This window comes from Oxyura jamaicensis, chromosome 1 (assembly GCF_011077185.1).
Source record: "Oxyura jamaicensis isolate SHBP4307 breed ruddy duck chromosome 1, BPBGC_Ojam_1.0, whole genome shotgun sequence".
Taxonomy (NCBI): domain Eukaryota; kingdom Metazoa; phylum Chordata; class Aves; order Anseriformes; family Anatidae; genus Oxyura; species Oxyura jamaicensis.
In genome coordinates, this window is record NC_048893.1 from 160607584 (window position 1) to 160678569 (window position 70986).

The following is a 70986-nucleotide window of genomic DNA, read 5'->3' on the forward strand; positions in this document are numbered from 1 at the left end:
TCCTGAGGTGATAAATGTGGGTTCATCAACAGTGAGGGGCTCAGTCACAAAAACATGCACCAACAAGAATGTGCCTTCTGTAGGCAGGTTTGCTACTCCCCTTCATCTTCCCTACTGCCTTCTGGATCACTTTCTTGGTGTGTATTGTGCAAAGAACCTGAAGCCCGGCTGCCTAAAGCAAGGGCTCATGGCTTTGGCTGCAAAAAGTAGGTTCTTTACAGCTGGGGGTAGATTGAGTTTTGCCTAGCAGTGGAATTAGATTTCCCCTGTGAAATTTCATGACCTCATTCATCTCGTGCCAGCTCTGACGCTTATGACTTTACATGATAGATTAGATAATTACAACTAATTAATTTTAGTTCCTTCTAACACAAGGTCAAGGTTCTTTTATTCTTCTGATTTGAATCAAATCACCGTGTACTCACTGGGCACTCCCCTCTTTGGCTGCAGCAGGCCATTAATTTAACGTAAGGCCAATGAAAGTGCAGTTTGCTTCTGCTCTAAAGTCGTAACTTCTGCAGCAGTGCTGCTCATTCGGCAAGCGGTATATAAAAAGTGACTTGTTCACTTGCAGATGATGATGCTGCTGCAGGTGTGTGTTTGTGTGTAAGCATCCCAGTGAGCACAGGAAAGGGAACACTGGTGTTCTGGAAAGGGGGAACGAGTTGCTGGGCTCCTCTAGGTGCAGCCAGGAAAACAACTTCAAGGGCACTGCAGCTGGCACAGCACTGCTTACAAGCAGTATTTCAGTTACGCATCAAAACGGACACTTTAATAGACCCATGTTAGAAAACTACCACACAAATCCAAGGGAGAGGTGTCTGTATTGTGTTGACAATGCAGCTGAGGGAAGCAAAGTGGTGACAAGATACCACCCAGGCCCTCTTCTCATAAATTCACTGCCCCTTCCTGCCCCACTTCACGAACCCGCCAACAGTTCTTTGGTCGCAGTTGCACAGAGCCAAGAAACACAGACATAGTGATCTAAGGCACAGCTGAGGGAATGAGGCACTCGTGTTTCTGAGCCCCAGCACACAGACAGCTGGATTGGTCAGACCAGGAGCTCCTCGCACTGCTTGTGTCTCGCATCCACCGGTGGCCAGGTGCTTTCTACGTAATGTGGCAACAGCCTGAGAGCAGGGCAGGCAGGCTGGCTCCACTTCAACCTCCGGTGCTGCGGCTTAACCACGAGCTGGAGCTGCATCAGCTCACCCTTGGCCAGCTGCTGTCCACGGCTGCAAAGAAGCCGGCTGAGTCAGGGATGCTGAAGCATTCGTGGACTTAGGCAGCTCGTATGATAAAAAGGCATATTCTTCATGTGGCTGTAAACCAGCTTTTACAGTTAGTGTTGAGACATACAGCACTTTAACGCCCTTGCGGGAGCACTCCAAAATCCTTTAGCATCTTCTGGCAAGAGGACAAATCAGGTTCTTCCGGAAGCAATTACACACCAACAGAAGTTTTGCTGCCAACAGGTAAAGGAACCTCTTCGTAGATTATTTTGAGATAAGGGAACTTCATAGGTAAAAACCAGTACTCCAAGTTGTAAAAGAGGTAAAACTCATGATTCAAGATGACACAATCGATTATTTTTAACAGATCCACAAAAAACTCTCTGACTGTCTTATGAGGTTTGAAGGGATAGTAGAAGTCTCTTATAGCTGCTGCCAGTGTCTTGTTTCCTCGAGGGCCAAAAATAGATGTTTCATTTCCCAAATAGATAGGTTCTCCACTGAACAGAATTATGCTGGTATAGTTTGTTTGTATCTTATTAAACACAGCTCCCAGGTCAGCCAGCTTCTGGTACGTTCTCAGTATAAATTTAGAGCATTCGTAAGAGTCAAACCAGACTATGGATTTTTTGTCAGGGCTTGCTTGAACTGTCCAGGTCTCGTAGTAAATGCCAGTCTCATTGTCGTACTTCACCCATTTTGCCATTTCATTAAACATGGCTCCTGTAAGAGATGAAAGCAAGCATTACGGCGATGAGGTAACAAACACAAAGATGTAACTAATATTTACATATAACAACTTACATTTAAGTTATTCAAACTTTACTTCCTTTTTATGCCCCCATTTCCTGCTACTGTGCCAGAACATTCAAAGTTCAGATGATCGTGGCACTCCTCATTTTGTTTTATCCTATTACTACCTACAGAAGATATTGTCAGTATTCACCGGTGCAACAGGTGTTTTAACCAAATTCTGCAGCTCAGAGCAGGATTTTTCATGCCTCTCCACAGAAGCCTAAGCAACCTCTGACTGAGACACTCTTCTGTTTCAGCAGCTCCTCAGCCATCAACGTCAAACTAAGCCAAAAGACATCAGTGGAATTTGAAGACCAGGAAAATTAAATACCTGGAGGATTTTTTTTTTTTTAATACAAGTTTGGAGTGTTCTGGTGATGGGCAATTTCACAGCTGAAATGAGGAAGACATCTCTAACCCAGTTTATCTCTCTGATAGATTCCTACGGGTGGATGCATCTGTCAGAACAGACCTGGAGCATGGGGCTAAATCTGCCTTTTTCCCCCATACTCCTAGCGATCCATTTCAGCCTAGCCCTTATCCCTCTCTTTCCTCACTCACTGCGCTGGGTACACCTGTACACGGGTGCTGCGCGCCACACGTAATCCCCCTGAACAGGCTGCGAAGGTCAGATTTCTGGGTCTGGTCGTCATTAGAGAGCGAACACATCTCACGCTTATCCCATGGTAAGGCACGCATGCCAGTGAGTACCACAGAGCAACAAAAGCTCTGCACTCTGTCCTCCTAGGCTGCCCCCATTGCAACTTGCTCTTCACTGCACACTTAAAGAGCTTTGGGGCTTCACAGAGAGCATGACAATCATTCTGTTTAATGAAAAGTGTTGGTTAATTTCTTTTTTAATTGCCCACTACTCGCTTTAATAGAGCAGCAAGTCATTAAAATCTGTGTCAAGAACTGTAGTTACTGTACACTGTAGATGGGCTTGCGGCTCCCTTTATCTTCTCTAATTCCTACCAGATTAGCTCCCCAGTGGGTATTCTGCAACGTACGTCACTGAACAGGATTTGTCTCTCCTAACAAGACCAAGACGGACTTAACATCGTTAACCAAACAAAAATATTACAGGTTCATGCATGGCTCCACAACAACCTGTTGGATGATGCCTAGACAGTCAAAACCTCAGACTCTGGGTATCCCTGCCCTAACTTCACAAAAGAAACGCACCCCTAAGTAACATTAACCTGGCCTATGCTGCTTAAAAGGAAATGAAAATGATTCCTTGTGTTCTCTGACACTGCTGACAAAGAGTTCAATAGGATCTTGCAAGGGCAAAAAAGGTCCAGGTGTTTCACGTGTTAGAGTGCTCTCCCACAAGATGGGATGATTTTTGCCTGCTTCCTGAAGGAAGAGTTTAGCTCATAATGCTATCCATCTGTGCTTGCATCCATTCACTCTCTTCCATGGAAACTTTCAGATTTCACAGTCAAATTCAGACAATTCAAAACTCAGAACTGCCACATTCCTAAAAGTTTTGTGGAAACGGGAAGCAAGAGAGCCTTGAAGGACAGTAACAACACCTCTACAAGGCACTGGCGTGGTCTCACCTTTCTCAGGCATTGAATAACCCATACAGATAGAGAGCATTACGAATTCCAGAACTGTTTGAAATATTTCACTTGGTATTCGTACAAAAGAATCCAACCATATCTTCAGTCATGAGATACAAACTCAGAGGAAAGCAGCTTGCTTAAAGAACCACCAAGAATTTATCTGCACCAGCGACAGAACCTAGGGACCGAGTCCAGCAAGTGGCTGAAGGTAGAAGTGGGAAAAGAAAAAGTACCATGCTGTGTTACCTGTAGCAATTCCACACTCTGGTGTCCCCTCTACCACTTATTGCACTCATTTGAGAGAGTAAGCTGTTCTGTTTGCGCAAAGCTACAGCTCTCGAGTCCTCAGGGAGCTTTGTTCACAAGTCACTGCATTACTACAGTAATCAACCAGATTTATTCCAATGACCTTTTTATTTTAGGATTTCATTTTTCAGTATGTATCAGGAAGTTATTGTGGTGATCATCCGCAAATTTAGAGGTGTATATATCTGGTTTTGTTTTATGACATACGACAGAGAGACCTATTACTAGGGACATTTGTACAGTTTTTATGCCACAAAATGTGGGGGATGGAAATTGAGATGAATATTTTTGATAGTTACGAGTATTTCTAAATATGCCTTCCTTAACTGTTTGCTCGGTAATGCACACATTTTCACCGCTTCTTCCTGTCTCAGAAGTCATCTGCCACTTCACAAATAACAGGCCTTTGTTTTGAGGACAGCATGTGAAGAGAGTCCATAATTGTTCTCTACAAGCTGTTTTGCTATTTTTATCATCAAGGGACTCAAGTGTTTTTACACAGCTACACCAAATGGCACCCATTAAACAGCTCTTCAGCGTGCATTGTTCAAAAGGCGGCAGCCTTTGAATATCACGATTGATATTAAGAAGAAGGGCAGAGATAATGCTTCAGTTTGAAATTAGTAGCATCAGCCACTAACATTGCAAATAACCTACAAAACATACAAAAAGATACTGCTTTGGGTAGAAATGAGGAGACATTTCTTCTCAGAAAGAGCAGTCAGGCATTGGGACGAGTTGCCCAGGGAGGTGGTGGCGTCACCGTCCCTTGGGGTGTTGAAGGAAAAGTTGGATGTGGTGCGTAGGGACATGATCTAGTGGGTGACATTGGTGGTAGGGGGATGGTTGGACCAGATGATCTTGGAGGTCTTTTCCAACCTTAATGATTGTACGCTTTACATGAAGACAAGGTTGACTATATTTTATATTAGCACCATCCAAAGCATCTGGAACATACCTGATATTGTGGTCACAAGAACCAAAGTTCCATTTTCCTTCCAGTGTGCATCATCTATTCCTTCATAAAAGCAAGCAGCTCCCTGGTTACACCAGAACGGTGCATCCATTCCAGGCCGGAGATGCGGAAATGTGCAGTTCCCAAGCTGAAAGAGCTCATACCACTCCATCGTGTAGTTTTTGCCAGTTGAAGCACTCTTGAAGCCCACAGCATCATGCATAATTTTCTGGAAAATAAAAAAAAATAAAAAGATGGGGAGAACACAGGGAAAAAAAATAAACACAAACTTTAACATAAAGAAAAATGATCCTATAAAACTGACATCAGCTTGACCTTCACGGAAGATCAGACACCTGGGAGCTGTTGAGTAGCAGGGTGAGAAAAGGGAAAGTAGTTCCTGCATCATCTTAGTTTTCAGTAGTGTTGTTGCACAACACACTAGATTGTATCATGCACAAACTGCTAACTTGGAGTCACGCTGTCTCGGTGCTTTTTTATCTACCCACCATATATTCAGTTATCTGGAGGCACATACTCAGCGGGAGCTCATCATCAAAGCTCACATTTACTTCTGAATGCTTGACTCACAAGGGTATCAAAGAAACGCAGAGCAGAACTAAGTTACCAAAAAGCGCTGAAAGCCACAAAAGGAATGTGGTAAATATTTATTTTAAAAGCTGGACAGTAAATATATAAATTCAGTCTTAGTTTAACAACTAAGATGACGATATTTGAAGCTATTTCCATTTTTGACTCTGTGCTTGGCTTTGATGTTGCTATTTCATGTTCATTAGCATTACTTTAGTCATTAGGAATAGTGCTCTGAAGCTTATTTATACTACTGTCACAGCTACAAATATTGTTCAAGTTGAGATCCTTTCATATTTGCATGACTCCACAAATAGACTTTAGTTCAATACTAATCATAATACCCACAAAAGAACCATAAAAGCAACCAACTCCCTATGATCTGCCATTCTGACCGGCTAGTTTTCCACCCCGAAAGATATCCATGTTCATGCAAACTTAACCCAAGTTTTTTGCAACAGAAGTTAGCACACCAAGCAGACATTTCATCTGACAGAAGGGGCCAAATGAGTGTGATTTCTAGAAGCAGAGCTAGTGAGAAAAAAAAAAAAAAAAAAAAAAAAAAAAAGAAAGAAACCCAAAATGTAATGATGTGTTTATATGAAATATTTCCAACATACAGGTCTGTCGTGGAACACATTCAAACCCATCAAGAGTGCTGGTCGTATTTCTTAAGCCAAGATAAATTCTGCAACTTTTGTTTGGAACTCGCTGCTCTTCAGGTATGTTTCCTATAGACAGCCTAGCTCGTGTGCTCCAGTGATCTTCCATACAAGATTATCCTGATTTTACAGCTCTCACTCTTGACACCTGCTGTTCAATGCAAGTGAATTTGTTGCTATAGCTTTGCTAAACAGAATCAAAACCTTACCAAATGTCCAAGTAGATCCCCATATTTGAATTCCCATACTGGAGCCTGCAATCGATACACCTCAATGACGTCTTCTTCTTTCATAACCGGAACAGCAGAGCCAGTGGGACAGAAAGTGTAACGAGCCTGGCAGTAAGGATCGGTTTTTGGACGGTAATCAAAGCGCCTGCGTTGAGAAAGAGAAGCACACGGGATGATCAGCACAGCTTCACGGCTGGAGTAACTGCTTTTCCAATTCCTGAGAGCCTGAGTTGGAGAGGTCAGGTGTGCAGCACCTGCCAAAGGCAGACTCTGTGATCTGGATGCTGCAACACTTGGAGTGCACCAGTTCACGGGACTGCTGAGGCGTGTGTCTGCAGAAACAGGACGTCAGGCCACAGAGAGTGCAAACACAAGTCATGTTGTACATAGTGCTGATGGCTAAGAAGTGGAAATCATGTGAATTACAAAGGATGACTAATACTCGCAGAATCAAAGAGATATAAATGCTGATTACAGGATGGCTTGAGACCCATCTGTCTCAAAAACGCTCTCCTAAGGGACTGACCAGTTTGCTCTGGGAATCTATTTTATAGGAATAGCTTCCCAGATGGAGCCATTCTTACTCTAGAATATTGACAATATAAGAAAGAAATGTCATTACTCTTTGCTAATTTAGACAGAAGTCTAAGAACTGTGGTCCACTTTTTCCAGTCATTGTTCCCATTAAACATAAAAAACCCAAGACTGAATCCACTTATACAAATCCACCATATACAAAGAGGGAAACAAAACAACAACAAAAAAGACAACAAAACCTCCACAGCCCTCTGGCAAGTCTTCCTTTCCCAATCTCCTTCCAACTCATTCACTTTATTTCATTTAAAGTAAGGCTCCTAGATCCCTGTTAACAAGGTAGATTGGCACACACAGCCCATCCGGAGCACAGCCTGTGATTTCAGCACATCCTGGCACTTGTTGTCCGGTGCTACTGAATGAGCCAGATCCCCCAGTTAAGCAATGATTCAATGACACCGGACTTTCTGAGCCAACTAAGGTCACTTGTTCTGTCTAGACACTGGATTTTCCCTGTGGACTTTTCCATGCTTGCTGCTGCATTTTGACATTTCTAATTTTATTTTGTCTGTGCTGAATAGAAAAAAAAAAAAAAAAAAAAAAGAGAGTATGGCTGGAGCAAGAGCACACAACCAGAAAACAAAGACTTATGCCATCCATACATTTAAGCCCTATTTCTAAATTACAATATTTTCATTTTCCCCTCCCGGTGCACACTGCATGTGACAAGAGAACGAGGAAGTTCAAAAGCATTAAAATACCGCATGTCTGAATGCCGGTCTCGGACTGACCAACAGGTTTGTATTCTGATTTTGATCACCCTGAGACTAGGTTCTGCAACTACTGAACTTGCTGGAAAATCTGAAAGATTCATGACTACAAGATCGATTCCTGAGACATCACTTGATAAAAACGTAACTGCTAGGAATTAAACAATGAGCTTTCAAAACTTCAGGTATTCATTAGGTAGCAGTTAAACTAGGTTATACGTCTCTGCAAACAGCAAACCTCCACAAAATACACATGGAAGTGCAGCCTTTCTCCCGCAGAGGGTCTTTCCCTTAGCATACCCAAAGTCCTGTCTCTTCAGTTCAGTAAAACGCAGGCGCACACTACATGGTCCTCCACCTTCCCCACAGTACCACGCCTCCTTCTGAAGCTAAAATAGCTATGGAGCAGCAAGCGGGGTTTTATTCCATTTCATTTCTCATCAACAGGCACAGGAAGTGAATTTTGATTGACAAAAAAAAAGAAAAAAAAAAAAAAGCCTGATTTCCACACCACAACTTTTTACAAAAAATGAATTAAATGAGTATTTTTAAAGCATTTCTGGGAGGAAAAGCTCAGCTAACAGGTCAAATATGTGATACCTGTTCCCTTACTTGCGAGTGGGCTATACCAAACGCAGTACTAAGGACAAGCCAGATACCAGTATTATTAGAAGGGTGAAGCTGTGTGTAACCTCCCTAAACTAAACGAAAACAAAACCACACAACCCGGGAGGCCTGGTGGGGTTTCCAGCTCTAGCCAGGTCCTAATTCTGAGAACGGGACCTACCAGATGAAAGTGGGATCGAACAGAAACGGACATATTTGCAGGATTTCCCTAACTGGGCTTGATCAGCACACAGATGACCAAGTCCCGTGAGAGCACCGGGGCGGCAGCACGAGCGGCACGCACCTCAGGGCACCCCGGCACCACTACGGACCGGGAAAAAAACGAAAGCAACTGCCGAGCCAGCGCAATCAGCTGATACCGACTGCAACGAGGCCTTACAGGACCAAACCTGAGCACCTAGCCAGCTTTTTTACACCCGCGGGGCGCTCCCTGTCACGGCAGCGACAGGGTGAGGGGCACGGACCCGCTCAGCCGCCTGCCCCTCAGCGGGGGCTCCCCCATTTTGCGGCGTGCTCCCCCCGGTACCGTCACCTCCCCGCGGGGCTTTGCAAGGGGTCTGCGGCGCCCCCAGCCCCCTCGGGGGCTCCCCTCGGGCCGTCCCTCACCTGTAAGGCACCGGCCAGTGCCGCTGCGGGAAGCGCAGTCCCCCGGCGGCCATCACCAGCAGCAGCAGCAGCCCGGGGCAGCGGCCGGCCGCGCTCATGGCGGTGCGGCCTGGCCGTGGGCTCCGCGCCGGGCACGGCAGCGCCCGAGCACCGGCAGGGGGCCAGGCCGAGAGGGAGGGACCAAAAGAAATGCCGAAAGTTGCAGTGTTTTTTTTTTTTTTGTTTGTTTGTTTGTTTTTTCTCTCTTTTTCCCCCTTGTGCTTGGGAAAAGCGCAAGTTGAGTCGGTCCTCGCGCGTGACAGGGTGCTGACAGGCAGTGTTAACTCTACCCTGCTCGCGTGGTTTCTCTGAACTCAAGGATCGTACAGAGCTGCTAAATTTTCTCAAATGTCCTTTCTAGGAACTAGGCCTGCATGCACCTGTGAAGGAAGCTAAGCTGTATCGGGAAAGAGACAAAGCACAATAGTGTATTTTAATGGAAAACTTTAATGTCTAGTGGTATGTGACACTAAATAGTTGACTTGACTGCATGTGGATGTATTGGGGGAAAAAATAGTTGTGAGGTTATTTTCCCCATTACCAAAGAGATATCCCCATTGCCAAAGGGATCTATTTCCCCATTACTTAGGGCTATCTTAGTCGTATCTCTATGACTGACTAAAGGAAATGTCACTTGACTGAAGGAGGATTTCTCTGGCTAAGAAATAAGGTCAAGACAGGTTTGCGAGCAGCATCTGTGTGGGAAACATAGCTTTTTTCCCCCCACATCTGTAGAGTTTAAAACAGGGTATGCCAGTATCAGAGTCCAGGAGGCTGTCTGGTTGTTGGCATCTGCAGTTAAAGCGCTGGTTAGTGCTGTGCTGTTCACCGGGTAAATAACTTTGATGTGGACTTTGACTGTGAGGTGCTGGGAGAGATATTACTGCTCATTTCATGAAAGCTCCTGAAGAGCTACCAGTTCTCAGCACTAAGCTACACTATACTCAACCCAGCACATCCGAGGGAAAATAAAACGCATCCTACATAAAAATGCAGAATAGGCTGCTGGATATCTGTTTGGATAATGCTGAAATTACTTAACCTGTTTATAAACTTTTAAGATAACAGAGCTATTAAAATATTTAATTTCATCAACATTTCAGTATCTTGCTTCATTGTTACCTGATTTTTTTACTGCTTATCTTTAAAATTTATGTAGCTCATTGCATACATATACTTCCATATTTAATTTTTATCTCATGTATTCTGTATGTCTGCTTTACAGTGAATCTCTCTCTTTTATGTTTATAAAATAAAATGTGCAATTATTCATTTTTGCTTCCTAGCTTGAATGTTTTACAAGATGCCATCCCTTCCATCTGTTCAAAACAGTATGCATTTGTGTTGAATACAGTAGTGTTTCTGACTTTTAGAGATTCTGACGTGCAACTCTGGGAGTGGTTTCTGAAATAAAAGAAGTACAGTTTGTCCCTTCTATGAAACCAGGCTGGAGGGAAACAAAGTGAAATAATGAAGGTGCCATAGCTGCTCATTAGCCAAACTAGAAATACGGTACGAACCTGTTCTTAGTCATCTGCTCAGCATCTTCGCAGACTAGTAAGTATTCACTGCTGTGGTTGTTCGGCCAGACGGTGTTTGGCCAAATGACTAAGATGGCGAATCTGTTTGATATATATATATTCATTTTAATAGCCTTCTTGTATCTCACTTCATTGCATTCCGTAGGAAACTTTTGCAGCACAGTACTGTTTTTTTCATGCAAGCTGTTATAATGTGAACCACATTTTAAAATAGAAAGTAAATGATTAATGAATTTCTGAATAAATATACTTGAACTAAAAAGCTCACATGCCAGCAGTACGAGTCAGCAGCTGTCTAGTTAATTACCCAAAAACATGTCAAAGTGCCTTTTGTCAACTCACTGAGCTGATCTCCACCTTTGTCCACTAGTAGGCTTTGAGGAAAAAACAAACAAACAAAAAACAATGAGATTAGCTACAAAGCTGAACTTTTGGAGTTGACTGCATTCTTTTTTTTTCTTTCTTTTTTTTTTTTTTTTCAAATTTCCTGTACTAATACATTTTTTGGAGCATTGAAAGACAAACATTTTCCTGAAACAAGAAGATTTTTTGTGTTTTCCCATTATAAAACAGCATCTTCTCACCTCTGCCTGTGAGAGACACAAGATGGAATGAACTGAGAAAAAAGGGGAAAAAAAAAAAGCCTGCTGCTGCAGCCAAAAGTTGTCGTTTGGAACAGCTAATTTAGTTTTCAGTGTCATCAGCTGTTGACCTGCCCTAGCACCCTAGTGATGCCACGTAGCAGAGCAGTGACTTCTCTTTGCCACTCCAAATACATGACTATTTGAAGTCAGATGCCAACTTTACTTGCTTATGCTAGCTCTGCTAGCTGTAGGGATGTCAGGGAACAGCAGGAGGAGGGCTGCTTTGCAAGAGAGGACAAGCCAGGAGGAGAGGCGACCATAGCTGGGACGGTGACTTGAGTGACCATGGTACAGTCCTGGAATTTCTAAATGGGGACAGGAATGTGTTTGTGACTGGATCCACCAATAGCCCTAGACACAGCAAGGCAGAGTCAAGCTGAGCATCCAGCCAGGAGATAGGACTACCTATAATATGTCTCTAGGCTCCACGCAGGAGACAAGACTGAAGGCTACCTGCAACATAAGTTCACAGCTTGTTTGTCAGGGCTGCAGGAGACAGAACTGGACATGCACATGCACCTACAGCATAGCTCAGGTCACATCCGGATGCCTAGGTCTAAGTTTACGTGGAGCCCCTGGCTGTAGTTGGTGAGGGTGGAGCCCCAGCTGAGGCTGGCCAGGGTAATTGAGGCCTATTACTGCACCCAGGGCCATGACAGCAGCTTCTCCCCCCCCAAGGTGTGTTCTCACAGCTTGAAAAGGCCTGGTGTAAGAGGTGGGCCCCTTGTGAAGTGCTTTTATTGCTATTTGCCCTTGTGGCCCAGGCCAGAGATAAATCATCGTGGTGCTATTTCAAGGTGATGCAGAGCCAGTGCCGGCACATGTTATGAGCTGGGATGAGAACATGGAGCTAAGAGAGAGGGCTGCGATGAGGTCACAGGGCAGAAACAGCATGAGGAAATTGGAGCTGGACTATGGCACAGGGACATAACATGGTGGATCTGAAGTAGACAGAAATATCACTTCCCAATCAGATCCAAAGCCAATCCAGGAAAAAAGGGCTATCTGTAAGTGTGACATCCATCAATCATCCATGGATGATCCTTCATCATCCATGAAGCAGGACCAGAAGCGATACTGGAGATGAGGCTACCTACAGCTTAGGTTCAGGGTCCATAGGAAGACTAGTTAGTAATGACAGAAAAACAGGGAATTCCAGCTCTGAAGGTGCTCAGTCCCCTAGCTTTAACAATCCTGGCCCTAACACACTTGAGAGTTTCAGAATCTACTCTTATCTCCATACATGCACTGAAATTAAAACTCTTTCCAGATATCAGCGTTTGCCTAGCCCTCATGCATGAGGAGGACTCCAGTACAGAGGACTTGGCTCCCCAGTGCCCAAACCTAGCCGACCCTTCTGCTCCTGCAGCTGAGCCCAGGGACTCCCGTGTTAATGAGGGTGTCGAACTGCCCCTCCACTCTAAACAAAATAGGTTTATATTTTGTATTTCCCTGGGTTGGGACTGATCCACTCAAATTTCCCCGTAGGTGTGTGTGACCCCTGCCGGCCCCAGTGAGGGGCAGGGCAGGGCAGGGCAGGGCGGCGCGGCCGGAGCTACAAAATGGCGGCTGCCGCAGCGCAGGCGCAAGTTGGGGGAGGTGCTGTGAGGGCAGACGGGCTGTGGGAACCCCTCCGCGGCTCGGCCAGCCCCCGACCGAGCTCCCGGGGCGGTACTGCCGATCTCCCCCAGCCGCCATGGGGAAGCGGGTGGCGGTGGTGCTGGCCGGCTGCGGCGTTTTTGATGGCAGCGAGATTCACGAAGCCTCGGCGGCGCTGGTGCACCTCAGCCGCGGCAGCGCCGAGGTAGGAGCGCGGCGGCCCCACCGCCGCGGCTCGTCCTCACCGCCGCAGGCCGGCCGGGGCGAGGGGTGCCTGGGCATGGGGGCTGGGGGGCACCGCAAAGCCGTCCCTGGGTCAGAAGCAGGGAGCGAAGGGGAGGCAGCACCTCTGGAGAGCTAGAAGTGGGATGGGGTCGAACTTGATCCGCTTTCTGAGTGCTTTCGCAAAAGTCAGGCTCTAGCTCTCGCATAGATTTGCCTGTTTGTTGTGTGTTAGCTGTCTGTGGTATTCTTTCGGTAACTCGGATTCGCTAGAGAAGTTTGGACCCGGATGCAGTGTTGTGCGTTGTTCCTGTCTGTGGCGTCCGGTGACACAAAGTGGTCACTCAGGGGTCTGACGGAGACACCACCACTGTGCGAACAAAAATATAAGCCCCATATTTAGCACAAAATTATCCTCTCTAAAACCAACACAGCCAGCACCGAGAAGTCTGCAAAGCAGGCATCAAAACATACCAGCCCCTGTGCTAGACCTTTCCCAAAGCGTTATGTTTTTGATTCAGCTTTCACCTTCTCTACGTCGCAGTACGTGTTCTTCCATGTTTTGTTTTCTACTTCCAGCTACCAGTCTTAGGAGAGTGAGTAACTATAACATCTGTACTAGAATGCTTGTAAAGTTTGCATCTCTATCCATTAAACTTTTTTAACAATTGTTTTAGTACCCTGATCCTGTGACAGATAAGAGCAGCTTTTCTGCGGACTCTGCTGCCTCCCCATTCAGGCAGCCGGTATAAACTGTGGTGCTGCTTGGCCTTCCAGTTACCCGCAGAGTGAAGGCAGGCCCTGGCAGAATTGGCAATGTTGGTTCAAGAATGCAGTCCTATCAAAAAGGCTTAGGAACAGGATGGGGAGAATGGCTAGCTTTACCCACCCTAATACATCATGTCTTTTTTTTAGTTATTTAAAGCAATAGATCAGGCCTGTGGAATCCACTTGTCTTGGAGGAGAGACTTTGGGGAAAAAAAAAAACAACCTCGTTTCACTAAATGACCTTCATTGTCACTGATGTGTAAGAGTTATATTTACATACACAAAATTGTTTCATTTCTGTATTCTAGGTGAAGATATTTGCCCCCAATATTGAGCAAAGGGATGTAGTCAACCACCTAAAAGGAAGTCCAACAGATGAGAAGAGGAATGTGTTAGTTGAAAGTGCCAGGCTGGCAAGAGGAAACATACAGGATTTGGCTGAACTGAAAGTCAGTGAATTTGATGCGGTTATTTTCCCTGGTAGGTGCTTTTAAAAGAATAATTTATGATTTATTCAATTGCAAAGAATGCTTTGTCTCTGCTTTTATATTTTAAATTCATTTGTATAATAATAAATTATTCTCTTGAAATTGAGAGGTATGTTTTTTTTTCTTATTTTGTGGATAAGAATGTTTTAACAAGCTCTTGTGAGCTGACAGGTCATCTTATTTTATTTATTATTTTATAGTTCATTAATTTAAAATGACAGTGTTGTTTTGGTGTTGGAATATACATCAGACTATTCCTTACTTCTAAAGATTGTTAAGATTCCAGTACCTACTTGTGGACAAGAACACAGACTAGAGTTGAAAAGTAAGGCCTGGATGTGGTGTGGCATGGTAGTGCCTCCAATTTAGGGCCTCTGAAATTGTTGGCAGAATCACAGGTTGCCAACATGCTCAATGTCAGATGTGGCCACATCTTGTTTTAATTGTGTGTCTGGTCTGCTGCTAATCAAGTGACACTAAATATCTTTGTGGATAACTATTTATAGGCCACAAGGTTGCCTTTTAGATAGAGGTAGGTAATTGCAGTAATTTCAGAAATGAAGAAACTAAAGCGTAATGAGAAAAGTGTGACTTGCTCAAGATCGCTTTCCAGAATGTTCATAACTTTGTTAAATACTGTCATCACAACTGTGTCTGAATACTGGCTTTGAAGTTGCTGTGCTGTCTTCTGTTGTAAGGCCAGCAGAGGGAGTGTGTGTATCACGCTGGGAAATCCAGAGCTTCCCTGAGTCCACGACATCAGGGCTGATCTGGGAGTAGTGGCTAGCAAATATTTTCCATGTTAATTTCATGCTCTATTATAACCCGAGCTCAGGGGAGTTGCAGTAATAACTGTTACAGGGAAATAAATTATATTAAGTTTGAAAATTAAAACCTTACCTCAGACATTCCAGATAACAGCAAACAAAAGGGATTGAGTGAAAGCAAAAATAATAAAAATGCAAAACTTCTTGATGTCCCTTGAAATTGGTCTGGAAAATTGCTTATTGTAGAAAAGTTAATGTTGTTCTTATTATGTATAAAGAATTAAATATAATGGATGTTACATTTAATAATAACCTTTGATAATTCCGATAGTTCTAAATCCAACAAATGCGTGTTGCAAAATGTAATCTGTACAATTACATGAAGATTAAATGCAATTAAAGGATTGTTGTAACCAACTTCTAGACAGTCAAAATTAAGCATTATTTCTAATAGGTTATTTTTATCATTCACACGTGGCATGTCTCAGAATATTGTATGTTACCAACTCCTTTTTAGGTATTATCTGTTCTGTTTTTATTTATCATATGTATATATATATGTATTTTAAACTCTAGGTGAAATTTGGCAGGAGGGCTCTTCTGAACTAAAACTTGTGAGCTAAATTACTGTAGGGGGCAAACCACTGTTTGCATTACTCCTTTGAACTGCACTTCTAAGCATTGTTGGTCTTTCCTCTACTCTCCCTCTTGCTTATTGAGGGGGTGTGTACCAGGTGGTGCAGCTTTTCCAGTGACTAGCATAAGAATGCAAGCCTTGCAGTTTCTCTACTTGTTACTTATTGGAGAAACATTAAGCTTTCTTGCCTCTGTAATGTATCTGGTATAAAAAAATCTTCAGCTAACCTTGTAACATTATAAACCCATCATGTTTCATGTGCAGAAAGCTTTCAGTATGGTAATGTAAAAGTCCTATGTATACCATGATTATATTGTAAAAAGCAAAACTTCTCTCAGGTACTGAATTCAATGGCTTTTGACAGAGTCTTAGATCTGAGTTTTTTTTTTTCTTTTTTTTCTTTTTATCTTTTTTAATTTTTTAAATTTTTCTTTCAGGTGGATTTGGTGTAGCAAAGAATCTGTGTTCCTGGGCTGTAGATGGCAAGAACTGTACTGTCAACGAGCACGTGAACTCCACACTCCAAGCTTTCCACAGAGCTAAAAAGCCCATAGGTTTGTGCTGTATATCGCCGGTCCTGGCAGCTAAAGTCTTTCCTGGTTGTGAGGTCACAGTTGGCCAAGACAAAAACGTAGATGGAAGGTAAGACGGAAATGGATGGAGTTAATTTATGGGGGAATTAGGATTAGAAAATGACTAGTCTTCTGTGCTAAAATCTGAGGTCTCTGGTGTCAGCAATCCTTTGGATTTTAGCTCATAATAAGTGAGATACTGAATTTACTTACCTAATACCTCTGAAGTCTCTGACTCATGTTGCAAATGTGCAAATGAAGGATAGGTATCTGCCCAGTTGCGATTTAAAAACTTAGTAATTTGAGTGGCCACTTAAACTGTGTCTGTGAGGTTTTGTCTGCTCACAGTTTTTTAGTGAAATTTTTCTCTTGGTAGTGGACTGGGGCCAATTTAGGGGAAGCATGTGGGAATAGGCCGTGGCAGAAATCAGTGCTACTTCAAGGACTGTTGACTCTTGATAAGCTTTCTGAGTGGAATTTCATATCAGCAGTAATAGGGAGGTATTTCCTACATCTTCCTGTTCCTGCCTTATCCCTAGAAAATTAAATTCACTGCAGAATCCCAGTGGAAGACCTTATTTGGAGGTGCTGGAACAGGTCTAACATTTCTGCAAGTTCAGCTGCCATATCAGAAAATGCTGAGGATTAATTATTGCTGCAGTTGGTATCATCTTATAAATGTACTCAAAGCTTGTTAAACAGGATTGTACCTTGTGCCAGGGGAGTTTTAGGTTGGATGTTAGGAAGAACTTCTTTACCGAAAGGGTTGTTAGGCACTGGAACGGGCTGCCCAGGGAAGTGGTGGAGTCCCCATCCCTGGAGGTCTTTAAAAGACGTTTAGATGTAGAGCTTAGGGATATGGTTTAGTGGGGACTGTTAGTGTTAGGTCAGAGGTTGGACTTGATGATCTTGAGGTCTCTTCCAACCTAGAAAATTCTGTGATTCTGTGATTCAAGCATCGTGACTGCATTTCAGAGATACTGGATGAGTTGTTATGGGGATGATCTGACACTAGAGGTCTTTTACTCCCTTGTCATCAACTACATAGTCACTTAAATATTGTCACTTAATGTTGTTCTCTCACTCAAGTTAATGTTGGCAGAACTATATGGCTGTATCATCTCTTCTTATGTTAATTGCCATATTTTGTATTTACAGATTTCCTGATGCTGAAACAGCATCTGCTATAGCAGAGCTTGGATGTAAGCACATTTGCAAAGATGTAAGTGAATCCCACGTGGATAAAGCCAATAAAATAGTTACTACCTGTGCTTTCATGTGCAAGGCTCCTCTGCACGAAATCTTTGATGGAATTGGAACAATGGTAGAGGAAGTCCTGAAACTTGCCTGAATGGGAAGGTACAGACTTCTGCAAGGAATCCAATTTAGCAAAGCACGAGCATTTAGCTTCTTTTGATGGTATTAATAAAATAATGTAGCTATCAAACTTCACAGTTCTTGGTGTGTGTGTGTGTTTTTTTTTTAATCTGATGTATTCATCAGATAGTTATTGCCATGTTTATCGTATTTGTTTCTCCCTTAAAATAGAAAGCATGTGTTGAAGTTGCTGTGTTTGTTGATTTATTAATCCAAATGTATTTAGTCTTGGTAAGTAACGTAGGCACCCTTCTCATCCAATGGATTTTTCTCACATTGCTGATGATTATCCGTAACTTACATTTGGGATTACCCAGGTATAATTACAGATGACAGCTGTAAATGTGTCTGTATCTTCAGTATAGATGAGTAATTTAATTGTACTTTCTAACCAAAAGAGAGAGTTTTTTTTTTTCTTTTCCGCCTGCAAATCTTTAAGCAAGCATAACTCCTGGCTTTCTGAAAAAAACGGAGAACCCCCTAGATAAACTAACTTTATTGACCAAGAGTCAGAGTACAAAGTACTTAAGTACAAAGAACTGAAGTACAAATTAATACTTTGCATGTGGGAAATATACAGCTATTGGTGTAATAAATGAAATATTTTTTACTAAAATGAAGTAGCTTTATTTTTATTTTTTAAACTTTTTTTTAACCTACTTCAGTGCCCTAAAGTAGGTACACTTCATGTATCCTCACAACACCTTCTTTGATCTTATAAATGTGGGCAAAAGTTAGCCTCTATTAGAAGCACAATCTTTCAAGGCCCTGTCGAAGTAAAAGTGGTGAGGCTCAAGGGGGCTAAAGATTCCCAGAGCTGGTTACCAAGGTGAGTAGATTGTCACTGTGGTCACCTGGTGGTTGCAGCATAAGTGCCTTGATACCTACATGTCTTATAGCCATGATTTGCAGTGTCTGCAGTAATCTCCTAAACATGGCATCGCTAATCGGTGCTGAGTGGTTATCAAAGTAATTAGATGGCAGATAATCTGTAGTAAACAGCTTGAGCATAAACTTGAAATACGGCAGAAGCAGTTTTCTTATTAAAAACTTGCAATTGTTCACAAGAGCATAGTGTATCTCTTACCAGGACTACGCTTACATCTATGCAGTCAGAAAATGTAGGACTACCACACTCTCACTGTAACATGTTTCTTGCCTACTAAGAATAAACATCCCCCAGCCTAAATGCACAGTTGTTAGAAGTTTCTGGTTGTCTCAGAACTGTAACTGAAGTGGGAATACAGCAGGAATAAGCCTGTACAATTAAGCAGCCAAAAGAGGGGATTGGGAAATAATGGTTCTAGGAGTGCAGAGTTGTCCCTCTTGCTGTGCAGCACTGTGATGAAAAACATTCCAGTCTTGATAGCAAAGCCTGACTTACTGCAGAGTATTAAGAGCTCCTACTCTGTTTTGTATGTGTGTTTTGCTACAAACGTCGAAGCTCTGATGTAGGAGGCAGCCTCTTCAAGGAGACTTTATAGCTAAATGTACAGAAATACATGTTTAGAGACTTATTTTCTGTCCCCACAGTGGTGTTTCTCACAGAGACAGCATTTCCATACTCCTCCAGAATTTGGATTTCCTTTACAAAGTGATTTTGCAGAAGCAGAATGTGCAGGCTTCTTTTGGCAGAAGACTAGGGAAATTTTTATGCAGTACGCAGACAGTGCTCTGCCTCTAGAGATACAAAGATAATTGAAGTAGACTGTGCCAGCAGATCTTCAGCCTCTCTGACTGAACCGTGCATGTTATTTCTAAATTACTTAGTCAAAAACCAGAATATTGGCCTGACAATGGCTCTTGTGTTAGTAAGTCCAATTTAAAAGTGCTTGAGTCACTAAGGGCTCTTCCTGAATTTTGTTTGCTTTGTGAAGAGCATTTAGCTGTAACTTCAAAGTAAGCACAGCTTCTTTGAAAGTGCTCTAGCTGACTGTCCTGATAGAAACATACTTAATATGGAACAGTCCTTTACTTTTTCCAGGTTGTACACAGTCTCTATAATGCCTTCTGTGGCTTCTGCAGGGAGGACTTCAGAAGCGTTGGACTGAAATTTTTTCTCCAGGTCCTCCTTTGCCAGAGGTTTCCTCCAGTGTCCGTAGAAGGTGTCGCAGCGGTCGCTAATCGTGTTGCTGTCCTGAAGCACGACAGTCACTTCGCAGTAAAGACTCTCGAAGCTAGGTTTGTTATCGGCAGGGTGCTCTAGCTGAGTTTTGCAGAGAAGCTCCCGTAAGGCTGGGCGGTGGATGTTCTCACTGGCAAAGGACTGGACTGACATGCTGCCATCCAGCAGAGAAGAGCAGGCAACGAACTGGAAGGAGTGTCGAGCTTCGTGTTCCGAGTTCGGGTTGGGTCTGTTCACGTACTTGACTTCTGGGACTTTGACAATGACTTTTTCAATTTTATCAAGGGGAAGCACATTGTCGCTGCTCTCTACGAGCTTCCTCCTAACAGAAGACGCTGCATCAGCCACCCAGTGTGTACCAAGATGAGCAGGGAAGCGCTTGATGGCCACGTCTTGCTGGTCCAGCAGCCAGGCGTAGGACTGCAAGGTTGGCAGGGACTGTGGGCTGTAATCTGTGTAAAAGGCACCCATCCCTGACTCCATGTCCAAGATCTGTTTGTTTCCTTGAAGGTCCTGTGAGGCTAAGCAAGCTGCTTCCAGTCCGTGCTTGGCAGCGTTGCCAATGTGGAGGGGCTTCGTTTGGGTTGCTGCGTTCGCCAGGGGGGCACCTGCGTAGGAGGCAGCAATAGCCAAGGCGTTTTTGCATTTCACCCGGTCAAGAGCTAGCAGTTTTGCGCAAGCTGCTGCACTCCCCATTGTACCAACCACAGTTGGTGGGTGAAACCTGAGAAAACAAAATCTCTTTGTTACCATATTTCAGAAAGTCACCCAAATTCACTATATATGCAAGCTTCAATTTCCCTTTACTACATTGGAAGGTGGACAGGACTGTAAAGAAGCATCCATTCATAATTCAGGTGTGGTCCTAATGGAAAAAACTGCTGTTTTCCCCAGGAAAAAGTTAAGCTGGAATAATACCACTTGTAATAGGGCCTCCCCAGAAAGCAGTTGGAAAGTTAGAACTGCTCATAGTTCAAGGTATACTGAAGAGAAAAATTGCAAAAGCATCACAGTTTTTCCCCATCCATAAATTATACATACTGGAGGACACAAGTTCTATTAATCTGAACCAGGTTTGCAAAATAGGTAGAGGGAAAACACAGGAGCTACCAAGGAGACATTTAGTCTATCCCATACTTCGAGGGCATTTCCTCCACCCTGTCGTCTTGGGCTCTGCTCTGAGCCCAGCACAGGTGGCTCCAGGCTGCTGAGAGCAAGTGAGCAAGGTCATATATGTTCTTCAGTTCTTTAGACCTGTGCTGGTAAATGTTACTCTTTTGCTGCTGATTTTAATTAATAGAGAGATCAGCAGAGCCTTCTTGTAAGCTGATCAATGCTCTCAAAAAGAAATCGATTACCCGAGCAGTAAGGAGTCATGTAAGTCTATTCATGTTTAAGATTCGATTGAATCTTTCCAAAATTGCTGGACAAACAACAGAAAATATGATTAACTATGCCATTTGTGTATTAAGTGCTATCTATTTAAGTATATTAACACTTCTATTTAACATTCTACTTGAAGTATTTTTATGTACCTTTTTGGAATATTCCTGGCTTCGTTGGAAAAACGTAGCAACCTGCCTTGCACCTCAATTCCCACGTTGAAAGCTAAGAGCAGGTCAAGACCTGAGATTTTTTTCTTCTGAGGAAAGGCTTCGGAGAGAGCAATCACGGCAGGGAGCACAGCCCCAGAGGGGTGTGTAGCTGGATGCCACGTGTCATCAAAATCCATTGAGTGCACCTAACAGAAAGAGAAGTTTCGATTTGTCATCAGCAATAAACTCGGACTTGGCAAGGTTGGCTAAATCAAATGAAAATAGTGTAGCAGGTGTAAATGAGACTGGAAAACTAGTTTTTCATTAGAAAGTGAAACTTAAAAAGTCTTTATTCTAAGTCCTTTACTCTCAACATGGCTGTATGAGAAGTGGAAATGCAATAAAAAGCATTCATCATGCTTTATAATAAATATATATATATAACTTCTATTTCAGGTTAATTCATAATTCTAACTCAGGTTGCACCAGTCTAAAACCAGTTTGACAATGATTCTTCTTTTCTACAATAGCCTTTTACATCTTTAATTAGATGATATAATTATGGTATAATTATAGCAGCAATTTTAGGTTCGCCATATGAATGGTGAATTTTCACTTCCCCTCAGAACAATATAAAAACTTAATGAACTGACTTCCCCTGTGCTGCAACTGATGCTGGCATTAGGGCTTACCCCACTAGAGCTATAGCAGCCCAAGTCCACACCACTAACAAAGTTATATCAGAATAACTTCTCTGGTGCAACCAGCTCAAGCCTACAAATGGAAATCAGACTTTAGCCTGAATTTTGAGCACGTCCTCATGTTGCATGAGGAGCCAGATTACCTGGAGTTCCTGGGAGCAGGAGAAATCTACAATCTTAATAATGGGACAAGCTGCTTAGCTTAAGAGTATCCGGAGATGTTTTCTCTCTCCCACACCCAGAGGCCAGCTTTTAGGTGTTTCTCTGAGTCCTAAAGACCAGAGAGCATCAGGAACAGCATTTTTAATACAGTAATGCCTCAGAATCTGAACCCTCACACCCATTCGCCCACATCTTCCTTCAGAGATTTACCAACTGGCAGTGGCAGTACTCCCCGGTGCTCAGCTCTTGCCCTGCAATGCTGGGCCTCCGCACCTCTGTCAAACTCTAGGCCAGGCTTCAAGGACTGCCTTGCTGGACAGACAGAGGGAAATCAGGTTCCTGCCTTGAAGAGTCCTGATGTCAGCTGTGAGGATGCCCTGCGCGCGGGAGGATGAGAACTGCCTGATACTCTGTAAGCTGCATTCCTGGTGTCTTCACTAAGAGGTACTGTATCTCATTTCCAGTTTTTTCTATACTGGAAATGAGGTGTCAGATACGACTTCTGGTCTTGTTGACACATGAATTTAGATAGGCTTAATGTATCATTTCCTTGGATGGTCACCTTCTCTAGTTTTGCGTAATAGCCTAATTTGTCTACTCCTACCTCTTGGTGCATCTGTTGAGTTCACCTGGTTTCAGCCTAAATTTGAATTTAGGCAGACTTCTGGGAAGCCAATCTATGCTTTACTGGCAAAGTATGTGTCCAAAATACATAACTGGCTTTTGCAAACTGCATGACTGAAGATTAAATTGTTCTGTGATATATTGTATGTGTGTATGTATACATGCATATGGCTGTATCTGTGTTTTTCTGTTACTATACTTTGCAAGCTGGAGTGAAATCTGCTGATACCAGTGAGAGCTGGAGCATCTCTTTGTTATGCAGTTGCTGTAGCCAGGCAGTAACAAGCTGCAGAGTTCTGACCTTTGAAAACAGCCCTGAATCCCAAATTAAAGGTAAGGGATGCAGATCTATATTGTACCTTGAGCTTGGTCTCATTGGAAGAAAGTTGAAGCACATTAGGGAAAGACACTAGTGAAGTTTTGTAGTAGGCTTCAGGCACAAGAATAAAGTAAACTAAGATTTTAGGAGCATGCTGTTCTCTGGAGCGAGAATGGAATCAATTAGTATGATTTAAGAGCAAATAAAAGAGCATCTCTTACAGCCACTCCATTCACAAAAGCTGCATACAGAGGAGGCAGTCGGAAATCCAAGTGGCCCCAGATGGTACTGGATATATCTGAGCTGTAGATCTGGAACAAATTGACATCAATTAATTCAAAGTCCTGAAACCAAGGATAGACGTGCACAGTATCTCTGATGTAACTGAAATCATATCCTATCCTCTTGAGACCCAACTGTTCCCTTTCATAGGAGAAATACCTTTATATTGGAAAGTATGAAAAGAAACTCATTTTCCTGATGACCTCTGTCAAGGGCCCTTTCCACCCAAACAGATCACAGGGGGCAGGCCAATGGCATGGACCTGGCCATTCAGTACCTCCACAAAACCTCTGGCCCCATGTCCCTTCTCACTGCTCATTGGCAATTCCCTCAGGGCTGTCATCTTCTTGGGAAAAATCTACATTTAAAGTTAGGTCTTTCAACGTTTTAGTAGACCCTGGTAAATGATATGTGGCCTCCTGATGCTGGTACCCCCATGCTCTGAAGGGCACTGCTCCTCTCCTTTTGATGCGCAGATCTTTTCACCAACAAAATATCTTTATGAAATTAAACAAAAGGGAATAACCACCACAGTTTGGGAGGGGGGATATCTGTGCAAGGAACCTTATTGTCACGCAGCGTTCTGTAGCCCGAGCCCAACTAGCCAGGTATTAGCAGTAAAACATCAGGCTAAACCCCATCCTCATTGATGCAGTCCTGTGTTGGGAAGGGCTCGCCTCGGGGTCAAGTATTCCTTTAGCACAAGCAGTGCAAGACTGGAGGAGAGATGTGACCAATGTACCTCAGACAGTTCTATTTTGCGGACTGAAAACAAACCAATACTAACTTTTCATCCATTTAACTGTCCCTGATGTTGGGAAGTCCAGTGCTAAGTAATGTTTGCTTTGCTGGTGATTTTAATAAGATCTCATAAGTGAAAGAAAATAAGGCATTCTTAATAAACTGTTTTCTGCTTGTGGTGGGGGAGTCTTAGCATACAGTCTGTTACACAGAGCTTTCCCCATCCAGAGTTAAAAGTAACTCAAGCAATGAGGTTTCCCCATCTCCAGTGGGAAGAACATTGCCTCCCTCTTTCCATCCCCCAAATAATTTCGCAATGACAGTTTCCCCTTATAGACCATATTATCCCTTGCTTTTCCTGTAGGTAAACCTTAGGGTATGCTCTGAATGCCAAACTTACTTTGCTGTACTGTTTCACTTTGTGGTAGACCTCGGTGCTGGTCCCCAGAAGGCCTACTCCCAGAGTATCCAGAATCATTCGCTTGCTTCTCTGAATGACTTGGTCTGTCAGGTGGTTTGCATTCAAACCATGAATCACATTGGCAAAGTTTCCTGTAACTGTCTGAGAGGGAAAAAATAAACAAATTAGATATTTTCCTTTATTAAAACAAACAAACAAACAAACAAACAAAAAACACTTTCTTTCTTCTTCTTTTTTTCTTTCTGTCTGGGGTTACTGCTGGCACAGATTGCATGCTGGCACAGATTGCATCAGCAAAACAAAGGCTTGATTTCTTCCCCTTTTTATTCCCAGAAATGCCATACAGTTATTTATGTTTTGGTTTTACTTTCTTTTGTGTCCTTATCTGTTCTCCATTTCTGCTGCTTCCTCCTGAAGTCCTCGAGGCTAAGTACTGCAGGTGATGTGACTTTGCAAGACATATATAAGTATATAAATATTTATACGTTTATTACATAAACACACACAGAAGTATATGAATATAAAGAAACACAAGCAAAAAGCACCTGGCTTTCCATAGCACCTTTCCATTGCACTGAAGTCAGTGGGAATGTGGCAGTTCAGGCCCGCACAGCCACTAGCACTCCAGGAGGCAGGATTTAATCTCCCCAAGAAGCAGGATTACTATCACAAGCCTTGCTGAGCTTGGGGCTCAGCAGGAGAGGGGACTTGGCAGCGTTACCTTGCACCCGCTGCTCCAGGCTCCCAGCTCCCACTGAACTCCAGCTCAGCTGCAGATCCAGCCTTTCTCCAAGGCAAGGTCTTGACTCTATGAAAAGCAGTGATTCCTTGTTCCTGGCTCCTGCTGATCTGGGAATTATATTGCTTTTCTTTTTCTTTTTCTTTCCTTTGCCTTTTTTTTTTTAATTTTCCCATTGGGCACTGACCCATTATGCAAACTCAGCCTGCTTCTTCTTGACTGGAGCTGCTGTTAATATCTCAATTAGAAAGTTCCTTTGGAAATCATCTCTTTGGAAATCATCTCTTCCCACTTACTCTCATTCTTCCCTTTCCTCTGCTCCCTTGCACATATCCACACACAGTGATAGTATTTCCTCTTGGGCTTCATCTGGCTAAGTTAAATAAACTTCACTGTGCTGCTCTCTCCTTTTCAGTACAGGCTCACCCCTACTATGCTAGTAGCTTTTCATTGCACTCTTCTTACTGGATTTCTCTCTCCTGGCAATGTTGATCAGAACTATATAGAATCAATCACAGAATCATGGAATCACAAAATGGTTTGGGTTGGAAGGGACCTCAAAGCTCATCTACTTCCAACCCCCTTGCCATGGTCAGGGACACCTCCCACCAGACCAGGTTGCTCAAAGCCCCATCCAGCCTGGCCTTGAACACCTCCAGGGATGGGAATCTGTTATTTCAGGTAAGTTCTCACAGAGCTCTGTGCTAAAGCATTAAGACTATCTTGAGGAACACGGGACATTTAAAGCGGGGGAATCACATATCCCACAGCGTGATGCACGCCCACTGAACATCAACAGTGAGGATACAACAAATGCTTACACAGAAAAGTTCACCTTACAGTGCAAAGAAACAAGACAGTACCTTTGCCAGCATCTTGGAGGGATGGTGCGTGGTCCCAGAGAGAAGCAATGAATGAGTGATAGCCAGGGAGCTGGGGAAACCTCTCTTTCACTACTTATATACATGTGTTTGCAGTGGGGGAGGGCATATTAAGCCTGTTTTGGTGTTCATCTTGTCCTGCCCATTTCCTCCTCTGTGTGGAAATGTTCCTTTTTCTTCACTTTCAACTTTCCTCTGACTAACTGTGCTATAAACCGATCGAACATGTGGACAAGGATGGGACTTTGCCAGTCACATTCACATGTCATGAGTGAACTAATATATGTGATATTTTATCAGCAGATAGAAACTAGAATACTGATTTGAATACCTTACATTTGGGAGCATGGAGAGAAGAGGTCACCAGGTGTGTCAGGCTGACCTTGGGGGACCACGGTACACTGTGGATAACTTTACTGGCCAGGAGAGAAGTTGACCCAGCACCAGAATACAGGGTGGAAAAAGCTGTTTTAACTTAAATGTCCTATTATATATACTTTATTTCCCCTCACTGTATCTGTCTGCTGTGTAATACATGCAGTTCAGACATGGGTATTGTGTACCATCAGAATTTCAAACCATATGCTGGGTTAGTGTCTCTTGGCATTTGATAGTGCTTTAAAACCATAACTCACTATATGAGAGCAAATAAATCAGATTCCTTCTTACTAGCAAGCTTTCTGTATCTCAGGCATCTCATGACTTCCCTGAGGAAGAGGCACTTCACCCATCACCAGTTAAGGGTTTTCACTGCTGTGGCAGTCTCAGACTACTACAAGGTAGAGAAATCCACGCCCATCCATCCCATCAGGAATGCAACAGATCCCAGAACAGCATGAACCACTAAATAAATCAGAATTAAAAATTAATATATGTCTGAAGTTCAGGCGTGTTCTGGATTAGGGAGCAATGTAGCATATCTTTTCAGAGTTACAGTCTTGCACCTTGGTGTTCACTGCCTAAAACCTACTTAGAGGAGCCTCAGCCCTTTAAGCCCAGCCTTAAATCATTTTGTAAAGCTTTCTCCAACCCCCAAGTGCTTCCAGACAGAGAACAGCATGGATCTACAGGTGAAATTAACATTTATTTGAGTGGATCTAACTACTACAGAAAGGGACAGTCCTGTCCCAGGTTAAATCCTCTCCCTGCTCCTGTCCCTGGACATGCACTTCTCCCTGTGCCACCTGTGATGCTCAGTAGGCCCCTTTCTGCATCCAGCCTCCCTCCAGAGCCAGTTCAGGGATTCTCAGCTGTCAGGAAAAACTGATTCATTGCCTCAGAAATACAAAATTCAATCTTGCAACATAAGCAGAGGGAGAGAGGAGTAGGGCTAGCAGTATTGTATGAGATCTGGGGAGGGCACGGGCATGTAAAAAGAGACAGGAGGGCATCAGTTGTTCCTCAGACAGCTTCAGCCCAAACATCTGCCTATTTTACCTGTGCCTGATTATGGATGTGTGGTGGTTTTACCTTGCTAGGCAGCCAAACTCCAACACAACCGCTCTCTCACTCCCCCTCCTGCTCAGAGGAGGGGAAGAAGAAAGGGAAAAAACAACTCATGTTGAGATAAGGATAATTTAATTAAAGTAAAAATAATCATTAAGGGAAAATTATTATTAATTAAATGAATTAACTAAAGGGAAAAGGGGGAAAGGTAAAAGAACAAAACAAAACAAAACAAGCAAAGGCCATGGGAAGGCACAGAGGAAAGAAATTACTCTCTACTTCCCACAAATAAGTGATGCTTGACCACGTCCTTGAAGCAGGGCCTCAATGCACGTAGCCGGTGTTCGTTGTTTGGGAGGACAGACATTTTCACAACAAGAGCCCACCCCTCCCCTCTTCCTCCCTTTTCCACCTTTTATTGCTGAGTGTGACACCACATGGTATGGAATATCCCTTTGGTTGGGTTAGGTCAGCTGCCCTGGTGATGTTCCCTCCCCACCTCAAACCCAGTACAAGATGGCATGTCTGGGTGCCTAACCTGAGGCTGAAAATTGCAGTGGGTATCTGAGTGCCTTAAATGATAGAACTTGCAGTGTGTCTGTTCATGGATCTAGACAAAGAGCCCAGGGCCCAGGACTCCAAAAACCCATCCCTACAAATGTGTACATGCTTCTGTACTATGCATTATGCACAGGCTCCATTTAAAACCTTGGGCCCATCTTTCTCTTAAACGTGAGCAGCTGTTCAGCATGGCTACTAACCCTCTTCCCACACGCATTTCTGTGAGAACACCACAGCTTCCTCACTCATGCATGCATAACCTACATCTACATAAAACATCCCAACTGCTTTTCATAGCTCCTGGGCGAGATGTGCACTTTGGTCAAATCCTGGCACCATGGGGAAACAGAATCTGCAGGTACATCAGTGCTTATTTCTTGCTTTTCTATTTCCACACCAAGGGAAAACTCGGAGGTAGCCCGGATGTGCAGAAAAATTATCTTTGGCCCCGACATCAGAGCATAAAAATCCAGCCCAGCTAATGGGATTGCTCATATTGATAAGGTTGGCAACAGTTAGAAAGGTTAATAGAAGCTAATGCTAATAGACTGAAAAAGGGAAAGATTTTGATACCTTTTTCTTTTTGTTTTTCCAGCTCACTCTTCCCTCCAGAAAAAAAAAAAAAAAAAAAAAAAAGAAGATAATATCTAAATTACAGAACCACAAAATCACATAGTCATCGAGGTTGGAAGGGATCTCTGGAGACCATCTAGTCCAACCTCTCTCCAGCAGGGCCACCCAGAGTATGTTGCCCCAAGCTTTGTCCAGTTGAGTTTTGAGTCTCACCAAGGATGAAGGCTCCACAGCCTCTCTGGGCACCCTATTTCAGTGCTTGTCCACCATAAAACAGCATATTAAACAAAACATATTCAAACCCTTGAGTCAGTCCTCTTTCAGTCCCCTTTTACCTTCACCCTTGGGATATCATTTGTAATCCCACACCATTTATCGTTTTCACCCCCTTCTTTGGGAAAGAGTGAGACAGGAGTGAAATTTGAGCATCTCCTTGGCCCCTCCCTCTGTGTTACTAATTATATCTGGGAAGTTTTCTGACGTTAGCAATTTGGGACCCTTTGCATTTCCTCTGACATCTCCAGTGGAGGGACCTGTGAATACAGCTGAACAGATAAAAAATATGAGAAGACCATGCAGCAACGTAACTCCTGATTGCTCTAATTTATTACTCTAATGACTAAAGCCCACAATCAGAACAGAAAAAAAAGGCTCATTACTCTTTCCATCTCTAAAAGGCACAGTGCAGTGCCAGCCTGTAGGACAGCATCCTCCATCAGCAACCCATTTGGCCTCAAAACAAGGTGTGCGCCGTAACTGCTAGCTTACAGTATTTTATTACCACTTGACATTTAGAAACACCAATTACAGGAAAGAAGTGCAGAGGCCCAGCTGCCTTTATGTCCATGTCAAGATCCAAAAGTGAATTCAAATGGGAGCCAGAACATGTGATATGCTTTGTAATGTGATTTGTTGTCACACCCCATTCACTGGCTAATTTCAGATATGGTCACTTCCTTCTCTGACTTTGGTTCCAGTATGGATTGTCCAATACTTTGCAATAATAACATCAGTATTTTTTTTTTAGTAAAAAAAAGAGGAAGTGAAGCTGTAAATGCACAAAATTAAAGTGCTTGGGAGACTGATTTACAAAATTGGGTCTACAGACCTTCAAGTCAGGAGTACACTGTAGCCTGAGAGGGAATGGAAAGCAGCATGGTTATCACTGCAGGGGGAGAAGGCCTTTATACAAAGTCCTGTACCTCCACGGGAGAATTTGCAGGGGTCTAAATAGAAGAAGGTCGAAAATGAGTGACTGAGAGTTTGGCACAGGCTGTCCACTCCTGACAAAGGGAATCTGCTGCTTGCCTCTTCTTTGACACAATGTGCATGGTTCAGCAATTTGGGCAGAAAAATTGTTAACTAGCAAGTGTGTTGGAAAGACAAAATGCATTCATCAAAATGCCATTTGTAACATTGTGCGTGGCTACAGTAATGAGCTGTGTTGATTACAGGACACGGCTTTAGAAAACCAGTGCCCCACAGGGCCCATTTTCTCCTGCTGACATCACATTTTTAAGCTGCTTTTTCTTCCTTTTGCCTCTAGTTATTTTAGGCAAAACTGTGCCCGCACCTACAAGCTGTGTGTTTGCAACTGAAAACAGTATCTGGCCTCAGTATTATGCTCCTTTTGTCCTAAAGAAATATAAAAAAAATATGACAAAATACACAGGCCAAGCTTCCTGTCTTCTAAGCCGATTTTTAAGATGTCATGGGCTGCACTAACACAAGAAACTGGGAGACCAGTAGCAATGTGCTTTGTTTACTGAGCCTCTGCTATTCTTAATGATCATTAGATGTCTTGTAATTGCAGGACCTGGGCCTTTTCCCTCTACTAAGATATTAAGTACAGTAAAGAAGTGAGAATTTTGTAAGGGACAGAATCTCACCTGGAATAGATAGCTTGATCAAGATCCCACTGACAGCCATACAGCCATAAATCTTCAGATCCTGTAGTTCTGCCCCACTATCATTACACTCTCCCATGCCTCTTCTTGCCCAGCCTTGCCTTCCTATCTTTACTGCAACAGCAGTTACTGCTCCAGCCAGACTGTCAAGGCAGCAACACTACACAGCAATGGATAATGATTGCACCACAAATAGTATAGTTCTGGAAATTTCTAGTCTATAGCAGTTCTCTTATTCACATACTTGCACAAACAAAGAAAACTGCAATCTCTGATGAGTTACAACATTCTCATTTCCCTTTTTTTTTCTTTTTTTCCAAACTCCACACAGCAAATCTTGGAAGTGCCAGGCCTTCTTCTGGCAAAGGTTGCTACAAGTCAATACACCAGGTCTACAATAAACTGTTCTTTTCTCCCTCATAAATTAGAGCTGCTACTTCTAAAGTCAGTACAGTCCATTGAAGCTTGTATCTGTTGGTTTGCTTGTGTAAGTTGTCAGACAGAGGTACCAAACATGAATGGGATTACCACACAGGATCTTGTCCAAGACAGATCTATCACCTCTAAAGAAATGGGGTTACCACAGCTAGTAGCAGGTGGCCGTGGGATTTCCATACGGCATGGCCTTGGGTCTGAATAACAGCACTGGGTATAGGATATCACACAGGCTTGTAGTGTGTGCATGGACTTTGAGATAACTTCCCTTTGCTGATGACGGTGGCAGCCTGGAGCAGCCTGTATCACACACTGCTCTCTTCATCAAAGAGTCGTCAGTGATGTCTGCATTAAGTGGTGAACACACAGCCTGGTATCATTTAAGGACTTGTGTCACTGGGGGGATGATATTACTCGACTAGCAAAAATTTGTTTTGATTAGCAGAAACCAAACTGGGGTGAATGCAAGTAGGGACGTGGCAATTTTAATTAAATAACCAGCAGAACTCTGTAGTGCAATTGAAGCATTAGTCACTGCACTAAACTGCTGCATCCTGCGTAGAAAGGTGTCCAGCAAGGAGACCTTCCTGATTCTTTCAGAGCAAGGCCCAGATGTCACAACGCACCCATTCACTGTGCTGGCAGTCTGGGGGGAAGTTGTGGATATCTCGATCCAGTACACAAAAAGCTACAACATTAATTATGGGCTATAAGAACCTCCCTGTATCTATATTACTGCTCAGGGATTTTGAGCCCCCTAGGAAAGTATCCCAGCCAACATCACAAGCTTTGTTTTTCTGCATGGAAAGCTCTAAAATAACACCTAGAGCATACACAGGTCAAAAGGAATGAATGGTAAAACACTCTGCTTCAAACAGAAATAGGCTTTGGGTGAAAAATCCACCAAATTTCATGGGAGTCATTCATTTACCTGTCAGCAGCTGCAGAAGTACTTGAGACAGGTACTGGGAGATGATTTGTGTGTTGGCAGAGCTGTTCCTCCAGCTTTCACTGCAGATTCTCTCTCCCCTCCTATCTGTTTAGTGCTTCCCAAATACAAACCCTCAGAAAGGATTTAAATAACAAACTATGCTGCAAAAGCCACAGAATCCTTGTTGCTCATGTACTGCTCATCCTGCAAGGCTATCAAATATATATACATATATTTTTATTTTGTCTCCATATGAGACAGCATCATCTGCTCAGGCAATGTGCTCTCACTGAGGTATACCACGAGGTACCTGTGTCTTGCTGTCTTTTAGCATCTTGTGGTCTCATTTAGGATACTTCTGTTACCAAAGACTTTTTCTGCATTTATGGATATACATAGTTAAAGCATGCATTTTCCACCTCTGAAAGCTTTTTAAAATGCAAAGAAATATTGCAAAACAGACTAAAATTGCACATTAAATGTGGCAATCTGTGATTTATGGTGTAATTATAAAACGTGCCATGGTGGTTATTAGTTGTGAGATTAAGTATTACATGTTTCAGACTGTAAAACATGCTGGAGAATTTCTAACTGTGATTGTCTATTCATCTCTAAAGAGAAAATGGGCATAATTATACCAACATTTCTAAAATGGAGAAATAGCTGCAAAAAAAAAAAAAAAAAACTGAAGAAAGGTTATATTTGAAGACAAGAGCTGTAAATACATAAAGCATTTATACTATTACACTTTTCTAATGGAACATTTAAACAGAAGCTAATGATTTGATTTTAATTGGTCCTTTTTACATAAGCAGCAGTTGAAGAATCTTGTTTTTTAGAATTTATATGACACCGCTTTTCCCCCACATTACTCATCTTCAGAATAGTAGATTAAGACAGATGCAGGAAGCATTAAAAATCAACGAAAATAACTACTTTCACAAAATGAAAGGAGTGATTTCGTAACCTTTGATCATCTGTGTTGACTTTTCAGCATCAGCAAGGTTTAAAACTATACACATAATAAGGTACCTAGTGTCAGAGGCAGTGGTGCTTAACGAATATTTTATTTATCTTCTTCCTGCCCCACAGCATTTGAAGATGTCCCTCCTCATGTTGGAAGTTGCAGGAGCAATGGAGTTATCCGTAAGGAGAAAAATATGCTGTTCTAAGTCATTGCATTTTTTAGTTTAAAAAAAATAAAATGAAATAAACATCATATTCATTGTGAATGTACAATGTTAGTTGCACCACCAACCCCCACACTTATCCTATTGACTCTGATAACTGTTCTGAATGGCACAATGGCAGCACTATGACTTTAGTTTTAAAATAAAGAACTAAAATATCTTTATTCTGCCTTTCTACAATTAGGTTTCCCATTTCTGTAGTATGGCTGTTTCCATTCTTTATCAAATTGGGTGGTTATGAAGTCTGTTTGGAAGTCTGTGTTTTCTTTTAGGGTATTTTTTGCCTTTTTATTTGCTTGCTCAGTTATGGCATTTTATCAAGCTGTGGGGGAAAAATCAGGAGAAAAAGGAGGTGCATATTTTCTGTTCAACTAATTGACTGAGTCGCAAATGAAGGAATACTGAGATTTTGTGGTCCACCCTAAGACATCAGCACAAGTGCAGTGGGAAGTGAGTCATACTGTTCAACTAATGATACGCAGATACACACAGCGCAGGAACAATGCAAGGCTTTTTTTTTTTTTTTTATGGCAAAAGAAAAGCTTCCTTGGGTGGCAACTTTTAGGAGGCATCTTGCTGCCTAAGTTGCCTACAAATGGAAAGACAGAGCTGTATTTTTTATTTTTAAGCCTGATCTACCCATCCCTGCCTTGTACTTCTGTTCCTCTGCTGCAGCTGCTGCTGCTGCCAAAGGGTAGACTTGTTAGGAGGAACAAGGTGGCTGATGCTGAGAAGTTGTTTTTCCCCCACTGCTTCCTGGTGTCTCACCTTACTACCCAAAGCAGCTGGACTCTCCATCTTCCCAGCACAGCACAGCCCTGCAGTGCCCTGTTCCCCCCTGTGCTAACAAGGCCCAGGCCTATTTCCCCGTACTTTTCTGCTCCCTGCAAATCTGGGAGGCATATCCAGTAAAAACCAGGGAAAGTGGATGCTTGTCTGGGGGAGGAGAGGGAAGAAAAGCTATGTGACTGTATGGGAATAAAACATGCCCTGTCCCTTAGGATGCTGGAAGAGCAAATATTTGTGGGGCAGGAAGAAGGGGATGAAAGAGACCCCAGGTTTCTCTGTGTTTTATGTGGAGCTGGTACAGGGCAATATCTGCTGAGCTGTTTGATGGAGGAGTAACCAGTCTGCCCAAGCAGTATTTGCAGCTGAACCTAAATTACTACTTATTTCAGCACAGCACTTAGGTCCACACACTCCACTGCAGTTCACATGGGGATTGTGGTCACTGCAGTGGTGCTGCCCTTGGCATGTGCTCACACAGGCCAGGCTGGCTGCCCTGAGCATCTCCCCAGTCCAGTGTTATATGGCTTTTTATCTATCCCTCTTTCTTTGCTGGTGGCATTTGGCTCGCTTCTTCCTGATCCTCTGGTCAGTAGAGAGCAGTTCAAAATCCGGGGGCTGTGCCCAGCTGCCTGGCACATCTGGAGCAGGAGATGCTTGGCAGTGGTGGCAACACTCTTTCCTCCATTGGAGCCGGTTTCTGCTGGAGCTGTCTCCCTCTGCTTGCTTGGCCATACGTGCAAAGATCGAGAGCAGATGAGCTTTGTGCTCATTGTCCTCTGTTCCTGACCTAATTCTGTCCGTGCCATCATTTCTGGTCAGAAATGCTGCCTGTCTCTTTCAGACACAGTAAGAAGTTGACTAGAGACTTCTTCTCTTGGGGGCTTGATGGGAAACCCCAACATGGGAACTGACCATGTTGATGACTGCTCTTGAGATGTGGCTGAGAAGAGAAAAAAGCAAAACAAACATAAAAATCCCAAACATATAATTCCTTCCAAGCATCAGACTGCTTTCTGGCACTGTCTTTACAAATAGTCTTTTCATATAGGCACAGAAACCTTTTCTAGCTGGTGCCTGTTAAGAGAGCTGCTCCAAAGTTTGCAATTTTGCATCATGCACCCCACTTCTGCTTTCATTCCTGTATCCCAGATGGGCATGTGCTGTGAAGCCCTCACCGTAACTGTAGGACAGCAATGGGGAGATGTTCAAGAGTCTGGGAGTGTGAGAAAAGGCTTGTGATCAGACCTCTGTGAACTTGTCATGTGTTCATGAGAAAGGGGGGAAAGAGATCATGGCTAAAGGAAGGTTGAAAGTAAGAAACTCGTCTCTTGGGTGTCTCTGTTGCACGAAATTCCATGTATTAGTTTTGTATCGTGCTCTATTTCTATGTAGAGCTGAGTGGTGAGGCCATCAAGAATTGTCAGCTGATTTAAATTCCACCTTGGAAAACAAAGCTGCTATTGAGACCAGCAATTATTTCCCAGCTACATTTGCAATATGCTTATTGCACTTGATGCTTCCAGATAGATACAGGAGTCAGTGGTATTATAAGCATGATCACTGACTCCAAGTGAAAAATGTTGATGGGTCTGTGGCCCACCCTCAGCATGCTGTGGTATTTTTGTCTGGTATTTTATCAATTTTTTACCTGGAGAAATTATCTTTCCTCCCTTCCTCCCTCGACTCCTACTGCAATAGGACAGATAGGAGGAGCTCTCACCTGATGCCAATGCAAAATGGTCTCTTGCACCCCCAAATCTTTATAATTTATGCCCGAGGAGTGGTTGCCACACTGACGCTGGTGATCTGTGGTCAGACTGTGTGTAAATCAGCGTGGAATGAGATCGTGGCGTGGCTAGCAGTCAGGACCGGAGGTAGCACTGGGAAAGAGGTGAGCAACCTTCTCTGCCTTGTCCCACAAGTCAGCAGCCTCAATAATCTCCCTTAGTGTGAGTGCTTCAGATGGAGGACCTGGTGCTTCAGGGACATTTGAGAAAAAAGGTGGAGGCCTGAGGGGTGAAACTGAGTTGGAGAATCTGCTTCTGGGCTGTGACAAAGATATGGTCAGACCCCAAGAACTCCCTGTGAGGATATGGAAAGATGGGCTTTGAAAATTCACTGCATTCACAAAGAGGCCAGCAGCATAGAGAAACAAGTGGGGCTCCTCCCACAGTGTCATCATGTCAGCAGGCAGCCTGCAGCGGAGAGCCTAGGCGTGAAGGTCCCCTTGCCCACATCTTCTCTGAGCCTAAAGTCCAGGGCCTGCCATTAGGCCTCTGCTGTTTTGTACTCTGAGAGCCACATGAGAGACTTCACAGGGAGGAGGGGACAGCCCAGCAATGCTTTCTTTCCTTCAGAAGTGGCATTTCTAACCTTCTTCGCTGTGCCTCTTGCAGCAGGTTGCTCTGTCAGCACTGACCTCATCTGGGCAGCACAAGGCTTTTGCCCAGTATGACTTGTTGAAACAGCTGATCCCCCTGGGGTAAACTGCTTCCTCTTGTTCACCAGAGCTGACCTGTGGGCTTCATCTGGCCTCCCTTTATGTTGCGAGAAGAGGATCCCACAGAGATGAAAAGACTGCTTTGCAGCCTGCTCTATTAGCATTGCAACAGCAAGGCACTGAGGCTCTGCAAAGGTGGCGTGGTACGCGGAAAACTGCAAGAGCGTGGTGGGGCTATGGGTTGAGATGCACTGGCTTTCTCCTGGAGGACTGAAACAAGCTAGCTCAGCCCAGACAGAATCTGGTTACACAGGATAGAGTGACTCACAGCTTTCCCAGTCTACAGTGGCACATGAGTTCAGCTAAACAGACAAGGATGGAGTCGTTATGGGCACAGACTTCTCCATTGTGTGGGTGTCATCCACAGCAGACAACCTAGCACAGACTCCCACCTCAAAATTGTTAAAACAAGCAGTGGGATTTAACAGACCAGATATTTGGGACCCTTGTTGCCTTAAGGTTGCTGTTTCTGTACCCTCAGGCTTCACATCTGCTGCATTTTTGAAGTTATAAGAGAGAGCAACTATTATAGCAAAAACTTCTCAGTTGACTATACGGCTTCAGATGGTGATGGCTTGAAAAGTAAAAACAAATTCTTCAAGGCTCTGGATTGTGTTGAGAAAACTAAATAAATATGAATCAGGAGTGAACCCATACTGGGAAAAATAAAGTATTTATAAATTTTAAATAGATTTTATTTTAGATAAAAGACAGAATGCACCAAATCTTAACATCTTATTCCTATAGATTGCCACAGAACAAAATAAATGAAAAAACAACTTTTATTAAGCCATTAAACCCCAGAGTTTAGATTACATGGAAGACCGAGTGTGTGAATTTGTCGTGTACCTACTCTCAATGTATCTCAGCGTATACACATGGCAAAACTGAAGGTGTAATATGGGAAAAGATGTTCTCCACCTAGAGAAATACTTGACGGAGGTTGTGCTGGAATGTCCTAAGTTAGACTTGAATATGATGAGATGGCCACATGCGCAGTGACAGCATAGGGGAGGGTGCAAATCAGAATGACCTTCCTTAAACTGAAAAAGCATGGCACAGGATGACACACTTGTATTTATCCATCTACCTTGTGAGTGCAATTATTATACAGGTAGGCAAAGTCACAGTAATGACACACACAAATTAGGCATAGAAAAACAGGCAGAGGAGCATATGAGCAACCACAAATCTTGTTAACCTGATTAATTGTTTACTGATAACTGAATCATAAGTTTTAAACATTTGTAGGAGCACAGAATTTATGTTAAATGAACCATATGAAAAAAGATACACGGAGAGGATACAGAATGGTAACAAGCTTAGAAAAAATGGCCTGTGAAGGAGGCGTGAGGATGTTTATTTAGGCTAGAAGAGAGAAGTAGCATAGTTTCACATTACAGCTAAGCCAGTCCAACCACTTGCACTTGTATGATGCCCCTCCTGGGAGGTTAATTCAGTGAACTAAGTCAGCAGAAAATTCATTTTGCAAAAGAACCGAAAGTTCTCCACTTTGTTCTCTGAACTGGTTCATCACAATCACACATGGGCTAGCTGAGTGTGGAGAAATGTAGGGTGGTTCATTTTGGCAGCAGCTAACCTTTTGACTGATTTAGCTTTAATGCAGAAGTGCAGCATATAAGGGTGCATGATGCAGAAACATCTGTATATTTTACAGAGAAGAGGATGTTGAGCAACATTGCTGTATCCACTGAGAATACAGAAAAGAAATCTACAAATTATTTATTAAAGATATGAAAAATGTGAAAAAAAAAAACAACACCAACCAAACAAAAAACAACAAATAAACCTTTATAACAGGAAGGGTACCAGGTACTCAAGCATTAAAATAGCCTACGTAAGAATATCATTGAAGAATATCATACTTTATTGGAGGTAAATTAGGAGGTCATTACCAGTGCTAGGAGGTCATTACCAGTGCACTGGTGTCTGCCAGGATTAATCCAAGGTTTTTTATCTTGCCTGTGTGCAGAGGTGGGTTGGAAGATGACCTCTTGAGATTCGTGATTTATCAAGTTCACCCATCCTGCCTAAATTGACCTTTAACTCAACTTAATACTACTTAAAAAAATGTTTTTGACAAGTACAGGGGCAGATTCTAATAGTGCCATTTGATTAATATTTTGGTAAAGACCAGAGAAACATCTACAGACACGCTCCTTACAGTCTGCTTTAAATTCTGAAAATCTTCCTGGATTAGCATAGCTGGTCTCCAAATAGACCATGAAAATAAGTCATACTTCAGAGATGATTCCCAGGCTTATGGTTATGACTGCAAGGGGATTGCAACACTCACAAGCTGTTGCTCAATCATGATGGAAATTCAGTTGCAAATACTGGAAATAGGGTCACTATCTGGGAAAGTTGTACACTGAGATATACAATTTCATTAACACAACAGAAGAAAAGTATAATGAGCACCGCTTTTTGGTTGAAATATAAGAGATGTTCATATCTAAATTGCAGAAGTATAAAGCTGGAGTTAAAAATGAAGAGAAGAAACATGCAATATTCACATTCTTTTTTCCTTTTTGCAAAAACAAAATTCTAGAAGTGACAGGTTGCAGAACCAATGGAACAGCTTTGGCAAAGTACTGAAAATCCCTTAACCTTCTATTTCCCCATAGTCGATAAATGCTATTATTAATAACGCTGTCTAGTGAGGTGGACAAACTAAATACCACATCTCTCCTATACAAAAGTCTCTAATCCCTTTAAAGTAGGGAAGTTCTGGGAAAAGCCTTGTAGGAATAATATAATAACAACAATTTACAGGCATTTAATAAGAAAAGATGCCAGTTACTTTAATTTGTATATACATATAGCTAAAGAACTAGAGAAAACAGTTAAAATGGAGCAAGTCTGTAGACTCATCTAGACTTTACAGGTGAGGGATCAAGCTAAGAAGTATGCTCTACTGAGCATCTTTTCAAGTCTTTGAAAGTCTTGTCAAATGGACAGGATCAATAATAACTTAGGGAGTACGCGTAAGCCCTTCAAAGAAATCTGAGTGCAGAACTTGCTGTGTAATCATGCCCACCATGCCGATGCTGTGCAGCCTTATGTGGGAAATCCCACCCTGGGACATGAAGCTGCCATCCACGGGTTGAAGAGCAGGCAGCTTTCTTCTTTGACAAGCCCTGCTACCTTTGAAGCTCAGATCTACTTGTGCTAATGGGACTGATTAGAGAGGGAGAGGAATCTTCAAAAGACTTCACTGCCTCTCTCAACTAACTAGTCATAAGGCTGTGCTGACAACCTCTTGTGACATGTACTATCATTTATTTTTCCCCTTGGCCCCCATTCTGCCCTTTAATATTAGCATCTTGTTTCTGTTTGCACGTGAGAATGCAGCAGTTTGCACATACATCATAACATAGTCTGTTCCTCTGCCTGATAAGGGACTCTCCCACATTTCTCTCTGCTGGGCTTCCATTTTTTTTTTTTTTTTTCCTCTGAGGTTTTGTTGTGAGTTAAAACCATGATCCTGGTTCAGCAGCAATACATGGACATGATTGCCTGACTGACAAGAGACATATTTCTATCACAGGACTTATTCAATGGGAAGGACAGGACCAACTGATACATGGAACAGGAAAGTATAAAATGCTAACAGAAAACCCTGTAGAGGGGTCTGCAACTCCTCCAGGCCTATGTGCATGGTGGTGTGATGGGTATTCATTTAATTTCTTGTCATTAATTCAGCGCTGATCTGTGCTGATGCTCTCTGTTACCCCACTGCCAGATGTGGTCCATCTACTTTGTGCATTCAAAGCAGGATCATGCCTGAGTACACTTCCTGTTCTGTCCTGACACTGACCCTCAGGTCAGCACAAGCTCTTCATTTTCTTCTCCCACTTCTGCCTGCCCTTATTGAAGGAACAACTTCCTCAGCTGATTTACCAAAATGCCACTTCTCATCCAAACTTCTGAAAAATTTTACTTCATCACACACCCTTACTTACAGGAATAGATTTGAAAATGAATCTTAGGTGGAATTTCCAATAGTCTCCAATTTGATAGGTGTGTCTTTTCAAGGTGTAATATTAAAAGTTGATTTTCTTTATTTTGGTGACACTAGCGTTATTGCATTCATAGTCTGCTCCTGTCCATGACACTGCTGCTGTACTTGCTGCTGAGAAAAGAGCTGAAATAAAGGTGGTTGCTAATAAGCCAAGTGATTCTGGAACCATTTCCAGTACAAGTTTATACCTGCACAAAAGTGGTAATGTTTTTTCTAAGCTCTAGAAATAAATGTCAGTTGATCAACCATAAAGGCTAAGCCAGAGATGGATGCCAATAGCTTCGGTAAAGATATGCAGTTCATCAATTAGATAAATCTTGGGTTAAAAATACAAGTTATGAAGAGTCACCTTTGCTCCTTGCTACATACCTACACACCTATACTCCTCACTACATATGCTGAAGCAAACACCAGATGTCTAACTGGGAGGAATTTCACACAAGAGAATGATGCTATTCAGAATTTGGAAGATAAGTTCCCAGCACTCTGATGAGTTGGCACTGTCTGTATGCAAAAGTGCCTCTGCTTGCAGGAACCTAAGCTATTAAACCTGCTTCACGAAATGGCTTCTCTGCAGGACCTTAAAAACTGAGAGCAGACAGCACTGCCACCTACTGCTCCCTGGGACATGGGTCTCACTTTCATCAGAGGAACCACATTTTGGGTGGTAAAAGTTGGTATTTACCATAAAATTACATTTTCTGCAAAAGTAAATTGAATACAAAAATAATAATAAAAATTTTAGTGTAATAGTAATTGTACACTTTTCAAAACATCAGGGAATAAGATAAACCAGAATTACTTTGCTGTCACAGTTTCAAAAAGAAAATAAGCCATCTTGCCATCTCTGTTTTGCACCTTAGTCACTGTTATCTTTGGCTAGTTTAACAGAAGGAGTTTTGTTAGCAATGTAGTGAAACTGTAGGCAGTCGGCATCTCACCCGATTAAGGCTTTAGATACTGTCAGATACTGTCAGATAGATACAATACTGTCCTTAAGGTATGATGGACAATTGCCAGGAAGAGTGATAAAAGAATAACACAAAAGAAAATCAAGATGAAAAACGTTATAACACATGACTTAGGAGTGAGAATGCTTGCAATTACATTTTTTTCTACATCACCTGTCCTCTACAGCTGAAACGATCAGCTTGAGTCTTGCCTTTGATAAATACTACTTACTAGAAATATGCCTACACAGTTATTACTTTAAGGTGATAATCAAAACTATCACAGAATTCCTTGTGCTACAACAGTACATCCTTGGCACATACTAATAACAACTGTTGATATTCTAAAGTTTCATGGAGGTGGAGCTAGCAAAAGACACGGTTCATCAAGATTAACAAGGTCTAGATAGACATGACTAGCAAAGGGGAGCTCTAAGATTACTACAAAGCCAGTGCTAAAGAAACCACACTGGGGTTTTATGAGGTAGATAAGATGAACTGGAGCTCTAGATGAGACTTTATTAAATAAATTTGATTAGAGTTTGTGCTTTAACAAGTTAGTTGCAGAGGTTGCCAGAAACCATAACAGTGATGGTGATTTTCTCTAACAACAATGCGTAAGTTTTGAAGAAAAAACACTAGTGTTTGGGAAATTTGAATTTTCACATCTTCCTCTCATAAAATGAGGGTGATGAAATAAATAAATTTATATGAAAAGGCATGCATACAATGCATGCAGTCTTGCACGCTGGGTGAAATCCTGTCTGAAACCATCGGGAACTGAGCTGAGGGAGGCCAAAATGTCAACTTCTGTATTTACACTTGCATGTGGATTTCACAAGGAAAGATTTGCTTTCTGGCTTTTGGAACAACTCTTCTTTGTGCTATATTCTAAAGAAAACTGATTTTTCCCATTAGTCAGAGCACTTGGCATGCAGCGTGGCATTACAACCTGTTCATACTTTGTCTTCTGATACTTTGAATCAGGATCATCCTTGCTTGGCAAGTCAAGCTGCCTACTGCTTCTCCACCCGTGGTGTATTAACACTGCTTTGTGACCCCATTCATCTGTCCCTGTTAGAGTCCTCGCTCATAAATCATGCACACACATGAGCCTGAGCCCTGCCTGTAGCCTGGAAACTCTTCAGGGTGTCAGCAAAAATGCTGACCGAGAGAAGTGCGTACAACGTGCTCCTTTCCTCCTTTGGTGCAAATTCAAACAGTCCAGTTTATAGCATTGGTGGTTTGAACAAGACTGGAGCAGAGGAGTATTTCAGCAGAGAAACACGATTCTCGGCCGTGAGACAGTGACTCAACAGCACTGCCACCTGGGCAGCCTGGTGCCTGGTATGTCCTGGCTGAAACATCTCTGACTGCATCCTGATCTGGATGCACTGAGCCAGGAGGCTTGCTGTGCCAAAGCATTGTGGATATACTCAGTCCTTTCTAAAGAAAATTACTGTGAATCTTAATGCAAATTAGAATATAAAACAAGTAGTGCTCTCAGACTAGCTAAAACACGTCAGAAAAAATAAATCAAGAAATCTAAATGTAAGACAGGGTAATAGGCTGCTATGATATTTAAACTTTACAAGCATAGGAAGTTTATTTTAAGAGAAAATTATATGGGGTAAATTTGTACATATTCACTTATTTATGCAGTGTTAGCAGACAAAACATATCTAGACTTCATTTACCAATATATTGTCTGTTTCTCATATACAGCAGCTTGAAAGAGCACAAAACTAACAGCTGCCTAACCAGCTCAGGTGATAGATGTTTGTGCTTTAGGGGTGGGGATTAACAAATTAAATTAGCTGTGCTTGCTCTGCACCAATTTGCCAGAAGACATATGGATGGATTTACGATTTGCATAATAATAAAGGTTGAGTTAGTCAAAGGTATGGGAAAGATTTGGCCTAACAGCTCCAATTAAAGTAAGTGGAAATTGTGTGACCAAGACCTCCAATTATCTTTGCCTCTTGAACCAAGGATCTCTACACAGCTGTAAAGCTTCTTACAGAACCTAGTGTTTGTGCCCCAGGTAGTCTGAATGTTATATAGAAGAGGAGATGTTTAAATCCTACAAGAAAACCCAAAATAAGATACAGAACACGTGAATGGAACAAGCCAGTTGTTAACTCAAGGTGATGTGATCTGTGATCTGTAAGGTCTAAGCTTACTGATGATATCTGGCTGAGATTAGTAAACCAATTTTTTCTTCATAGAGAAAGCACAGTATCAGAACAATTTTTGATCACTGACAAAACAACAACAAAAACAACAAAACCCAAACAAACAAACAGAAAACACACACAAGACCAAAACAAACAGGTGCATGGAATATATTCACTCTAGCTGATGGAAAAAACCTGCACCATCACAGTAAAAGCAAGAAGGTACAATATTTGGACTAAGTACACGGAACATATCTTACTAGTAAATCTACTGTTCTCAAAAGGCAGTGGCCCAAATGTCATCTCTTTCCGTTCGAAGTCAAGGGGACAGCCGCATCGGTCTTGACCTGAGGACAGAGACTGAGAGATCAAGAAGAGAAATCACATGCATACATTACTGATGGATATTTTACTCTTTAAAATAATGCCATTATCAAACAGGTCTGAATAACCACATTTATTACCTATATACAATTCTAAAGACATGGCTATATAACTACCATATCTCCATAACTGCAACTACTATAACATTAAAAATATGCAACTGAAGGCTCGTAAAATCCAGAAGGAATTGTTATCACTCCCCTTTGTATATATTTTGCTTTTTCTTAGCTATATATTATTTTTTTTTCCCTTCTCCTTTCCCCCCATACTTATACTTGGCAATTTATTTATTTTTTCTTTTTTTGGACTGCCAGTCACAGACAGTCTTGACTTACAAAGAAATCTTTTCTTATTCCAGAAGCTTTTTTGCCACTTGGACTACAGGTTTTACGCTTATCTTCTGCCTCTCAGATAAGCCTCCCCTTCACCGAGATCCATCCTATAATCACAATCTCTTTCTATGTGATTTAACCTCCCCGAGATAAATAGATTTTTTTTTACTTGTTTTATTTGAAAGGGAATTATTTAGGGGAATTGGTTCTAACAAAGTCTAGATTTGTGACATATGGTTAAAAACACAAAAAACAAAGAAAGCATTACATTTTTGAGGATGGCAGTTTGGCAAAAGGCACGCATACACAACACACATGAACAATTACAAAGTGAAAACAAACAGTTCCCTTTGCATCGGGTATAGATCTTTATAAGATAGCAAAAGTTTATGACATATTCCTGCTGTTGTCTTGCTGCAGAGATGGGAAAGATAATTCCTCTGTTTAGCTACCTGATCCCCCTGATTTGTATTCATAAACCAGAGTAATCTTTATTTTGTCAGCAGCTTGCAGGTATACAAAGAGAGGAGCACTTCTTAAAAATCTAATCCCTATTTTCTTGAGGGCTTAAAGAGTCTGCAGACTACTGCAGTTAAGTGGCTGTGATTTGTTTGAGAATTCAGATGCTTCCTTCATTAAAACTTCATTAGATCTGAACAGTTTCACTCCTCGTTCCATATATTTCTGAACATCCTGAGCACCTCTCAGACATTTACTCTGTTGGCATGTTCATTTTAAGAAATAAAGCAATACTTATATTTACATGCATGACTTAAAATCCCAGATATTGTACACAGATAATATCTTACAGGAAATACTAAGAAGAGTGCTAATTCCTCCATGTAAACTTGGAGGAGGAAAGCACGTTCAGAATTTTCTAGACACAGTAATTTAATCCCATTTTGGCTTCTCCAACTAAAGAGCAAAATACATGCAGTAAAATTCCTAAGGAAGGAAGACAACCGTGTCAATCTTACTTCCAAATGAACCGCAGCAACTCTCAGTTTTAATTTACAGGTAGGAAACAGCTGCTTTTCATTACTTTGTGCAATAACACCTCATTAGCACGGCACATCGGGAAGCTGGGGAACCATCAGCTATGCCTGATGAAGTTGATTCCAAGTTTCTTGGAGCTTGGCTAGAAAAAACAGAACTCAGTCCAAGCCAAAACTCAAGTTGGGTTCTGCAGTGGATAAGGAGGTAGGAGTGCAAGTTGAGAAACACTGCAGAGGATGAGGGCTGGCACTTCGTGAATGAAATGCTCTGCCAAAATCAGCTTTGGTGCTAGCAGAGGCTGACCTGCTATTTCACTTGCTAGGCAGAGATTTTTAGCAGTTAGGCAGCACATCATTTTCCCTGCCAAGCGTGCAAAAAGAAATGTATTTGCTACAACGTGTTAGTCTATGGGGTGGGTCAGGGAGGGTATCAGCAAGCAGGAGGTCCAGCACCTCCTTTGGGCATGGCTGCAATGCTGAGATCCACTGCCTGCAGGAGCTAAGCACATCTACTGACAGCCTTCACTCACACATGTCCCCACTGGCACGAACCATGGCTATGGCAATGAGTGATGGGTACTTCATTGAGGTCCTGACCAAATGGATGTTTTCTGGGATGTTCGGAGCAGCCAAAAACTGGTGGAGCTGTATAGCGCACAGCAGGGCCTACACTCTGAGGCCAAAGAGGCAGAAATGAGTTTGGGCGTCCTAACAGTAAAGGGTCTGTCTGGTTTTGCACATATAAATTCTGCTTTTTTTTTTTTTTCTTTTTTCTTTTTTTTTTTTTTATTTCCCAGGTGGGAAGGTGAACACTGAGGCTTTAATGAGACCTCATTAACTGTATCTGGCTTTCTGTCAGAGGAGATGAAGTCTGGTGGACAGATACTCATGAAACCCAGGAGAAAGCTGGGCCCACCTCTGCCATACTTAAAGCATCCTTCAGGACTGAAAACTTGAGGGAACATTAGCAAGCAGGGAACTGTGAGATGCTAAATAAGCTTTGTCAAGCCCGTTAGTTTAGGTGGGCTGTGAAACAATCAGGGTTTGACACCAGTACACTCAATTCTGCAATAAAAGCTTAGGTAAAGAAAAAAACATTGCAAACATTTTTTTTAGGTAGTCTTGTCAAAAATCAGTTGCCAACTTATTTATGCTAAAGCGACTGCTGTGGGCTCACACCTAAGGGCTTTCTTGCCCTCTGTATTTTAATGAATACTGTAAGCAACCCTGGTAAGGATTGTGGTATTTCTTCTATTAAACATAATAGGAATTTTAGGTCAATTTCAACAGGAAAAGATGCAAAGAAAACAAAGAAAATGAGTCAATTCCTGAGTCTGTTAAAGCGAACTATACCATTTATTTTAATCTAAATTAAAGTGTTAATAGTGGTTAAGCACAGCTTACATTGGTACAGTGACAGAAAGCCAAAGCAAACGAATGAATTATCATTCACTGACCACAGGTATGACTTTGAAAAGTGCTATGTTACTGAACGGTATAACCCACAGCTAAATCACAGCTAAAATCACAGCTAAAGTGAACAGATAGAATTTGAAACACATTGTCACCAATGTCTTTATTACTAACTACTTTATCTTTGGAGAATCACTCTGTAGGAAAGATTAATCAATACATTTTGAAATCTTCTGTTAAATAATAAAAAAAAAAGTTTTAGAACTAAGAAAAGGATTTAAGCAAGACCTGTAAACTTTGAAAATTACTTTAAAGGATTTTCTCTTGGACAGATTTCAGGCCCAGGAGGGACACCATCCGTGTGACTAGCTTTTCAGAGAAACAGACTTAGGGGCAGTTCTTAACTTGCTCCTTTGCAAAGCAATGTTCTTATCTCTTGATTTGAGCTTCCTCCCAAAGTTTGACTTCTCGCTTTGGACCACTCTTGACCTTGCCCAAGCCCTGATTCTTGCCTTCAGTTCCTACCCCGTGGTCTTCTGAGACGCACTGACAGTACCCTTACGTCTCATACACTTACCTCTCACAATGAGAGAAAGTGGTACTGATAAGAAAAAAATGTGCTTTTTCACACTAAAAACTAGTCTGAAGCCTGACAGACTCTAGAGGAAGGCAGGCTGATAATAAGTGGGAGTAGAGGTTGCTTTTGATATCCTAATTAGCTGTGTTAAAAATAGATAATGAGTTACATTTTCCATATTGGGAGAAACTCTTTTATTGAATCGTCACATGGTCAAAATCTAGGACACAGTGTATGGCTGTTGACCCACGCTGATGGCTGATGTAGAAGATCAATGTAGCTTCTACTCATGTTTGCAAAGGTCTGATCGTCTTTCTGTCATTACTGAGGAAGAAGCTGGGTCAGAATGCTATTTATTCACAGAAAGAAAAATTGCCAAGGGAAGATTTGAACATGTGAATGAAACATTTCACAGCGATATGGAAGATTAATCTCTTAGAGCCAAGGCTCACAGAAAGAACACTGACTTAAAACCACTCCATAGGGATGATGAATAATTTAGCACAGGAGAAAAAACGCACATGCTGTGCATGTAAAATGTTACACCACTACATATTATAAAATGACATAACTGTCCTCTGCTTTTTTGGGGTATCTGACAGAGCTGTAACTTCCTGATAACTAAAACAGGGAAACAGGAAGTCAAGCATCACATTTTACTTTGTATCATCTGAAAAGAGGAAGTTTGGGATACTTCCCCATTTGATACAAGGTCCACAGCCTCGTTTCGTGTGTCCTCCAAACTCAGTGATGCTCAAGATTTGTGCAGAAGGTGACCTCTTCAATGCTCTTCTTTATTGAGGCAGAAACAGCCTGCATGTCACTGTGACATTGAGAATTCAGACTTTGGAAGGGGTGCTTGAAGAAAATTAGTATGGCTTTGAACTTCACTAATTGCTGACTTGATTACGTTTCTCAGCCACAGTTGGCAGTAGCTCCATATCAGCCAAGGGCACGGAATATGGACTTGATGGCTGTCTGTCCCCCCTTCCTCCCTCTCTCCCAGGCTCTGAAGAGGACTGCCCTCAAAAATTTTTTCAGAGCAGTGTCTGTATCACACTGTCAGGAGCTCATTGCTTCAGCACTGAAGGTCTCTTCCCACCTGAATTATTTTGATTCTTGGTTCAGTTTCGTTCATGCCTGAACACATGTATTTTCATAGCAGCTGGACTTCCTAGAACACGCAGTTCCAGCTAAACATATTCAATAATATATGCAAACACACAGACACAGTAATCTTTATTAACAGATATTATCAGATACAACTTTATAGATAGCTTTCATTACAATTATCAAGAAATATGTAAATCTATGGATTTGTGTATTTGTGTCGTCCAGCTATAAATAGCACATGAGACTGAGTTTGTACAGAGCACTCTGTTTTGAAGGAGAATTATTCTGTCTTTGTGTGGAATAACACACAATTCAACTTTTTTGGCAATGTTACTTGATATCACTGGACTATAACACAGAGGCTGACGATTTAACTCTGAGCAGCGATTCAGAAACAGGAAAGGACTCACCTCGCAGCCATCCATTCACTGTTAATGAACATTTAGAGAGCATATAAGTCCCAGATATGTGAAGTGTTCCCATCTCTTAGACAATAAACTCTGCTGTGGAATTAACACATTATTTTTCTTGCAACCTCTAAGCAAGATTATGAAGCTTTAATGAGCACAGTTGAGCCTCTAGCTCAGCTTAGTAAGCCCTTTTGCTGTTTTTATGCAGGAGGCTAAATAATTTACTAAATTCAGTATTGAACTGTAAAATAATTTAATCATATCTAAATAGACGTTTTCTAAGCAAAGTAATACTATTTCACATAGCACAAACTTGGAGAAATAATAAATGCTAACTACCACTTTTAGTTCAGAATAGGGATGTGTTCTTGCTTTGCAAAGATTCATAGGAAAAAGCTGAATATACTAATATAATAGTTTACTTCTACTTTTTGTGACTAAAAAGCCATTTCTCTAATATGTATTTTGGGTCGTGCTGGCAATACTTTGGAGCCTTTTACATTTGTTAATTGCAATGTGGGTTTACTCCCACTAGGTGTTACCCTTCCTCTACGGTTTGTGAAGGAGCCTGTCCTGCTTGAGTAAATCTGCACCAGATTACCCCCCATGGACGCGCTACCCAAAATGCAGAGAAAAACCAGGGTCGTTCTTCATCCCACGCCAGTGTTACTGGGAATCATGATGGAAACATCTTTCTAAACACTGACACAACAAATGCACCTACCCCCCGCCCCCAAAACTCACAACATGGTGAAAACTCTAAATTCTAAAGGAAGAAAAATTGTTGGGTCCAATTAGATTAAAACAGCATGCAACCAACACAGCTAGTCCCAGTAGACAGCTCATAGCAAACACTGAAATATGACCATCTTACCTGAAGCAGCTAAGGCTCAGAAATGCCTCGGTACTGCACAGTTAAAGAAATTCAACCGCACATTTATCATCATAAAGCCTAGCCTGTCTACTAGATCAGATTTAACTCTCTTTATGGGGGATGTATGCCTACCACGGCATTCTGTGGCATCCTTGAATGTTACATGTACTAATATTTCACTGCATATCCCACACAAAATAAGAATAAAACACTGAGATTATGGCTGTGTTATGCAACCAGTGACTGACACATACATGAAAATAGTTGCATTTATTCATTTAGTACCCCTGGATGAAGTCCAGTTCTCTGCATTGGAGATAAATGTAGCCAAATACAAAGGGATGGGAAATGGGGGAAAAAATAGTTGAGTATTTGGTGAAACTTCTGAAAAAATGTTAAAGACATACATTTCAATAACCACAGCCACGCAGCACGGCATAAGCTTGCTTGCATAAAGCTGCTGCAAGATGCCCAGAGAAGATAATTTTTTTGAAGAGAGGTTGCTTCAAACCAAATATTTCACTGCTGTGCATATTTTCAAGCCCAGAAAATCAGAGCTATCTCAGGGACAAACTCTGCAAGTTGGGTCTTTGCCCAGGACTTGTGAACAAGCTGCATGAACACTATCTATCTCTGGGAAGGAGAGTCAGGGGTCAGCTTGCATTTTGGAGCACGGGATGCTGCAGTGGGGTGGATCAGCCCCTATGGTGGCCCAGATAAGGTGCTTGTTGCACCTGTGTCCCCAACCCCTGCAATTTGCGTGGCTTTGGACATCATAAGGTGCCACCCAGGAGCACCATGGGTCCTCTCTTCTGGCTTCCCACCAGCCGACAGGTAAAGCTCTGGAGAACTGATGTCGGAAGGAACAGCCTAACTTTTTTCATTTGTGAAACTTCTGAAAATGTGAGTGGGAAGACTCATTAAGCTTGGGTCTTAAAGTCTGCTCTCAGATCTAACAAACAGCTCGGGTCAAATAAAAAGTTCAAGTTTAATGCATACCTTACTGCTGTGTTTTTGTTAGCCTACGCTAACACTCACTTGGTAACACGAAAATTAAGTTTAATTAACAGATGAATTAAACATCCCATTTTTTATACAGAAGCATCTGTAAGACTTGCCTGCTGGTACATACAAAATCTTCCACTGCAAATTCTGCTCTGAATAATTGCCCTCACGAGTATTATATGATCTCATCTTCTGGGTGCACAGTTTAATCACAGTGCTCTCAATAGAGAGCCCACACGAGGGAAGCTGAGTTTAAAATACAAACCTGTGGGAGGCTCTTGAAGTGGCTTCTTGCTAAGTATGGCCGGGAGCAGGGTGATGTGGGGGGAAACACACCAGATTAAGAAACCGAGAGGCAAAAGTAACTCCATGAAGCTGTTACCAGCAAAACACAATGAACAGTTTTCAAGAGCTTTTAGTCTGGTGAATTGTCCCCAGAATAAGGAACAAAACAAAGATCCCCTGTGTGCTAGCAGTTAAGTCCCTTTTTATCTAGTGACAAACTTGTATCTTTAAATGGATAGCAAATCAGTTTCTTTCAGCCTTTTTATTTTTATTTTTTCTGATCTTCCAAAACTATGGTTCTAACCTCTCTCCTACTCCTCTCAAAATAAGGAAGAGAGAGACGGAAACAAGTCGCTTGTTATAAAATGTCAGCAAAATATCAGATTAACCTAATTTGCCATTTTGCTCCCACAGATGAAAATACACGGTGGTTGAAGTCCTGGCAGCCTGCTTTTCCACATGGAAAATGCAACATTCCACATCTCTGGTACCTTATTCTTAGGTTTATTCAGATTAATCTCCTGTAGCTTCCGAGTGTCCGGTGCCCCAAGCGCACATCCTTCCTTCGACCACAACACCTCTGTCAGCTCTCTCACAACACATTGTTCTTTTTTTATCATCTATTCCCTTTTCAAAACTTTTATTTCTCAACTCCCTCTCTTCTTCCTCTTCTTCTCTTGGGCAAATTTAGCTTGCTTCTTGAGAACTAACTTGCCTTTCCTTCCGCACGCATTTCTCAGTATTTGAGGCACTTTTAACCCTGTCTCTGCATCTTCCGATTTCTAGTTCGCAGACCCATGCCTTACGGACAGGGCAGAGAGGGCTTCTTTCTCACCCATGAAAGGAAAGGAAAGCACTGCCGGCTGCCTTCGCACTCCTCAGACCCCCTTGTCCGTTCAGCTGTTCTCTCGAGGAAGAAAGCACGCTTAAACTCCCAGAGGAGGGCAACTGAGCGCACCAGAGCAGCAGCTCTTTGCGGTTGCTTGTAAAGAGACACGGAAAGGCAGATGAAATTCGAGCAAAAGCCCGAACCCTAAGTTAAATGCTCTCTGCCAACGCATTTTAAATAGGTGCTTATGTTTCACGCAGATCCTGATCTACCTAATTAATCCAAATTAAATCCCAGCTGCCAGGGCACCCAGCTACATACATAACCACACACACACGAGGATCCAGGCTCTCGAGGCAGCTCGACATGCGGCCGGCGGACACCCCACAACCCCGGGGGTCTCTCCCTCTGCCGAAGCCGAGCCCCGATGCCGGTGCCACCTAACGGGACATGCTGCAGCAGCTCCCACGGCTCCTGCGCCTCGGCATAAGCGACTGAGGACGGCAAGACCGGGGCTGGGTTTCCCTCCCGCGTGAAGGAAAGGGGTCCGTGGGGCGGCCGCAGCCCCGCGCCGGGCGGGGAGGCAGAACGGGGCGGGGGGACGGGGCTGACGCAGGGTCCCCCGTCCGTCGCCGTCTCCGTCCCCTCCCCGCGCTCGGCTCTGCCCCCCGCCAGCCTCCCCCGCCTCCCGCTACATAAACGCGGCCCCGCCGCCGGGGTTCGTCGCTCGCAGCCCGACGGAGGCGCCTCCCCGGCCCCTGAGCGGAGCGCGGCGGCCGCCCGGCTCCAGGTACCGACGGGGCGGGAGGCTCCGGCGGCGGCAGGAGGAGGAGGAAGAGGAGGAGGAGGAGGAGCGGCGGCGGCGGCGGCTCCCCGCCGGCGGCGGGCTCCCTCCGGCATGGCCCTGGCGGACAGCGCCCGCGGGCTGCCCAACGGCGGCGGCGTCTCGCCGGCGGCGGGGAGCGGGGCGGCGGCGGCGGCTGGGGGGGGGTCCGGGCGGCTGGTCGTCCTTCCCGGAGATCGTGGAGCTGAACGTGGGCGGGCAGGTGTACGTGACGCGGCGCTGCACCGTGGTCTCGGTGCGCGACTCGCTGCTCTGGCGCATGTTCTCGCAGCAGCAGCCCAGCGAGCTGCCCCGGGACAGCAAGGGCCGCTTCTTCCTCGACCGCGACGGCTTCCTCTTCCGCTACATCCTGGACTACCTGCGGGACCTGCAGCTGGTGCTGCCCGAGCACTTCCCCGAGCGCAGCCGCCTGCAGCGGGAGGCCGAGTACTTCCAGCTGCCCGACCTGGCGCGCCGCCTGGCGCAGGCACGGGCCGCTGCCGCCGCCGCCCGCCCCGCCGCCCTGCACCGCGACGGCTCGCTGTGCGCCGACGAGCCGCCGCCGGCGCTGCTCGGCTACCTGGAGGCCGAGCCGGCCGACGGAGGGGGCGGCGGCGGCAGCGCCGTCGGGGCGTCCGCGCCGTCGCCCACCGCCAGCCGAAGCCCCTCGGGCGGGCCGCTGCTGACGCCCTCGCAGTCGCTGGACGGGGCGGCCGGGCGGCGCTCCGGGTACATCACCATCGGCTACCGCGGCTCCTACACCATCGGCAGGGAGGCGCAGGCCGACGCCAAGTTCCGCCGGGTGGCGCGGATCACCGTGTGCGGCAAGACGGCGCTGGCCAAGGAGGTCTTCGGCGAGACGCTCAACGAGAGCCGCGACCCCGACCGCCCCCCCCGAGCGCTACACCGCCCGCTACTACCTCAAGTTCAACTTCCTCGAGCAAGCCTTCGACCGCCTCTCCGAGGCCGGCTTCCGCATGGCCGCCTGCTCCTCCACCGGCACCTGCGCCTTCGCCCCCGAGCAGGGCGGCCCCGCCGACGACAAGATCTGGACCAGCTACACCGAGTACGTCTTCTGCCGGGACTGAGCCCCGCCCGGCGCTAGGAGGACAAGCAGGAGGGACGTGGTCCCTCGACCTCCTCGTCCCCAGCCCCTGCAGCCCCCTGCTCCTGCACGCACCTCCTGAGAGCCCCGGGGGTGAGGTGCCACCATGTCGCGTCCCGCCTTGGCTGCCATCTCGTGTCCTGCCTGGGCCGCCATGTCGCGGCCCGGCAGCCGCCTCCCTTCTCGCACCGCTGTTTCCCCCCTCACAGCCCCCAGTAGCTGTGTTGGTAGCGGGGAGGGAGAGGTAGCGATGGTAGACAAACACCCATCCCGGGAAGGTGTGTGTGTGCATAGCTCCTGCCTCTCCTTGCACGAGGGGGGTGAGGGCTGGTAGCCCTGCCAGGGTGGGGTATTTAAAAAAAATGTTTAGGGGCCAAGGAACTTATTTTTTTTCCAGTTGCTTTTCAGCGACTTCTGTTGAAGGTGGCACAACAAATAGCTGTCTTTTCTCATCCCCATACTCCCACTGAGGTTCTACCTTGTTGGGCAGATTCGCAGTGGTCCATTTTATTTCCCCTCCCAAAAGCAATGCCAACCTGTGAATGACTGAAAGTGATACCTGTTCGTGAAGGCTTGGCATAGCAGCTCACATTTAACCCGTAGAGAAGAGTAATTTTGCAGGAAGTGCGTGTGTGACCCTTTGTGACCAATTGCATCCATATCCATACCCTCTCTTCTGCCTAAACCTCTGAACTTTCCAGGCTGTTAAACTGGGCCATGGCCTGCGTAGCACATGCGTGAGGCTGATATGAAAGGACTGATTCCCTGGATAACGAACCACTTGAACTGTGAAGTGTCCTCAGAGACACGTTTGTGCCCACTGAAGGTCAAGTGACAACTCTTTGAAAACCTAAAATGCTTGTACATTGTAACTTTCACGGGTGGTGTGAAGTCCTTACGATTCTCTTGAAGTCACTGTCTGCAATATGCATAGAAAATTCAATGCATATTTCCTTAAACACCCTCAAAATGACTGGGGTGAGATAACAGCCAGGCTTGCTATAGTGAAGGTAGGGCCTTTTTCCCGAGAGGGTGAAATCACATGTATTGAATTGAAGCAGATGTACATTATAATTGTAATCAAGAACAACACCCTGCTTATTACTTTGTTTTGTCATTTTAGTGCTGTAAAACTTTGAAGCCAACAGAATTGATGCTGAAGCAACTTTTTTTTTTTTTTTTTTTTTTTTTTTTAAGAAAAAATTTCTTGTTTATCATGGCAGTATTGTCGGGAAAGTGACACTGCTGAGAGTTCAGTACCTCTTCCTAGACACAATCATTCTTAGAAAGCATTAAGCCCTATCCTTACGAAAACAAGAATGACGCCAGCTTTCTTCAGGGGAAATGACCCCTTTAAAGCTGTGTTCATGTTATCTAACAGAGTAGCGGTTTTTACAGTATGGAAAATGAAGCAGTTCTTTCTAATAAATTCCTGAAGATTTGAGTACAAAAGCACTTTAAAACCTGAACATGATTTTGAAACCTGTGTTCTCCATTTGAGACAGTAACAGAAAAGTATCGTAAATAAATCCTGAGCGTTGAAGAATTTAGCATGTTAATGGTTGAAGTTGCATTTTTAAAACTATTGAATAACAGATTGTTCTAACCCCAAATTAAGAAATACTGCTAGCACTTGTATCTAACCAAAGAATTTCATTGTAGATTTTTATTTTTAAAAGCTTAATTCCTTTGAAAAGAGCTATAGCTATGTATGCGTTGAGTTTCAGTGCTTAGTCTTTGTGTTCACCACTTGGTCTTTCACTAAGTACATGTACAATTGCATAAAACTGAAAATAATTTGCATAGCCATGATTTTTTTTTATGTTAGCAAGATTGTTTATCAGTGTGATTAAAGTGACGATGCGCATATGAAAGCTCTGAAAGTTGTCCAGTTGTAGATAGATGTATAATGGGGTATTTTTAAAAGGACAGAAATGTGTAACCTGTCGTGTTAGATGAGCAATAAGATTGAGTGAGAGGCCAATACACCTGAAGACAGAACAAAACCTGTTTGTCCTATGCCTTACTCTGAGATGATTTCTTTGTGCATAACTTATTTATACCACGGGTGAAAGGATATTGATCACAGCTACTAGGTCTTTAAAACGTCATTCTCAAGAATAATGACGGTCTTTTTCTAGTTTCTGTTAAGTACTTCTGAAGTATGTTTTTTAATATTTTGTATAAAATCAGTTTTCAGTAAAGTGTTCAAATTCGCTCTAGATGGCTTTCTTTTTTTTAAGAATCTTGTAGCTTACTAAATCCGTCATAGAAGCTATGAATAGGGGCAGTTTTAAATTGAACTTGTGATTTAGTGTATATATATATACAGTATATAAACATTTTACACGAATCATTTAGTTTTTTAATCATTTTAGTGCTACAGAATTTCATAATATATCTCGCTGAACATTTGCCTATTACGCTATGTACATAATATGGTAATGTTTCATTGGATTCCTCTTCCTGTTTCTAAGGATAAAACTGAAAATGAATATCAGCATAATTGTAGAACTGAAATTGATGGCATATTTGCTTGAATGTGAATCATAACTAAACTTCTAGGTGGTTGAATGCATCTCTAAAACAAAGATTGCCTGTACTTTGATCAGTGAATGCCTACCCTTTGCTGGCATTTGACCCAGAAACTCACGTATTTTTAAGCAAAAGTGGGTATAATAAAAACATGAACTGATTTTTTTTTTTTTTTTTTTTAATATTTGCATTTGTGCTCAAAACTCTTAAGCGTGATTAGTATTAGGCAATGGGCCCCCTCACTTACTTATGAGTTATCAAGATCTTGGTTTAAAATGATAGTGCCATAAGTACAGTAGTTTTTTTATGACATGCCACAGAAGACTAGACATTTTCTTAAACATTAATCGGTAATCTCAGTCAAATTTTTAAAGAGGTAAAATGCCCTGCGCGAAGTCACTGAATTTGGATAGTTCCCTCTAGTGAGAGCTCAAAGAATGAATCACCAAGATGACTCTGCTAATCTGTTTATCTGAGGAAGGACAAAATCCAGAGGCACGCTGCTGGGGTCCTGTGTATGGTGTGTAGCAGTTGTTCACAGTTCATATACTTACAGATAAATGCAGTAGCATTCGTAAGTGCTATTAAAAAACAAAGGCAGTCATTCTTTAATTGGAAGTTAAGGCATAGGTCTTTTCACTGGTGCACATCATGAAGGGTGACTTTGTGGATGGTTGATAGGATGTTTATATTTTTATACATGTAGATAACAAACCACTTACTCATTCTTACTTTCTCATGTATAGCATTGAAAATAAAGATCCTCCTAGGAGACTGATACACATCAAATTAAATTGTTGTTCTTTAAATATTAACTCAGTTGTGATTTATGCTGTCTTCTTTACTCTTGTTAAAGATGTCATTAGCTTTGCATTCTGTTCCATAGTCTCATATTCATAACTTTAGCAAAGGCTCCTAGCTGATAAATAAAACAGAAACACTGAATAAAGAATAGGGATTTCTAGTAACACCCATAGCATGACAAACAGACGTGTATAATGCTCAGGCTGCATATTTCCTTTCGAGTGTCACAGAGAATTTTTGTGGTACTATTCAGTATAAATCAGTCCTCAGTAAACCATAGTGACTAAATAGCTTAATCTGAAAAGCAACATATATATATATATATATTTAAATGAAGCCAGAAAATTATGAAATTAGATGGAATATTCATATAATGAAACAACCATTAATACCCAAAGAAAGATCTGAGAGAAATGCACGTAGAAACTGTTAAGGAACAGAACAGTGATTGTATTGGCTGCCCTATGAACTATTAGAGTGCTGTGGTCGGATTCATTAATAATGAATTGCTTGTAAAATCCACTTGTGTAAAGCATCTGTATATGTAATAGATCTTTCTTGGGTAGAATGGTTATGATGCAAAGGCATTTTGATCAAATCATTTTGTTTGATGGTTTGATGGTATTTGAGAGTTTTGTTATCCCATAATACAAGAAGGGAGGTTGTTCCGTAAGCAGCAGAACTTTAACTCTGTCTTTTCTGCAAACGTAAGTCTAATTTCCTTTATTTTACCTCTTCAATTACTCTGCTCAGCTATGTCCCCTTTATTTTATTTCTACTAGGCAAAAGATGGCATGCTCTCTGGCAGAACTGTCTTCTGCTACACTGAAGATTTTTTTATTATTATTATTTTTTTATTATTTTTTTCTCCTCCTTTTCCCAACCAGCAATATTCATGGCATTTGTAAGAGTGTAACATCTGTGAGTTTTCTTCCAATTTTGTTTGAAATTGCCCATGAGCTAAGAAGTTATTAAAGAGGACAGATGTCCATCCAAACAGCACTGCAAGTGCATGAGCCTTATTTCCTAAGGAAACAAGGCTAACAACAAATTACTATAATTAACGCTTGGCACTGTTTATATAAAATCTTTTGTCAAAGGAGGATGAATCCAAGTGCACTAAGTCCCTGTAGATTGAGGACGCCAGCGGCCACACTCACTTTTGCAACACTAGCCAGTCAACCAAATGAACGGGTGTGTTAGAATGGCTTAAAACTTTTTTTTTTTTTTTTTTTTTTTTTTTTTTCCAGCCTGCAGATTTCTGCATTGCTTCCAAGTGCAGCTCTGGCAGCTGTGAGTCTTGTTACAACAGCCCGCCTTGGCTGTCTGTCTTAAACCCATCTGTTGGTACCTTTGCTGGAGAGGATTTCTGTTACGAACGTGGAGCTTTCAGGACTCCTGCCCTTTTGGCGAGCAGAAAATGATTGTGATGCACAAGAAAATATTTTCCAGAGGCTGGATTTGACTCAGTTTTTTATTATAGGATATCTTCAGCATATTTGTTAATTAAAAAATAGCGGAAACGCTTTATTTATTTAGAAAGCACTAGCATGAGCTTTATGAAACTGATTGCTAATTTTGTTTTTCATAAAGCTGAGCTGCATGTGCTGTCTCTTCACAGTGAACTGTACTTGATGTAAGGCTCTGCTGCTAAACAAAATTGTTGTTCATGATTGCTGAAGTAGCAATACCACCATCGCAAGTCTGTTGGAAAAAGGCAGCATGACAGCAACCACTGTCAGTCATATTATCACATTTCTTCCCTGTTCCTCTCTCCACTGTGTTCAAACTGGAATAAAATGGAGCTCTGTTATACATTTCTTGCTCTAAGAGTTATTTAGCACATAGTATGGAATATTCGATACCTCCATCAAAGCTGTTAGCAACAGTGAGTCAGGTTGCTAACAGATCTGTTTCCTTGTGAGGAAATAAGAGCTAGGAGAAATCCTTACACATAGTGGTAGCAGCCTCATGAAGTTTTCAGGAAATTTCTTGATACCATAAGGAGTTCAAGGCATTTTTGTTTAGTCCAAACAATAAATTCAGTTTCTATCCACACTGGGATAGAAAACCAGCTCCATTAACAAGGAGCATTTGATCTATTATTTTCTTTAGTAATTTTGAGATAAAGTCACAACCTTAGTTAGTTCATTGAGGAGCAGGCTGTGTCTTGAAATGAAAAAACAAAGGAAAAGCCCCTTGCTCCAGTCCTTTCCCTGCACACACTCACTCTTCTGGAGGGAGCACAGTGCTGGTACGATGGGAGTGACTTTTTTTTTTGGGCTCATGAGCTAACTGCAATAACCCACAATGCTGCCACCTCAGTTTCATCTCTTTCTGTTAGTGGGTGAACTTTAGGGTCACAATAACATTTAATAGTCCGTCCTTCGGCACATCATATCACCATAACTATGTAGATTTCTGTTGTAGTTTGGTTTTGACTCATATTTTCCAAATAGCGTGATGACAATCTCCCCCCTCGTAATACAGCAATGTTTGGGATTATTAGAAGAGTAGTTTTTTCCTTTAAAAGGGCAGCGACTCTTCCAGGAATGTAACTTGTAACAATTAAGGATTTTTTTATTTTTATTTTTATTTTTTCCTCCAAATCTGTAGTCTTTTACAAGCATTCCTAACTTTCATCACCTTGTAAAATTCTCTTCAACATCTTCCTCCGGCTGAGAGCTCAAGACGTCACTGCTTCAGAAAGCTGCAAGGGACAAGGAGGTCTTGCAGTGACTCACAAGTGCTACATGGCAATACCTCCCTTTCCCTTCCCTTTCTGTTGTCAGAGCCGAGCTGGGAGGGCAGCTGAGAGCCAGATCCCAAGCCTTGACTGCAGCAGCCCCTTCTGCCTTGCTCCCTTCCCAGCACGGACTGAGATGGATGAGCGGTCCCCGAGCCAGCACGGCCCCACTGCTGGCACCTGGCCTGAGTGAAGAGGGGCAGCACATTTGTATGCTGCTAAGCTCCGTGCAGCCTGATGGCCACACATCAGCACTTCTCCTCCGTTAGGTTTCTGAACCACACATTTCTAGGGTTTGCTTCCAAGGTCTGCACGTTATCTGCTGTTTCAGGGGATGTTTGGAATATGGGAAAGATTTAGCTGTTTGGAGTAGGCTGCCTAATAGCTTATCTGCTGTGATGCTAGAGAGATGATAAAGACTCTCAGTTAAAAATAGCTTTATAGTTGCTTAAAGTGTTGTGGTCTGAATAACCCATGAAATGTACTGTATTAATTCTAATAAAACTGGGCAAAGGCACCTTCTATAGGTAAGAAAAATGGCTTTATTAGGAAAACTGCTTTGCTGCAACAGTAGCATGTTTATCCCTTTGGACTTGTTTGTATCATGTTAAAGGCTGGAGAGCACTCACTTGCAGACAACTGGACCAGACAGTCATATTTCTTTAGGAAATGTTAGAGGAAGAGTGTAAGTATACAAATACACTGGTGTTTTTGTTTCTAAAAGAAAAGTTTATAGGTCGCTTGCAGATTAAAAGATCAGAGGAATTTCAACACATCATCTCCTAGGGTTTGAGGACGGAAGGAAACATCAAGATCATCCAGTCTGCTTTTCTACATAGCACACACTGCAGGACTTCCCTGAATAGAGCCTAGAGTCTTTAAATCAAACAGTGAAGTCATTTGGTGCCATCTAATCTCATGCAAGGTACTGCTGGTGAAAAAGAAGAGATCTTAGCGCTTGATAAATCGTCCCACTCTGAATGTCACTAGCTTTGGCTCCCAGCCAGAAGGGTCTGTAACATCTCCTTCACTGGTGCCATGGGACTGGAGAGGTTGCTTGTAGGTATGTATTTAGACAGTTCCACAGCAGCTTCATTTTAACTAGATCTGGGGTTTTTACTGTCCTATCTTTTCCTTCAATTCCCAGACACACTTCCCCTTAAGTGGTTTTGTGTTGGCACTCTTTGTGTGGCCATGTGGTGATCCTGTCTGGGGACCTGGTGCAGCTGAAAATCTTAAACAAGCAAACAAAACAAGGCAGATTAGTTTTCAGCCAGAGCAGCTCCCTGGACTGGCTCACACAATAATAGTGCCGGGAGAAGGTCTGATGGCTAAACAGAGTGCAGGCATGTGCATTTCATGCCTCTTCTCTAAATCCTCAGTTTATCAACATCTTTATCAAACCACACCAGTGCAAAGTAAACGTTCTCTATTCTGTCCGTTCTTTTTTGTTCCTTTTTTCCTGTTCATCTGTCCATGATTTGCACTGACAGTCCCAGGGGTCGAGGCATCTCTGGGGTTTATTCTCATTAGACCACCACCTCTAATGCTGTCCCAGTTATCAGTCCAAGCACATGGTAGCCTAGAAAGTGTTTTCTTATTAAACTTTAAGCTGCAATGTGATTTCTAAATAGCCTTAAAAAACAAAGTAAAACTAATATGCAAGGATGTATTTTCCATGCATCAACAGTGATGAACATTGCTGTGTCACTCAACTTTTCAGTATCATCTCCTACTATCTATTACACGGATAGGTAGCTTTTACACTGGATAGATGGATAACCCAGGATAGATGACAGGTTGGCTGGTCTGAAGTTTCCGAATTACCCAATTTCACTCTCTTCAAATACAATCAGATGATAGGTTTTTCCAGTCCTTTGGAGCTTTCTGAGGGCTCTGAGACTTTCTGAGAAATCTGTGTTAATAATTACACAGGCTCATAAAGGCTCCAGATATAAATTGGCCAGACCTAACTAAAAAACTACCTGTTGCTCATCTCTTTTGATTAGTCTCACAAGGAAAATTGTTCACTTTTCTCAACTGACAGGTGGAACAAAATGTCTGTATTTTTCCTGAACTAACAAGCCTCTAACTTCCATGAATCAATACAATTTTTCACATTGTTCCTAATTAACTTAAGTAATGTTGTTCTTACGTATGCTGACTACTACTTTCTTCTAGTTCTTTTTTCTTACCTTATTGAATTTATACAGTACAATTAGTACAGCATTTGGAATTTATAGCTTTTTGTTTATACAGATTGTGATAGCTTTCCCAATTACAGCTTATATTTATGATTTTTTAGTAGCAGGCTGGATCCTGTCCTGGGATGAACAGGATATCTGTAACTTCTGTTGATCTCAATAAAAGGTTCTGTATTGAAAATTTAGCAAAAACAGTGTTATCTGTTTTCTATTCAGAACTTTCCATTTACATTTAATTGCTGAAACTGTGCCCTGGGATTTAGAAATGCAGATATATACCACTTTTAAAGGTTTGTTTCTTGATTTGCAGTTAGTGGGAATTTATACTTCATTCACTAGTCTTCAATATAACAATTAATCAGCACAATCCCTCATATAATTATATAACTAGAGAGAAAACATCTGAAAATGTTTTTCATTTTCCTGAAGGAAGAAAATTTGGCTAAAAAGCCAAGTTACAGGCCATCCATTGAGATTTCTATCACTTCTTAGTATTAATATTTTATTCAAGGAGTCTTTCAGGAAAATTTAGAGAACAGAAAAGAACGGCAAACTTAAATATCTGTTCATCTTTTTAAAGCAAAAATGTTCACATTTGATCTGCTTCACTAATGTAAGATCAGAAGACTTTGTAGATGTGTTGTCCTTGAGGTAGTGTTTGAAGTTTTTCTGGACTTAATAACTGAGGGAAAATGTCTTTTCTACATTCCTAGTCAGCATTTCTTTTTCAAAACCAAAATTATGTGGGATGATGACTGTGCAGCCGCAATCTTCTGTCCTGGTGCTCATCTCAAATATCTGAAAACACTATGCTTAATTTTCCTGAAGCCATTTCTAGCTGTGTATTTTTATCTCATATCAACCCACCATTGCTGTATAGTATTTCCCCAAATCTGGAAAATATCTAATTTATAAATGTTACGGGTTAAGTATGTATGAAAGATAATTTTCATAATTATATTCATAGCCAAAGCCTTTCCGATCTATCCAAGATGCAAAGATGCAGGCTTGCAAAAGGCAGCGTGTAAATGTTGCTGTTGAGGTTGTTACCTTTAAAACTTAAAGAAATATTTTTCTTTAAAGGTTTGCAAAACATACAATTAGGAAAGCTGCCACCATATGGTGTGACTTCAAAACTCTGTACCATAATGTCACGTAGTGTTTTGACTGTTTGGTCTCAATTTGTATATTGTGGTGCACATCCAAGGAATATGTAGGGGATATACCAGAGGAACAGTTTCTCAAGTCTTTCCTAGCCTTGTTTTGACACATCTAGAAGTTGCTGCTTTGTTATATTCACTTATTTATTGTTTTTCCTAAACCTCACGTACAGAGTCACGTATGATAATTATTAATGTGCTAATGTATGGTACACAGCTCATTCCTTCGCTCTTACCTGCCTTTGTGTTCACTGGAGTTGGTATTTTCTGTTTTGAGTCCCTGCTTCTGACACACACATAGTTTGTAATAGTGGCTCCCTTACTTTGTGATCTTTGTGTTACTCCTCAAGAGAAGGCGTGTTGTTGCCTTAAAAACAATTTTGGCGGCAATTTTCTCTCAGTGTAACCCGTACAGTTGTCCTCACAATTCTTCTCATGACAGTTTCTTAAATACCTTGATATTCTTCCCACACTTTCTTTTGAAGATTAGATTAGAGAAAATGAGTGGAAGAAATGCTGCTCTAAATTGGCATCCTCAGACAATGTGAGATTACTTTTAATCTTAATGTTACAGCAGCAAATGGGAATTGAAGCGTCCCTGACTGAAATCAGCAAGTCATTCCCTTTATAACATGATACGGAGTTCTGGATGACTTCATTTAAACCAAGTAAGGAAGTCTTCCTGAGGTCAGGGTGGCTCTCTCCTGTTGTTGCCGTGTACTGTGGTTGCTCCCATTTGCTAATTCCTTTAAGTTTCAAAGGTAACAACAGCAAGAGCAATATTTGCACGCTGGTCTTTGCACTTGTGTAATACTGGAGGTTCTCCCTGAGTTGAAGTATCTATCATACAGACTTTTCGCAGACAGACACAGCCAGAATACAGGACAATCATTCCAGATTTATAAATTCAACCCCTCCCATCCTTTTCCAAAGACACTGTGTTGCCATGAGACTTCTGTGTTTTCCTTGTGACACATATTTCACCATTCCTCTTTACAGAGAAGCTCATTCTACAGCAATTTTCATCTTTCCTAAGGCGATACATTGGCCTGCAGTCTTTCCCTTCCAACTATCATCTTTCTTAACTGTATCTTTACCTTTTCTAAATCAGCAACAGCTGGTGCACATGTTCTTTGAACAAGTCTGATGTTGGATTCAGTGATTTACCTACTGTGTTAACTCTTCTAGCTCTTATGTTTTTACTATCTTTTGTGTTAAAAGGCTTTTGTCTGAGGCACATGGTTCTGGTTGTGTGCCCAAATGACCTTTCTGAATCTGTGGCATAGTGACAGGAACTTAAGAATTGCTATACCCTCTCAGCTAACTGGTTTATCTAGCCATTTGTCCTCTCTCGACCATGACTGACACTGGAGAGATCACAGGAAATTGTAAGAATCTCTGTGCAGACCACAAAGCATCTCAGAATATTCTGCTATAAACCCATTATTTAAGTATGTGTGACTCATTTTACTTATCTCTTTCATAAGGAATTTTGTGATATAAATGTAAAAGAATTATGCTTTACTGGTTTCCTTTCCCTAAGGAAAGGTCACTAGAAGAAATGTATTCTGAATGTTCTTTTGGCTTACATGTATGGAGAAACCTGCTGCAGTACCAGGGCCCTAGAAATAAAATTGTAAAATCATAGAATATCGCGAGTTGGATGAGACTCACAGGGATCATTGGGATCATTGGGATCATACTCCAAAGGATCAAACTCAGCCCGTTATTTGTTTCATCCAGCCCTTCCACCTCCACACTCCGCAGTTACTGCTAATGATCCCCATCAGACTGAACCACCAGAAATTTAGTAAATTTTCTACTTGTTTGTTTTGGCCATGTCACTGCTGCAACATTACTCTAATCCTTGCAGAGTTTCCCTGGCTGCAGAAACACATTGCTTCAGATCCACTGAGCAATATTTGTTAAATCCCATGGCTCAGTATAGAGTTACATCGGGTAACTACTATTTTTCCAAAAGTTTTTTTTTTTTTGTATTTTTTTTTTTTTTTTCCCCATCAGATATACATGCACTAGAAACTGTATAGAGTGCTGGTAAATATTCTGAAAATGTTGTTTAGAAACTTAGTTTATACTTTCATATGGTCTATAGGTGATTTTTAGAAAATGTTTTTTATTATTTTGATAAGAAAACATTGTTATATTTTTAGAAGATTTTTAATCTGCTTGTTATCTGCTATCTTATTTTGGCTCTCAATCACATTTCCTGAATTTAATGGAGTAATCTTGTGGCTTTTGCTGGGCCAGCTAAAACCTGCAGTCTACATTGGCTTTATGGGACCAGGCAATGGTCAATGTAATGCATACATAGGTGTATCTGTTTCATTCTCCTTTCGTTAAAATTCTCTTCCTCATCATTTTTCTAGTTTTGCTTTCTGAAATTTTCTCAGGCTTTTAAGTGATTGATAGTTAAACTGAGTATAAGCTCTGGGAGGAGGTGGGCAAATTTTGGCACATTGCGCGGGTATCTGTAACCTTAACAATCCACTTGGAAGAATTAGAAGGACAAGTTTAGCTGGTTTTTTTTTTTTTTTTTTTTTTTTTTTGGTCAAAACTCTATCCAGTGTCACTGTACCTTTGTGCAGAGCATGGGTCCTGCGTGGCCACAAGATGCTTTCCAGCCCATTGCTGTAAGGGAATTCTAGTGTCTGGGAACTGCTGGGCCTCTACGTATATATATATATTCCCCTGAGGACAAGGGGCAATCTATCCCATAATTGCCAGGTGATGGACATTAATTTTTAATTCATCAGCTACTTTTTAGATGAGGTAGATTGAAGTGGCTGTCCCGTGTAGCTTACTGCATCCTTCTATCTTTCTGAGGTGAGAAAAAACTTATGTCTTTTCCATAAAGGGAAGCTCCCTTCTTAATAGAGTTTGTAGTATGGCAACATGGCCAAGAGTTTTGGGGCTATGGCACTGACCAAGAGGAAGGATGAAATAAAAGAAGATAAGAGAATTATTGACCAGTGGCCTTCTGTGATGGAGAAAAAACGAAGTGATTTTCTTTCCCAGATCAGAAGAGGTAGTCTGTTCTTTCCTTGTCAGAATCTTTTATTGGATGCAGGTGTTCACTCAGATTTCCTGTTGGAAAAATCAAAGTTCCTCAGAGAAAGAGAAGGCTTCTACAAGTTCAACCCTTGCATGACATTTTTGTGTTTGAGACAGCTAAATACCAGAGAGACAAGTGAAACACAGAGAGAGAGAAAGGAAGAGAAAGAGAAGGGAAAGGGAAGGGAATGAGGGAGGAGAAGGTGATGGGAAAAGGGGAAGGGGAGAAGAAGAGGGGATTGAGCTGGGATGTGGGAGTAGGAGATGGCAAGAATCACCAATTACAAAGCTCAATGTCCAGGTCCAGCACTATCAGAAGCAGTGAGGAGAATCCACAAATTTGACACCTTACCAAATACTCCATATCCCTGTGGAGGAACCACATTGATTCCAACCTTCATTGGTTGGAAATCCTTTCATTGAAGGGACTCAGGGAGAGTAGCCTGAGCTCTCTTGAATCTTCTCTGGTCAATATGGTCATTATTATGAGTTTTGACTCATCCAGACGCTGTCAGTGGCCAGATATACCTTTCTCACTTTACTTCTGCAAAGAAATAGTAAGAAATTTTTGAAAGATTAAGAAATATTAGGAACTGCAGATCTGCCATTAAATGTATTCCACCGAAGGCAAGAAGAATAGGCACGTGTCTGTCATTCAGTCCTGTCACAAACAAATCACTGTCAGTAGTTACTCAGCTTTGAGACAGTTTTGTTTGTTGGGAGGGATGCCTGCAATAATTTCCTAATTTTCCTTTATTTGTTAAGACCTTTGGTTGTGCTATACATTGGGGAAGCAGCGCTATGGAAAAGAGGAAGGGGCACAACTTTATATTCAAATGTTTTAGCAAGGACTCTGTCCACATAAAGCACTGGCAAACAGCGTACAATAGCAACCTTGACTATCATGTCCACATGGTTGAGTGATGTGAGTGTGCTCAGCATCCTTGATTTTCTTTTCTTGCATGGACTAAGCTGCAAAGCTGGCAGGTACACTTTCTGCACGCCTGTATTGGCCACAGAGAGCAGCCACATCTGGAGCACATGTTGTGGTTAGTAACTCAGGACCAAATGCTGATCTGCAGTTCTTACTTAACCACGGAGGTCAGTAAATGAGTAATCAGGAAATGGTAAAAAAAATGAAGGGAAACTGTGGCATTTCTTCCTTTTAAGTACAAAGGGATTTAAAAAAAAAAAGAAAAAATATATTTTTTTCTTTAACCCCTCCTCCATTTTTTTACATAGCGCATAGCTCCAAGCAGTAGAGAGGTTAGTTAGTCAGGGTAGCAATTATTGAGGGTATGACGTAAGCCTTTGCATGTGACAAAAGGATGCCTTTGCCCCTGAAACATTTCATATGCCAGCTAGGCCAGTTGCACTTATATTTCCATGTTCTGCTGACTCCTGCACAATCACTGCAAGAACTGCAGATCAGCTGTGCGATTTCTTTCCCCCGTTGTGGCTGCCACTTGCATTTTTCCTACTGAAAGGAGCTTGACCCCATTAGACATCATTCAGGGCTCAAGTATCAAAATGTTAGAGGCTATTTAAGTATTTGGGTCTTTTGGAAAATCTAGCTTCAAAGCTCCTCTTACAGCTGACAGAAAGGCGTATGTTTGCATCAGTCCAGAGAGAGCTGATGTACAGGAGAAGGCTTAAGAAGGAATTTGTAGTGTAGCTGATCTGGGGTTATTAAACCTAATTGAAACTGTAAGCCAGTTATGCTTGAGCAAGAAGAAAAAGAAAGGGTACACTGCTGTGTGCTGCACACAAATCCTGGCACTGACCGAGAGGCACAGAGCACTGGGTGACAGAAAGAGACAAGCGCTCTGTTCTTGTCCTGCGCACGCTGGGTCAGCATCTGGCTGCCAAGAATGAATATTTGCAAATAAAAACGCAGTGGAGTAATTTGCTCATCCTGTCTGCTGTCTGTATGTATTCTCTTCTAGAAATGATTGTCTCTTTACTTCCTGACCTTAACATGCATAAAATACGTAGCTGTATTCCAATAGAGGGACAGTGCTTTTGTAAGGTTTGTTTGAATTTTTAAAGGTGCAGTGTTTTGTTCCTGTCCAAAAAAAAAAAAAAAAAAAGCTCTGCTGGCATTATCCACCTTCTTGACACCCACTCAGAAGTGTCAAGTAAGATGTATGACAAGCTACCATTCTTCTTTTGCATTCATAATTAACTTTCTGTCAATTCTTTCCTAATCCACAGACTCAGTATACTTTCTTTTCCATTTTGCTCACTGTAGGATGCAGATGGCAAGCAAGTGGGATATGATTTTTGTCATCCTTTCCCCCCCCCCCTTTTTTTTTTTTTAAATTAATATAGCTGAAAACTTACTCTAAGACTACTCTCATGGAATAAAACAAAATGACTAGAAGTGTGTGCTCAAGGAATATGAAATGACTACTTTCTAAATTGCAAAACCACTAAACCAGAACTCCTAGCTAGCATTGTGTCTAATTGGCTTAAGGAGAGGGAAAGGAGTTAAGACATCACATTTGCAGGTTACACTTTAAAATATATATCCCAGAAGTATAAAGTATATCCAAAAAGTTGTCTTTAAAAGACAGTAATACACGATTGTTAGAACAGTGTGAAATCCAAGGGTACGACCTTATCAATAGATGTGAAATGCCTGTGAAAAGCAAACTCTGCTCACTCATTTGTTCTAAAAACACGTCATTTATCTATTTATTTTCATAGTATTGGCTTACTCGTCAAATGACAGATTATTTTATATGGCATATAAAGTATCTGCAGTCAAACCTAGAATAGGCTTGAAAGATTTGTTGTTGTTGTTGTTGTGGTTTTGTTTTTTGTCTTTTGAAAGAATTTTTTGTTGTTGTTGTAGTTCGGGAGTCATTCTCAGTTGCTGTTGGAAGTGCTGGGGAATGTCGGTGCAGTTTTCTCTAGAGTAAATAGTTATTCAGCTGAGCTATGAAATGGCTGTCTTGGTTTATTATGATCTTTCCAGATTTTTGTTCTCTGATGAGGGGAAGCTTTGAGGCAGGCTGTTTGTTTAGAGTCAGTATTTAACAAAATGATGGGAATCTAGATCTATAAATACAAAAAAAGAAAAAAAAATCAAACCCAGCAAGTATTTGAGGAACTTGTAACTTCCAAAGAGGGTTTAAAATGTTCTGGTTTTGACCATCAGTGGGTTCAATCAACTAGATTAGTCCCAGTGTACCTCAAGGCAGAATACAATCAGGAGAATCAGGAGCTTTTTTTTTTTTTTTTTTTTTTTTTTTTGTATTTTTCCTAACATTCAGCTCTGCATATGGGAATGCTGCTTCACCCCATGGATTATTGCTTTGAAATTTCTTGAGCACTTCAACTTCTGATCCAGTTCAGGGCTGCATAGCCTGGCAATTCTCAGAGGATTTATATACCATCATTGTAGTAATCCTACATAGGATGTATTTTTAGCTGTTCTGTATTCTAGCACACTTTGACTTAACCTGAAGGGTTTTATGTTATGGGACATGCTGTTTACCATAAATGTCCTTTATATCCCTCACAGATGATATACAGGGTCATGCACAGCAAGCTTAATGTGATCTAAAATTCACATTCAGATATGATTCTTGTAGCATTTTAAGGTGTCTGTGCCATACTTTTTTTTTTTTTTTTTTTCCCTTTACATGGCATATTCCCATATACTGTAGCAAAGACTTTGAAAGTATCCTTGATGCAATTATACTTTTTTTTTTTTTTTTTTTCTTCTCATACTGTCAACCTCTGAGCAGTTTTTCTGCTTTAATCTAAAATTATTGATTACTACATGAAATGCATTCATACAAAACAGTATTATATGTGGTAGCCTATAGGGATCGATTAGGCAAGTCATACAAAGAAAACATTGTATAGCTATTGTAATAATTATACACTACATTTTAAAATACCATTTAAATACCAAAAATATTTAAAACTAGTGAGATGACAGTTCACATTCAATCTCCATTTAGTTTATGGTCACTTTTACAAATCTGTGTAGCTACAGAATTTCACATTAACAAGAAATTTTGTTAATAAGCGCTAACAATTTGTTTGCAGCAGAAATCAGGGCTATTTGTCTAAATTAGGGAATTTGGATGCAAAGTAGGAATTACGCCTTCACGGTCTTATAATGTAAATTTACTTTAATAAGAAGCAGATATAATTTATTTATCTTCAACAAAATGTTAAATTAAACATGTTACAAATACACATACACCAAAGTATGCAGAGGAAATAGAAAAAAAAAGTAAACATTGACTAAATATAATCTATTAATGTAAGAAAAGTTTCAAAGATCAAAACAATGAACAGAACAGTTTTATCCCTTCCTGGAAAATTCATCATTTTGTGGTCTCAGTGGTTCATGAACTTTTTGTTAGTCAGTTAGCTTTCTCCATCAAAAAAAGACTGGTAACAGAGCTCTTGTTTCATGCAACTTCCTGCATTCAATCAGCACTGCTATGCTCAAGCAAATGGAAAAATAAGCCATCTCCCGAACAGTGGAATTAAACAACGACTTCAGTTATGGTAGATGGTAGCTGGCAAATGAATGAAAAGGCAATGTGATTTGTCTGTAAAACCTTTTTTTGCTTGGGAATATCTAGACAATTTTATATGGGACACATCCAAAGATTTGGGTATCCTCAATGGATGCAGCCTTGAATGTGCTGTATCCATATCATCCCTTGGAAATCAGGATAGGACAGAACTGGCTTCTCCTCTTTGCATGACATGGGTGGCAGATAAA

The 70986-nt window shown here is 42.0% G+C and overlaps 4 protein-coding genes and 1 long non-coding RNA gene across 5 annotated transcripts; 2 read left to right on the forward strand and 3 right to left on the reverse strand.

Annotated features, from left to right (window-relative positions):
* Positions 1 to 1208: 1208 nt before the first annotated feature.
* CLN5 (CLN5 intracellular trafficking protein) lies at positions 1209 to 9081 on the reverse strand. The gene is made up of 4 exons (XM_035320330.1): positions 8880 to 9081; positions 6322 to 6487; positions 4863 to 5088; positions 1209 to 1955 (listed from the first exon to the last, which is right to left on the reverse strand). The coding sequence occupies exons 1-4, from the start codon at positions 8975 to 8977 to the stop codon at positions 1444 to 1446; spliced, it is 1002 nt and encodes a 333-aa protein (XP_035176221.1). The 5' UTR covers positions 8978 to 9081; the 3' UTR covers positions 1209 to 1443.
* A 3612-nt stretch (positions 9082 to 12693) lies between these two features.
* Positions 12694 to 17613, forward strand: LOC118163579 (glutamine amidotransferase-like class 1 domain-containing protein 3A, mitochondrial). The gene is made up of 4 exons (XM_035320343.1): positions 12694 to 12907; positions 14001 to 14172; positions 16022 to 16226; positions 17315 to 17613. Exons 1-4 carry the CDS (start codon positions 12800 to 12802, stop codon positions 17505 to 17507), a joined length of 678 nt encoding a protein of 225 aa, XP_035176234.1. The 5' UTR covers positions 12694 to 12799; the 3' UTR covers positions 17508 to 17613.
* Positions 17614 to 18930: 1317 nt separating this feature from the next.
* On the reverse strand, positions 18931 to 26101 carry ACOD1 (aconitate decarboxylase 1). The gene is made up of 5 exons (XM_035320301.1): positions 26046 to 26101; positions 24423 to 24584; positions 23221 to 23310; positions 21194 to 21399; positions 18931 to 20382 (listed from the first exon to the last, which is right to left on the reverse strand). Exons 1-5 carry the CDS (start codon positions 26055 to 26057, stop codon positions 19428 to 19430), a joined length of 1425 nt encoding a protein of 474 aa, XP_035176192.1. The 5' UTR covers positions 26058 to 26101; the 3' UTR covers positions 18931 to 19427.
* Positions 26102 to 46611: 20510 nt separating this feature from the next.
* On the reverse strand, positions 46612 to 51142 carry LOC118163586. Its single transcript, XR_004749130.1, has 2 exons — positions 50936 to 51142; positions 46612 to 48884 (listed from the first exon to the last, which is right to left on the reverse strand). It is a non-coding gene; the product is annotated as an uncharacterized LOC118163586 (long non-coding RNA).
* A 1394-nt stretch (positions 51143 to 52536) lies between these two features.
* KCTD12 (potassium channel tetramerization domain containing 12) lies at positions 52537 to 58866 on the forward strand. The gene is given in 3 exon segments (XM_035320328.1): positions 52537 to 52766; positions 52768 to 53496; positions 53498 to 58866. Coding segments are annotated over 3 exon segments (1011 nt in total). The 5' UTR covers positions 52537 to 52682; the 3' UTR covers positions 53696 to 58866.
* The last annotated feature ends 12120 nt before the right edge of the window (positions 58867 to 70986 follow it).

What these genes read in the sequence shown, in the direction of transcription:
- ACOD1 (XM_035320301.1), bottom strand. An exon ending in AAGTGAAACAGTACAGCAAA is followed by an intron (nt 23,311 to 24,422) that starts GTAAGTTTGGCA and finishes AATTTGTTCCAG; the next exon opens with ATCTACAGCTCAGATATATC. An exon ending in GCCAGGAATATTCCAAAAAG is followed by an intron (nt 20,383 to 21,193) that starts GTACATAAAAAT and finishes TTGTTTTCTCAG; the next exon opens with GTTTCACCCACCAACTGTGG.
- LOC118163579 (XM_035320343.1), top strand. Translation starts at nt 12,800, where the DNA reads ATGGGGAAGCGGGTGGCGGTGGTGCTGGCCGGCTGCGGCGTTTTTGAT. An exon ending in TCAGCCGCGGCAGCGCCGAG is followed by an intron (nt 12,908 to 14,000) that starts GTAGGAGCGCGG and finishes TCTGTATTCTAG; the next exon opens with GTGAAGATATTTGCCCCCAA. An exon ending in TGATGCGGTTATTTTCCCTG is followed by an intron (nt 14,173 to 16,021) that starts GTAGGTGCTTTT and finishes TTTTTCTTTCAG; the next exon opens with GTGGATTTGGTGTAGCAAAG.
- CLN5 (XM_035320330.1), bottom strand. Translation starts at nt 8,977, where the DNA reads ATGAGCGCGGCCGGCCGCTGCCCCGGGCTGCTGCTGCTGCTGGTGATG. An exon ending in CACTGGCCGGTGCCTTACAG is followed by an intron (nt 6,488 to 8,879) that starts GTGAGGGACGGC and finishes TTCTCAACGCAG; the next exon opens with GCGCTTTGATTACCGTCCAA. An exon ending in TCTTGTGACCACAATATCAG is followed by an intron (nt 1,956 to 4,862) that starts GTATGTTCCAGA and finishes CATCTCTTACAG; the next exon opens with GAGCCATGTTTAATGAAATG.